General features: G+C 41.9%; 1 protein-coding gene across 2 annotated transcripts; it reads left to right on the top strand.

The window, feature by feature from the left end:
* Positions 1-29,580: 29,580 nt before the first annotated feature.
* AHCYL1 (adenosylhomocysteinase like 1) lies at positions 29,581-70,322 on the top strand. 2 transcript variants are annotated; one of them, XM_032249825.1, is made up of 17 exons: positions 29,581-30,062; positions 54,441-54,552; positions 56,920-57,063; positions 58,070-58,170; positions 58,612-58,714; positions 60,813-60,907; positions 61,474-61,580; positions 62,401-62,517; positions 62,735-62,798; positions 63,541-63,629; positions 63,994-64,064; positions 64,442-64,536; positions 64,621-64,719; positions 65,136-65,204; positions 65,846-65,924; positions 67,043-67,163; positions 68,270-70,322. In XM_032249825.1, the coding sequence occupies exons 1-17, from the start codon at positions 29,943-29,945 to the stop codon at positions 68,274-68,276; spliced, it is 1,593 nt and encodes a 530-aa protein (XP_032105716.1). In that variant the 5' UTR covers positions 29,581-29,942; the 3' UTR covers positions 68,277-70,322. The 2 variants fall into 2 exon arrangements, with proteins under 2 accessions (XP_032105716.1, XP_032105717.1); XM_032249826.1 differs by lacking the exon at positions 29,581-30,062 and adding an exon at positions 30,316-30,445 and having other exon boundaries at positions 68,270-70,315.
* Positions 70,323-72,089: the final 1,767 nt, after the last annotated feature.

Below are 72,089 nucleotides of genomic sequence, written 5' to 3'. Positions count from 1 at the left end.
CAAGAAGAGAAAAGAGTTTGAACAAAGCTAAAGAGGAGGGTAAACCAGGAGTATGAATGCGATACACTGAGTAGTGAAATTCAGGTGATTAAATCTGAAAGGTAGGAGGGAACTGATCAAGTAGAGCTTTGAATGCTTGGCAAGGAGTTTGGACTTATTGAAACAGGCAAGAGGGAGCCAAAGAAGACTTTGAGCAAGTGAGGAACATACTAAAAAATGCTTATTAGGCAAATTAATTTGCCAGCAGTTCCTAAATTGGATTGGGATGAAGAATAACTATATAAAGCAACCAGCAAGGATAGAGTAGATATTATGTATCCAGCACCATGCCAAACTCCTTGCATACATTGTCTCATTTAATGAAAGTCATAGTTAATGCATGTAAGACTCAGTGTCTGGCCCGTAGTGTATTTCAACCTCACAATCATCCTGTAAATTGAGTGTTATTATTATCACAGTTTTATAGATGATGTCTGCATTGGTCTGTTTGCTATTGCTTAGAATACCTGAAACTGGCTAACTTCTAAAGAAGTTTATTTCTTACAGTGAGGGAGGCTAAGAAGTCCCAGGCTGAAGGGCTGCATCTGGCAAGTCTTATTCCTGGTGGGGAGTCCCAAGGTAGTGAAGGGCACCCCATGGAGAGAGGCGGAACATGCTAATTAATTAATTAACCATTTAATCCATTAATCCATGAATGGATTAATCCACAAATGAGGGCACTGCTCACATCAAATGTTTGGTGGGTGTGTGGGGGGGTGTTTATGTGTGTGTGTAAAGGGTTTTTATTTTAGAGCCTGTAGTGCTGAGTTCCACCAAGGATTTGGAAGGTTACTCTCAGCAGCAGCCACTTCTGCCAGGACCAGTGGCAAGCACCTGCCAGAGGGAGCCCCGGTGTAAGGCAGAGGAATCCAGCTTTTCTGTAGGACTTTTGCAGCAGTTATTCAAAACCCTATGTGAGCCAGCAGTTCCAGTTCAAAGGTTAAGAGGGGACATAGCACCTAGGTGGCCGGGGTCCTGTGAGTCACCACTCAGGCCATAAGTACACCACGGAGGGGAGAGACAAAGCAACCATGGCTGTTCTGTTTTCAGTCACACCCCTCTGGCAAACAGATGGGGGAAAATGGAGAGGAAAAGTTTCGGTGAAATGACTGAGCATGGTGGCTCACACCTGTAATCCCAGGACTTTGGGAGGCCAAGGCAGGCAGATCACCTGAGGTCAGGAGTTCCAGACCAGCCTGGCTAACATGGCGAAATCCTGTCTCTACTAAAAATGCAAACATCAGCCAGGCATAGTGGCAGGCACCTGTAATCCCAGCTACTTGGGAGGCCGAGGCAGGAGAATCACTTGAACTCAAGAGGTGGAGGTTGCAGTGAGCCAAGATCACATGACTGCAACCTGGGCAACAGAGTGAGATTCTGTCTCAAAACAAAAAAACAGAAAAAACAAGGTAGGTGAAACAAAGGAGGCAGGGGAGCTGCAGGCAACTACGCGCAGGTTCCCACACACCTGAAGGCTCTGCCCTCTAGATCCAATCGCCTCTTAAAGGCCCTCCCTCTCAATACTGCCACATTGGGAGTTAAATTTCAACATGAGTTTTGGAGGGGACCAATATTCTAACTATAGGACTGTCCAAGTTTCAAAGAGATTAAGTATTTTATACCAAAAGTCAAAGAGCTATATGTGGTAGAGCTAGGATTTAATCTCAGGTTGATCTGACACCAAAGTTGACTCTTAAGGCAAGGAAATATTAGGAAGTAATTTCAAAAGTCCTGACGAGTGGTAATGGACTAGGGGAGGACACGGGGGAAAAGACAGGAAAACGGAAGTACAGATAAGTTAGGAATGCATAGCAAACATGACATGGCAATCGATAAACCTTTTGATAGAGAGAATGGTCAACGTTGATCCAAGGTTTCAAACATGAGTGACCAAGCATGAAAGGTGGCACCAGACTGGAAATCCAGAACATAAGAGGCAAAGTCAGTTAAAGGGATTCTGAACATGTTGAATTTGTTGTGTTGATGATAACCATGTGGAGATATCTTGCAAACATTTGGAAAAATTTTCTTATGGCTTATACTCTGTTCCTCATGTATAACTCCTCACTCTTTTATTTAAAAAAAATTGCCGGGCGCGGTGGCTCACGCCTGTAATCCCAGCACTTTGGGAGGCCGAGGCGGGTGGATCACGAGGTCAAGAGATCGAGACCATCCTGGTCAACATGGTGAAACCCCGTCTCTACTAAAACTACAAAAAATTAGCTGGGCATGGTGGCGCGTGCCTGTAATCCCAGCTACTCAGGAGGCTGAGGCAGGAGAATTGCCTGAACCCAGGAGGCGGAGGTTGCGGTGAGCCGAGATCGCGCCATTGCACTCCAGCCTGGGTAACAAGAGCGAAACTCCATCTCAAAAAAAAAAAAAAATTAAGAACAACTGAAAAATCAACAGCTCTTCTTAGTAGATCCTTCAGAGAAATGAGGTCACGGGACAAATCACTGCCTCTAACATTAGAGAGACAGATACAGAGAATTACAACTTACCAAGGCAGAAATCCATGAGCAGAAACTTCTGCAGGAACCAGTATTAGGGTAGAACAACTTAAACTGTAATTGATAGATTGCTGGAGGCTCCATGTGGACAAGACCGAGAAATAAAAACTCCAGGGGATCCCGGTCAGGGGGAGGCCCCACACATTTTTTGTGAGGTTTTGCTCCAGGAGCTCTACCAGGTTCTCACAGAGAGTACTAGAGAAAAATTTCTTTATTGCTTCTGGGGAAAAGTTGCTATTTTGAAATATGCTGGAGCATTCTGTTCTTCTGAACAAGGTCTGCCTTCAAGGGAAACTATTTTACTAGAGCCTAACTTAATGGGGTTTTATCAGAGCCTAAAACCAACTGGGGGGAAGGGAAATACCCCACTCCAGCCCACTGCAGCCATCGTGTCCCACGTTGGGGATTGAGGTGGGTACTGGGAAGCACTGTGAAGTTTATGGCCCATGGGCACAGGCTTACTATGGCTGTTCTCAGGAAACTGAGACCTCATTATATAAAATGCTTATCCTCCCCCTATGACTTAACTCCATACCACTAAAGACTATTTACCAGAGTTCCTTTTACCTAGTACATTGTATCAGGTGTTCAACAAAAAGAATTACAAGACATACTAAAAGGCAAAATAAATAAATAAATAAGTTTAAAAAGGCAGAGCAAGCATCATAACCAAACTCAGTTATAGCAGAGATGTTGGAATTACCAGACCAGGCTTTTAAAACAACTATGATTAATATATTAAGGCCTCTAATGGAAATAGTAGACAATATACAAGAGCAAATGGGTAAACAGAGGGATGGAGATTCTAAGAAAGAATTTTAATAATGCTAAAGATAAAAAACACTGTAACAAAAATGAAGAATGCCTTTGATGGGCTCATTAGCAGACTAGACATGGCCAAGGAATCTCTGAGACTGAGGATATGTCAATAGAAACTTCCAAAGCAAAAAGAGGCTGAAAAAAAATAAAAAGGAAGAGACTAAGAACTTTGGGACAGCTACAAAAGGTGTAACACAAGCATAATGGAAATATTAAAAGGGGGAGAAAAAGAGAAAGGAACAGAAGAAATACTTGAAGCAATAATGACTGGGAATTTTCCCAGATTAATATCAGTTAACCAAACCTCGGATCCAGGAAGCTCAGCGAACACCAAGCAGAATAAATGCCAAAACCAGAAACAAAGCCCTACACCTAGTCATATTTTATTCCAACCACAGAAAATCGAAGATAGAGAAGCCAGGGAGCGGGGGGAATTCCCATTGCCTCTAGAGGAGCAAAGGTAGAAATTACAATAGACTTCTTAGAAACCATGCAAGCAAGAGAGAGGAGAGTGAAATACCTAAAGTGTGAAGAGAGAAAAAAAGCACCAACCTAGAATTCTGTGAAATTATCCTCCAAAAGCGAGAAATAATTACTCAGACAAAAACAGGGAATTTGTTGCCTGCCTTGAAAGAAATGCTAAGACAGTTTTTTCAGAGGTAAGAAAAATGATATAGGTTGGAAAAACTCTGTTCTATATTAAGAAGAGTATCAGAGAAGAAATAAGTGAAAGTAAAATAAAACTTATTTTTATTATACTTAAGTGACCTAACATAATAGTTTGTTCAAAAATAATTGTAGCAACAAAGTATTAGATTATGGATACCTTTGTGTATCCATTGTATTATGGATACATCATGTCCCACATTGGGAGTTGAGGTGGGTACTGAGAAGCGCTGTGAAGTCTACAGCCCAGGGACACAGCCTGTGTATGTATATGCTTATGTATGTTTATGTATTAAGTAAAATGAATGAATGATTCAAAGGATGGGAGGGAGTCATTAATGTTTTGTTATTATAAGGTACTTTCACTATTCCTGAAGTGGTATCGTGTTATTTGAAAGTATACTTGGATTAATTGTAAACATGTATTGCAAATTCTAGGGCAACCACTAAAAAAATTTTTTAAGAAGTGTATGTTGGGAAGATCCAAGATGGCCGTTTAGGAACAGCTCGGAGTTGCAGCTCCCACGGAAAGCACAGAGGATGAGTGGACACCACATTTTTATTGCCCACGGACAAGGAGATTCCCAGGCAGAGGTGCCCCACGGGTCGCCAGCATGGCTGTTGTGGCCGGTGTGGCTGCTTTGCCCCGCACGGCTGCTTTGTCGGCTCCCCAGCCAGCAGTTCTCCATACAAAATACACTGGTCTGGGTGCCCTTTTGGTTGGCGATTGGAGACCCGGGAAGTTGCCCATTCATCTGGTTAAAGAGGGGACTGAACAGGGAGCCAGGCCAGGAGATTCCTGGGAAAAAAAAAAAGCGCCACAACTCTCAGCGCCGTTGTTTAAGCCGGCGCAGTGAGTTGCCACACAGAAAATCAAACAGATCCTGGCGCCCTTTCAACAGGCCACGGGGATAGAGTCAACTCTTCAACTAAAAAAGAAAAAAAAGGCTCTGAGGCAGGGAGCCAGGTGATCAGGCTCGGTCCCACCCCCACAAAAGAACAACAATCAGGAACTCTCTGAATTGAGAGTTTCACAGCAAGTGCAGCTGAACCCGGGATGGTCCAGCTCTGTGGGGGAGGGGCATCCACCATTACGAGGCACTCCAACACTACGGAGGTAGTCAGCCAATGCTGAGGCAGCCCGCCATTGCCAAGGCAACCCGCCATCGCTGAGGCTGCCTGTTGTTGCCAAGGCAACCTGCCATTACAGAGAGAGTCCCCCAATGCACAGGCAGGCCACCATTGCTGAGGCAGTTCTAACTACACCCATATAAACAAGACTGCAGGGAAGTTCACAGGGCAGCTGGGCGGAGCCCACAGCAGCTCAGCAAAGCCTCTGCAGGCAGACTGTGACCAGGCTGCCTCCTTGCTGGTCAGGCAGGGCAGCCCTGAAAAAAAAAGGCAGCAGCACAACGGAAACTCATAAATAAAGCCCTAACTCCCTGGGACAGAGCACCTGGGAACAAAAAGCGGTTTATGAGCTCTGCTGCAGCAGACCTAAACGTACCTGCCCAGCAGCTCTGAATGAACAACAGAGCTCACAGCTCACCATTTGAGCTCCTATAAAGAAGAGACCGTCTCCTCAAGCAGCTCCCTGACCCCTATATATCCAAAGAGACACCTCATAAAGGAGAGATCAGATTGACACTAGGCGGGTATCCTTCTGGGACAAAGATTGCAGAAGAAGAAACTGGTAGCAACCCTTACTGTTCTGCAGCTGCTGCAGGCGATCCCCAGGAAGCAGGGCCTAGAGTGGACCTCAGCAGTCCTACAGCAGAGGGGCCAGACTGTTAGAAGGAAAACTAAGAAAGAGAAATAACTTCATCATCAACAAACAGAATGTCCACTCAGAGACCCAATCTGAAAGTCAGCAATCTGAAAGTCAGCAACTACAAAGACGACAGGAAGATAAATCCATAAAGATGGGAAGAAACCAGCACAAAAAGGATGAAAACACCCGAAACCAGAACACCTCTCCTCCTACAAGGGATCACAACTCCTCACCAGCAAGGGAACAAGGTTGAATGGAGAACGAGTGTGACGAAATGAGAGAATCAGACTTCAGAAGGTGGGTAGTAAGAAACTTCTGTTAACTAAAAGCACATGTTCTAACTCAATGCAAAGAAACTAAGAACCTTGAAAAAAGATTTGATGAAATGCTAACGAGAATGGACAAATTAGAAAGGAATATAAGTGAATTGATGGAGTTGAAAAACACAACACGAGAACTTCGCAAAGCATGCACAACTTTCAACAGCCGAATTGACCAAGCAGAAGAAAGGATATCAGAGGTCTAAGATCAACTTAATGAAATAAAATGAGAAGGCATGATTAGAGAAAAAACGGTAAAAAGGAATGAACAAAGTCTCCAAGAAATGTGGGACTATGTGAAAAGACCTAATCTACGTTTGATAGGTGTACCTGAATGTGACGAAGAGAATGAATCCAAGCTGGAAAATACTCTTCAGAATATTATCCAGGAAAACTTCCCCAACCTAGCAAGTCAGGCCAATATTCAAGTCCAGGAAATACAGAGAACACCACAAAGTTATTCCTCACGAAAAGCAACCCCAAGGCACATAATCGTCAGATTCACCAGGGTTGAAATGAAGGAGAAAATACTAAGGGCAGCCAGAGAGAAAGGTCGGGTTACCCACAAAGGGAAGCCCATCAGACTCACAGCAGATCTCTCAGCAGAAACCCTACAAGCCAGAAGAGAGTGGGGGCCAATATTCAACATCCTTAAAGAAAAGAACTTTTAAGTTAGAACTCAGAATCTCCTATCCAGCCAAACTAAGCTTCATAAGTGAAGGAAAGATAAAATCCTTTGCGAACAAGAAAGTACTCAGAGATTTCATCACCACCAGGACAGCTTTACAAGAGTTCCTGAAAGAGGCTCTATACATATAAAGGAACAACCAGCACCAGCCACTCCAAAAACATGCCAAATGGTAAAGAGCATCAACACAATGAAGAATCTGCATCAACTAATGGGCAAAACAGCCAGCTAGCACCAAAATGGCAGTATCAAATTCACACATAACAATATTAACCCTAAATGTAAATGGACTAAATGCTGCAATCAAAAGACACAGACTGACAAATTGGATAAAAAGCCAAAACCCATCGGTGTGCTGTATCCAGAAAACCCATCTCACATGCAAGGATACACAAAGGCTCAAAATAAAGGGATGGAGGAAGATTTACCAAGCAAATGGAGAGCAAAAAAAAGCAGGAGTTGCAATTCTCATCTCTGATAAAATAGACTTTAAAGCAACAAAGATCAAAAGAGACAAAGAAGGACATTACATAATGGTAAAAGGATCAATGCAACAAGAAGAGCTAACGATCCTAAATATATACGCACCCAATACAGGAGCACCCAGATACATAAGGCAAGTTCTTAATGACTTACAAAGAGACTTAGACTCCCACACAATTATAGTGGGAGACTTTAACACCCCATTGTCAATATTAGACAGATCAACCAGACAGAAAATTAACAAGGATATCCAGGACTTGAACACAGGCCTGGACCAAGCAAACCTAATAGGCATTTACAGAACTCTCCACCCCAAATCCACAGAATATACATTCTTCTCAGCACCACATCACACCTACTCTAAAATTGACCACATAATTGGGAGTAAATCACTCCACAGCAAATGCAAAAGAACGGAAATCATAACAAACAGTCTCTCAGACCACAGTGCAATCAAGTTAGAACTCAGAATTCAAAAACTAACTCAGAGCCGCACAGCTTCATGGAAACTGAACAACTTGCTCTTGAATGTTGACTGGATAAACAATGAAATGAAGGCAGAAATAAAGATGTTCTTCGAAACCAACGAGAATGAAGACACAACATACCAGAATCTCTGGGACACATTTAAAGCAGTCTCTAGAGGAAAGTATATAGCAATAAGTGCCCACATGAGAAGAAAGGAGAGATCTAAAATTGACACCTTATCGTCAAAACTGAAAGAGCTAGAGGAGCAAGATTAAAAAAACTCAAAACCTAGCAGAAGACAAGAAATAGCTAAGATCAGAGCAGAACTGAAGGAGATAGAAACACAAAAAACCCTTCAAAAAATCAATAAATCCAGGGGCTGGTTTTTTGAAAAGATCAACAAAATAGACAGACCACTAGCCAGATTAATAAAAAAGAAAAGAGAGACTAACAAAATTGATGCAATAAAAAATGATAAAGGGGATATCACCACAGATTCCACAGAAATTCAAACCATCATCAGAGATTATTACAAACAACTCTATGCACACAAATCAGTAAACCTGGAAGAAATGGATACATTCCTGGACACTTGCCTCCTCCCAAGCCTAAACCAGGAAGAAGCCAAAACCCTGAACAGACCCATAACAAGGTCTGAAGTTGAGGCAGCAATTAAGAGCCTACCATCCAAAAAAAGCCCAGGTCCAGACGGGTTCACAGCCGAATTCTACCAGACATACAAAGAGGAGCTGGTACCATTCCTTCTGAAACTATTGCAAACAATCCAAAAAGAGGGAATCCTTCCCAAATCATTTTATGAGACCAACATCATCCTGATACCAAAGCCCGGCAGAGACTCAACAAGAAAAGAAAACTTCAGGCCAATATCCATGATGAACGTAGATGCAAAAATCTTCAATAAAATACTGGCAAGCCGATTGCAACAGCACATCAAAAAGCTTATCCACCATGGTCAAGTAGGCTTCATCCCAGGTATGCAAGGCTGGTTCAACATATGCAAGTCTATAAACGTAATTCACCACATAAACAGAACCAAAGACAAAAACCACATGATTATCTCAATTGATGCAGAGAAGGCCTTTGACAAAATTCAACAGCCCTTTATCCTAAAAACCCTCAATAAACTAGGTATTGATGGAATGTATCTAAAAATAATAAAAGCTATTTATGACAAACCAACAGCCAATATCATACTGAATGGGCAAAAACTGGAAGCATTCTCTTTGAAATCTGGCACTAGACAAGGATGCCCTCTCTCACCATTCCTATTCAATATAGTACTGGAATATCTAGCCAGAGCAATCAGGCAATAAAAAGAAATAAAGGGTATTCGAATAGGAAACGGGGAGGTCAAATTGTCTCTATTTGCAGATGACATGATTGTATATCTAGAAGACCCCATCGTCACAGCCCAAAATCTTCTGAAACTGATAAGCAACTTCAGCAAAGTCTCAGGATACAAAATCAATGTGCAAAAATCACATGCATTCCTATACACCAATAACAGACTTAAAGAGAACCAAATCAAGAACGAACTGCCATTCACAATTGCCACAAAGAGAATAAAATACCTAAGACCTCTTCAAGGAGAACTACAAGCCACTGCTCAACGAAATAAGAGAGGACACAAACAGATGGAGAAACATTCCATGTTCATGATTAGGAAGAATCAATATAGTGAAAATGGCCATACTGCCCAGAGTAATCTACAGATTCAAAGCTATCCCCATCAAGCTACAAATGACCTTCTTCACAGAACTGGAAAAAAACACCTTAAACTTCATATGGAACCAAAAGAGAGCCTGCATAGCCAAGTCAATTCTAAGCAAAAAGAACAAAGCGGGAGACATCACACTACTGGACTTCAAACTATACTACAAGGCTACAGTAGTCAAAACAGCATAGTACTGATACCAAAACAGAGATATAGACCAATGGAACAGAACAGAGGCCTCGGAGGCAACACAACATATCTACAACCAACCGATCTTTGACAAACCTGACAAAAACAAGCAATGGGGAAAGGATTCCCTGTTTAATAAATGGTGTTGGGAAAACTGGCTAGCCATGTGCAGAAAGCAGAAACTGGACCCCTTCCTGACACCTTACACTAAAATTAACTCCAGATGGATTAAAGACTTAAACATAAGAGCTAACACCATAAAAGCTCTAGAAGAAAATCTAGGCAAAACCATTCAGGACATAGGCGTAGGCAAGGACTTCATGACCAAAACACCAAAAGCATTGGCTACAAAAGCCAAAATAGACAAATGGGACCTAATCAAACTTCACAGCTTCTGCACAGCAAAAGAAACAGACATTAGAGTGAATCGGCAACCAACAGAATGGGAAAAAAATTTTGCAGTTTACCCATCTGACAAAGGACTGATATCCAAAATTTACAAAGAACTAAAACAGATTTACAAGAAAAAAACAAACAAGCCCATTCAAAAGTGGGCAAAGGATATGAACAGATATTTTTACAAAGGAAGACATACATGAGGCCAACAAACATATGAAAAAATGCTCATCATCACTGGTCATCAGAGAAATGCAAATCAAAACTACATTAAGATACCATCTCACGCCAGTTAGAATGGCAATCATTAAAAAATCTAGAGACAACAGATGCTGGAGAAGATGTGGAGAAATAGGAACGCTTTTATACTGTTGGTGGGAGTGTAAATTAGTTCAACCATTGTGGAATACAGTGTGGCGATTCCTCAAGGACCTAGAAATAGAAATTCCATTTGACCCAGCAATCCCATTACTGGGTATATATCCAAAGGATTATAAATCATTCTACTGTAAGGACACGTGCACACGAATGTTCATTGCAGCACTGTTTACAATAGCAAAGACCTGGAACCAACCCAAATGCCCATCGATGATAGATTGGACAGGGAAAATGTGGCACATATACACCATGGAATATTATGCAGCCATCAAAAACGATGAGTTTGTGTCCTTTGCAGGGACATGGATGAACCTGGAAACCATCATTCTCAGCAAGCTGACACAAGAGCAGAAGATCAAACACCGCATGTTCTCACTCATAGGCGAGAGTTGAACAATGAGAACACATGGACACAGGGAGGGGAGCACTACAAACTTGGGTCTGTTGGGGGGAAATAGGGGAGGGTTAGTCGGGGGTGAGGAGTTGGGGAGAGATAGCATGGGGAGAAATGCCAGATACAGGTGATGGGGAGGAAGGCAGCAAATCACACTGCCATGTGTGTACCTATGCAACAATCTTGCATGTTCTTCACATGTACCCCAAAACCTAAAATGCAATAAAATAAATTTAAAAAAAAGAAGTGTATGTTAATTAATATACTAAGAAAGGAGAGAAAATGGAATAATACAAAATGCTCAATTAAAGCCACAAAAGGCAGAAATAGAATAGAAGACAAAAATAGGAACAACGAATAAGGATAATGAATAGAAAATAGTAATCTATCTATGATAGATATTAATCCAAACATATCAATAATAATTTTAAACAATGGTCTAATACACCCATGAAAAGACCAACTGTCAGAGTAGATTTTAAAAACCCAGCTATGTGTTGTATACAAGAAACCCACATGTTTTTTCTCTTTTGAGATGGAGTTTTGCTCTTGTTGCCCAGGTTGGAGTGCAATGGCACTATCTTGGCTCACTGCAATCTCTGCCTCCTGGGCTCAAGTAATTCTCCTGCCTCAACCTCCCAAGTAGCTGGGATTACAGCAGCCTACCACCACATCTGGCTGATTTTTTAGTAGAGATGGGGTTTCACTATGTTGGCCAGGATGGTCTCGAACTCCTGACCTTGTGTTCTGCCCGCCCCATCCTCCCAAAGTGCTGGGATTACAGGCGTGAGCCACTGCACCTGGCCAAAACCCACTTTTAATATAATCATATAGATTAAAAATAAATTAACGGAGAAAGGCATACTATGCTAGTTCCAATCAGAAGAGAGTGTGAGGAGCTATATTAATTTTAGACAGCAGACTTCAGAGCAAGGAAAGTTATCAAGGGTAAAGAGAGGCATTAGATAATGATAAAGGGGTTTATTCTCTAAGAAGACAGGACAATTCTTAATGTGTGTGCACCTAAAAACAGAGCATCAAAATATGTGCCAGAAAAAGGGATAAACTCGCAAGGAAAATAGAAGAAACCACTATTATGGTTGGAGACTTCAACACTCCTCCATCAGAAATGGACAAATTCAGCAGGCAGACAGTCAGGATGTAATTGAACTGAAAAGCACCATTATTCAAGTGGATATAATTAACATCTATAAATGACTTCATCCAACAACAGCAGAATACGCATTCTTCTCAAGCTCACACGAACATCCACCAAGATAGAGCACATTCTGGGCCATAAAACACAACTTAACACATTTAAATGAATAGAAATCATGCAATGTCTGCCCTCAGATGACAATGGAACTAAACTAGAAATCTATCACAGAAAGATAGCTGAAAAGCCCCAAAATACTTGGAACATAACACACTTCTGCACAACACATGGATGGAAAAAAGAAATCTCAAGAGACATTTTAAAATATTTTGAAGTAAATGAAAGTAAAAATACAAATTATCAAAATTTGTGGGATGCAGTGAAAGCAGCACTTAGACGGAAAGTTATAGCATTGAATGCATACATTAGAAAAGAACAAAGATTTAAAATTCATAATTGTTATGTACTGAATGTTCGTGTCCCCCTAAATTCATATGTTAAAGCTCTAACCTTGAATATGATGGTATTAGGAAGTGGGACCTTTAGAAAATAATTAGATTTAGATGAGGTCATGAAGATGGAACCCCCATGATGAAGTCAGTGCTCTTATAGGAAGAGGAAGAAGCACCAGAGCTTCCTCTCTCTGCCATGTGAAGACACAGCAAGAAGGCAGCCCTCTGCAAGACAGGAAAAAGACCCTCACCAGAACCCAATTATGCTGACACCCTGATCTCAAACTTCCCACTCTCCAGAACTATGAGAAATAAATATCTGTTGTTTAAGCCACATAGTCTCTGATAGTCTTTGATAGCATCCCAAGCTGACTAAAAAAATAAATAATCTAAGCTTCTACCTGGGGAAACCAGAAAAAGAAGACCAAATTATATACAAAGTAAGCAAAAGAAAAGAAATAATAAAAATTAGAGACAAAAATCAATAAGATTCAAAACAAGAAATCAACAGATGAAGTCAATGAAACAAAAAACTTGTTTGAAGAGACCTATAAAATGGATGAGCCTCTAGCCAGGCTAACTTAGAAAAAAAGAGAGAAGACACAAATTGCTAGTATTAGAAATGAAAGAGGGGGCATCACTATAAATCTCATGGACATTAAAAGGATAATAAATATATGAGTGACTCTATGCCCACAAATTTGCTAACCTACATGAAATGAACCAATTACTTGAAAGACAATCTGCCAAAACTCACACACACAAAAATAGACCATCTAAATAGGCCTATATCTATGAAAAAAAATTGAATTGATAATTAATAACCTTCCAAAGCAGAATATTTTCTAATTCATTCTATGAAGCCAGAATTACTCTAATACCAAAATTGAACAAAAACATTATAGAAAAGAAAACTACAGGCCAATCTCTCATGAACATAGATGGGTCATATCCCAAGTATGCAAGGCTGATTCAACATTCAAAAGTCAATTAATGTGATGCATCACATCAACAGGCTAAAGGGAAAAAAAATCATATGATCACATCAATAGATACAGAAAAAACATTGGACAAAATCCAATACCTATGGATTCACTCAGATGGTTTCACTGGTGAATTCTACCAAACATTTAAGGGAGAAATTATGCCATTTCTTTATAAATGCTCCCAAAAGATAGAAGCAGCTATAACATTCTATAACTCATTCTATGAAGGCAAAATTACTCTAATACCAAAATCAGACAAAGACATTATAGAAAAGAAAACTACAGACCAGTATCTCTCATGAAAATAGATGCAAAAATCCTCAACAAAATACCAGCAAATCAAATCAAATAATGTACAAAAAGAATTATAGAGGCCAGGTGTCGTAGCTCATGCCTTCAATCCCAGTGCTTTGGGAGGCTGGTAGGAGGATTGCTTGAGCCTGGGAATTTGAGACCAGCCTGGGTAACATAGTGAGACATAGCCTCTACAAAAAATAAAAAATTAGCTGGGTGTGGTGGCACATGCCTATAATCCCAGCTACTTGGGAGGCTGAGGCAGAAGGATTGCTTGAGCCCAGGAGTTCAAGGCTATAGTGAGCTATGATCAAACCACCACACTTCAGCCTGGGTGACAGAGCAAGACTGTGTCTCTTAAAAAAAAAAAAAAAGGTATACACCATGGGGGGTCATATCCCAGATATGCAAGGCTGATTCAACATTCAGAAATCAATTAATGTGATGCATCACATCAACAGGCTAAAGAAAAAAAATCATACGATTATATCAATTGATACAGAAAAGGCATTTGACAAAATCCAATATGTATTCATGATTAAAACTGTCAGTAAACTAGCAATAGAGGGGTACTCCTCAACTTGATAAAGAACATTTGCTAAAACCCTACAGCTAATGCCATACTTAAGGGTAAGAAACCGAAAGCCTTCCAATAAGTTCAGAACGAGGCAAGAATGTCTTCTCTAACTATTCCTTTTCAACATTGTACTGGAAATCCTAGCTAATGACATAAGACCAGAAATGGAAATAAAAGATATTCAGATAGGGAAGGAAGCAATAAAAGTGTCTTTGTTTGCAGTGACATGATTGTCTATGTAGAAAATCTGAAAGGCTCAACAAAAATCTCCTGGAACAATAAGTAATTATAGCAAGGTTACAGGATACAATGTTAATATAAAAAAGCCAACCACTTTCCTATATACCAGCAATGAAAAAACAGAATTTGAAATTAAAAACACAATATTATTTACATTTGCACCTCAAAAAATGAAATACTTAGATAGAAATCTAACAAAATATGTACAGGAGCGATATGAGGAAAACCACAAAACTCCAATGAAAGAAATGAAAGAACTAAATAAATGGAGAGATGGAAAATTCCAAGTTCATAGATAGAGACAATATTTTCAAGATATGTTATTCCCAACTCCATCTGTAGATTGAACACAATCCCAGTCAAAATTCCAATGAATTATTTTGTGAATATCAATCAACTGATTCTAAAGTTGATATAGAAAGGCAAAAGACCCAGCATAGCCAATACAATGTTGAAGGAGAAGAACGAAGTTGGAGGATCAACATTACCTGATATCAAGACATATATAAAGCTGTGGCGGTCAGGACGATGCGCTACTGGTGAAAGAGTAAACAAATCAACTAATGGAACAGAGTAGTGTCCAGAAATAGGCCCTCACGAATATAGTCAATTGATTTTTGACAAAGGAGCAAAGGTACTTCAATAGAATAAAGACAGTCTTTTCAACAAATAGTGCTGGAACAACGGGATTTCCACATGCGGAAGTATGAATCTAGATACAGACTTAATACCTCTCACAAAAATTAACTCAAAATGGATTACAGCCCTAAATGTAAAACTACGCAAATACAAAACTACAAAACTCCTAGACGACAGCATAGGAGAAACTATAGATAACCTTGGGTAAGGCAATGACTTTACAGATACATCATTAAAAGCGTGACCTGTGAAAGAAACATTAATAAGCTACACTTCATTAAAATTTAAAACTTCTGTTCTGTGAAAGAAACTCAAGAAAATGTGAAGACAGAAATGTAAAATGTTACAGACACTGTAGAAGACAGTCTGGGAGTTCCTAAAAAAATTAAAAGTAGAATCACCATATGATCCAGCGATTACACTTCTGGATATATTCCCAAAAGAATTAAAAGTAGGGTCTTGAAAGTTACTTCTGCACAAAAACCTGGATGTGGATGTTTATGGCATCTTTATTCACAGTTGCCAAAACTTGGATGCCAAGATGTCCATCGGTAGGTGAATGGATAAATTATGGTACATCCAGAAAATGGAATACTATTCTGTACTAAAAAGAAATGCGACATCAAGCCATAAAAAGATATGAAGGATACTTAAATACATATTACTAAATAAAAGAAGCCAGTCTGAAAAAGCTACCTACTATCTGATTCCAACTATATGACATCCTGGAAAAGGCAAAACTATGGAGACAGTAAAAAGATCAGTGGTTGCCAGGAGTCACGGGGCTGGGATTAATGAACTGGCAAAGCATAGATTTTAAGGGCAGTGAAACTATGCTGTACAATACTGTCATGGTGGATTTATGTCATTATACATCTGTGAAAACCGGTAGACTGTTCACATCAAGAGTGAACCCTGATGCAAACTATGGACTTTGGGTGATAATGACGTGCTAATGTAGGTTCATAGATTGGAACAAATATACCACGCTGGTGAGAAATGTTCATGGAGGGGAGGCTGTGCATATGTGAGAGCAGCGGATATATGAGAAATCCCCATACCTCCTCTTCAATTTTGCTATGAACCTAAAGCTTCTCTAGAAAATCATCCAGTTTTTTAAATTTTAATATAAAATTAAATTGGCATGGATACATGTAGACTTAAACATTTTAATGTATGTATAGGTTTGTGTAACCATCACCATAATCAGGACACATCACCTCAAAAACTCCTTCATTCTGTCTTTTTGTAATTACACTTTTTCCCTACCTTTAACCACTGCCAATCACTGATTTGCTCTCCATTACTGAAGAATGTCACATAAATGGAACCATACAGTAAGTAATCCTTTAAAGACTGGTCTCTTTCACTTAGCATGACTTAAATTCATCAGCGTTGTTTCATGTATTGACAGTTTATTCCTTTTTAATCTATTGTGTGGATGAACTGCAGTTTGTTTATCCACTTACTTGTTTAAAAATATTTGGATTATTTCAATTTTGGGCAATCATATATAAAGCTGCCATAAATATTCTTGTACGAGTTTTTGTGTGGGCACAAATTTTTATTTTTGTCCTATATCTAGATAGTTGCCCTAGATAGTACAATTGCAGGGTCACATGGTAATTTATGTTTCATTTTATAAAATATTGTGAGGCTTTTCCAGAGTGGCTGTACCATTTTGCATTTCCACCAGCAGTGTATGAGAGTCCCAGTGCAGGAGAGCCTTCTCATCAGCACTTGGTATTGTCCGTATTTTTACTGTCATCATTCTAACATGTGTCATGCATCTTATTAAGAGTTTAATTTGCATGTTTCCAATAACTAATGATGTTGGACATCCTTATTTGCTTTGTACATAATCTTTGGTGAAGAGTCTTTTATGCATTTTTTATTGGGTTGTTTGATTTCTTATGTGAAGTTTTGAGAAATCTTTATATATTCTACATTCAAGTTCTTTAAACAATCTGATTTGTAAATATTTTCTCCCAGTCTGTAGCTTTTCATTCCTCCTGTGTATTTTACAACAGTTTTTTTTTTTTTTAACTTTGACGAAACCCAATATACCCATATTTTTATTTTATGGATCATGCTTTTCTTGTCATGTCTGAGGTCTTTATGCCTAATTCCAGGTCATTAACATTCTCTCCTGAAAGTTTTGTGGTTTTATGTTTTAAATCTGTGATTCTTTCTGAATTGATTTTTGTATAGTGTGAGGTTTAGGTTGACATTTGTTTTTCTGCATACAGATATCCATCTGTTCCAACACAATTTGTTGACAAGATTATCCTTTCTCCAGTGAATTGCCTTTGCACCTTTTTAAAACATCAATTGGCCATATTTGTGTGTGTCTATTTCTAGATTCTTTATTCTGTTTCATTAATCTCTGTATCTCTTCTCTTTCCGATACCACAATGTTTTCATTACTGTAGCTTTGTGGTAAGTCTTAAAATCAGATAGTGTGAGTCATCCACTTTTTAAATTCTTTTTCAAAATTTTTCTAGCTATTCTAGTTCCTTTTCCTTTCTGTATAAATTTTGGAGTAAGCTTTTCTATGCCCACCAAAAATCTTTGAGTTTAATTATTTATTTTTTTTTGAGTTAAATTTATTTATCACTTTGCAGAGAATTGAATGTATACTCAATTGAGTTTTCCAATTCCTGAACATGGTATGTCTCTCTGTTTATTTAGGTCTTCATTGAGTTCTTTTATCAGCGCTTTATAGTTTTCAGGACATAAGTCCTGAACATGCTTTAGGTTATTTACATCTAAATATTTTATTTTTTAATTCTTTGAAATGGCATTAGTTTTTTTGAGTTTGGTTTCCAGTTTTTGTTTTTAGTATATAGAAATATGATTGATTTTTATATGTTTACCTTACATCCTGCAACCTTGTTAAACTCACTTATTAGTTATAGAATGTGTATGCGTTTGTGTGTGTGTGTGTGTGTGTAAATTCTTCAGGCTTTTCTATATATACAATCATGTCATATGTGAATAGAGATGGTTTTATTTTTTCTTGTCCAAATTGTATGCCTTTTCTTTATTTTTATCATAAATATATTTCAATTTTTGTCAAATGCTTTTTATGCATCAATTGCAATAGCTTTTTTCTTTAAATGGTAAATATGGGGATTACATTGATTTTTTTTTTCATTTTCAAGTATGGAACAAGTCTTGCATTCCCCATATTTCAAATATGGAGCAAGGCTTGCATACCCACATGAGCATGGTGTAAAAATCCTTTGTGTCTATGTTCATGAAAGATATTGGTCTGTAGTTTTCTGATTTTTTTTTTCTGGCCTTGGTACAATGATATCTTATTCATGTACTAATGCTTTTTTTTTTAAAGGATAGAATTTCAGAAATGAGAAGGATTATGCGAACATCCCATAAAAGACACTTCCTGGTAGCATTCATTGGTCTGTGAGTTGAATATGACTATGTTTTGCTCCTGAATCTCAAATACAGATGACAGTCATGTTATTCTCAGTGATAACTGACTGTTATAATCTCACTGTCTTATCATAATTGTTAAAATGGGATTTTCCTGCTGACACATTTTCAGTGACTGATGCAACAAATGTTTATATTTTTCTACAGCTGCATGGCCAACCTGATGGCTTTTTCTTCTTCTATTTCATAGCCACAGCCAAATGAGCATGTGGATATTTATCAGAATTAAATGAGTTCGTACATGTAAAGCTCTTAGAGAGGAGGTTGCAGTGAGCTGAGATCATGCCACTGCACTCCAGCCTGGGCAACAGAGAAAGCCTCCGTCTTTCTCTGTAAATATTTGTAAATATTTACAAATCAGAGAACAAAATCTACCAACTGGGTAAACTAAGACAAGACCTCTGTATATTTCACAACTATGTAAATTCCAGGGGGCTTAGGGCATTTCTGCTTCCTTTTCCTCTAGAAAAGTACTTATAGTTTAAGCTGAGCTCAGTGGTTTACACTGGTAATCCCAGCACTTCGGGAGGCTGAGGCCTGTGGATCATGAGGTCAGGAGTTCAAGACCAGTCTGGCCAAGGTGGTGAAACCTTGTCTCTACTAAAAGTACAAAAATTAGCCAGTGTGTGTGTGGGGGGTGCCTAGAATCCCAGCTACTCAGGGGGCTGAGGCAGAGAATTGCTTGAACCTGGACGGCAGAGGTTGCAGTGAGCAAAGATCACGCCACTGCACTCCAGCTTGAGCAACAGAGCAAGACTCCGTCTCAAAAAAAAAAAAAAAAAAAGTGCATATAGTTCAGGTAACCCAGGCATCTAGCAAAGTATGGCATTTGGCTGAGTAGACTGCCCACCTGACTAAGCCCATGGTTGTTCAGATAAAGACCATCCCAGGTCATCGGCTAGGACATGTGAAAGCAAAGGGAGAAATTTCCACCAGTCAGCCCCTCTCCGAGTGGTGGGAAGAAGAGACAAGAAGTTAGTTATTCATTTATTTTGTTTCATTAAAAAACACTATTTTTAATTTTTTCCCAAATGTATGTAGTCCTAATGTGGAGGAATGTTTATGGAGTGGAAAATAAATGATTAATAAGTATATTAAAATAGTTAAAATTCATGTGGTATTTTTTATATGCCAGGTACTGCTCTAAGAGCTTTACATGTATTAATTCATTTAATTCTGATAAATATCCTAATAAGGTGGGTTTTATTATCTTGACTTTACTAGGAGACCATCACAGAAGGGCTTGCTGAATAATATGAGTAGTACCACACATCCAATTTTAAAATCCACATATGAAAATATGATATGGAGGTGAGGTTCTCCCCACTCTATACCTGGAGTGTGGGAGTCAGTAGGGAAATAGAGGATTTTTCACTTTTGTTGCATGTACATCTGTTTGTTTAGATTTTTTACAATGAGTATGCTTTACTTTTGTAGGTTAAAAAATTATTTTAGGCTGATGATCTGGGATGGCCTTTACCTCAACAACCATGGGCTTAGTCAGGTGGGCAGTCTACTCAGCCAAATGCCATGCTTTGCTAGAGGCCTGAATTACATGAACTACATGTATTTTTTTTTTCTTTTTTTTTTTTGAAACGGAGTCTTTCTCTGTTGCCCAGGCTGGAGTGCAGTGGCACGATCTCAGCTCACTGCAACCTCCTCTCTAAGAGCTTTACATGTACTAACTCATTTAATTCTGATAAATATCCTAATAAGGTGGCTCATGCCTATAATCCCAACACTTTGGGAGGCTGAGGCAGGAGGATTGCTTGAGCCCAAGAGTTCAGGACCAGCCTGGGCAACATGGTGAGATCATATCTCTACTAAAAATAGAAAATTAGCTGGGTGTGGTGGCACATGCCTGTAGTCCCAGCTCCTTGGGAGGGTGAGGTGGGAGTACCACTTGAGCCTACGAGTTTGAGGCTGCGGTGAGCCATAGCTGTGCCTCTGCACTCCAGTCTGGGTGACAGAGCAAGACTCTGTCTCAGAAAAAAAAAATTACATTAAAATTTTCTTTGAATTATTCAGCAACATAAGGTACTACGCACTTATTGCAGAATTTTTGAAAAAGGGAAACAGGCAAAAATGGGAAAATAAAAATGGTCTGCAATCTCACCACATAGAGGAAATACGCATTTTTCTGTTTACCTTTCAGTTATTTTTTTCTTTATATAAATATATAATTTCATGTTTGCCAAAAAATTGGGTCATCCTAACGCTGTTTTCAAAACTGCTTTCTTTCAGTTACCAATACTATCATGAACAACTTTTCGTGTCATCAAATATCCTTCTGCCAGGCCACACAATATGGACTTCTATGACTATACAGTATTTTTAGTCACTTACTGCTGAGCTTTTCTTTTGCCATTGTAAGTGTGACATGGTGATTAATTGAATATTTAATGTGGCAGAATAACGTGATTGAGAAATCAGCCATATCAGGTTTTCTTGGCTGTGGACTCTTCAGAAAAGAATGTGAACTATTTTCTCCACATCCTCCCAAGGGGGCAGCCAGGACTTCAAGTCCAGGATGTCTAAGAGGTTAGAAGGTGGTTTTTCCACTGAAAAGCAGAGTAGCCTTACCTGTGGGCAGCGACTTTCAGCAGTAGGAAAGAGGGTGAAAGCTCACAAGTGTCCACAAGTGGCAGCAGTTGACATCCAACTGAAACTCTTCCCTCCAACCTAGGGATGGCACAACCTGGAGTGGAGCTGGGGGTGAGGAGGTTGGAAGAAAGCCCACTAAGTAGCCAGCTGTTGGGAGAGACCACTGTGAGTGGGCAGCTTCCCAGCCTGCCCGAAGAAGCAGTACCCACAGACAGGGAGGACCTGCATACAGCCCGGGGGCAGCTGTTAGCAGCGGTGAGCTCCACTGAATCCCAGCCAGCTGCCCCAGCCCTGCAAGAACAAACTCTTTGTTTATTTGGGGTTTTTGTTTTAATTTTTTATTTTTATTTGTAAAATCCAATGAGCCAAGGGAGGAAGGCCTAATAATGATATTAGACTTCCCACCCATTGTGGATGGGATTTGGGACCAGATTTAAATAAATGTGGGAAAATAAAGAATACTGGCAAGTTTTTCCCATCAAGTGTCATGAAGCTATTCCTTCCTTGTTAATATGCAAATATGTAACACCATGAGGAGCATTCACATGTTCACCTATGATCACTGCTTGTTTATCTCATATACTGCCTTGGACCTCTAAGGGGTGGTAAGGTCTGTTGGGTCAGCCAACCCCATGGATGAAGCCCCCTGGATGAAGGGCTCAAAACTGAGCCAAAACAGATAGGGGCAGGAGAACCTGGGACTAGTCCTTGCTCTGTCACCAATGTGCTTTATAGGTCTGAGCAAGTTTCTCACCTTTCTGCTTCTACATGGAGGATTAACAAATAGGCTGCTCTGCAAAGCTCTGGGAATTTGTGGGTCATTGGCACTTGGGAGCCTCAGCCCATACGGAATCTAGACAGACCCACACAGAAACTGCAAGCAGCTCCACATTCTCCCACATGCTCCAGTCAAACCAGGTTGCTGGCCCGTGCTCCAGAGCATACCCTACATTTCACACCTCCATATTCTCGCTCTTGCTGTCCCCTTCATCTAGAGTATGTGTCCCTCATGTCCACCTCTTCAAATCCTATCATCCTTTAAGATTCAACAAAACAACTCTCCTTCACAAGGTTGCCCCATTCCCTCCACGGAAAGCATCTTTCTTTCTTCTTCCACGGGCATCTTCCACCCCTGGATGCAGTCATGTGGACACATTTTGCAAGCTCCCTGAAGGCAGGGGCTGGGCCTCATTCATCTCTGCATCCCCCACAGGACCCAGGTCAGGATCCTGCAAGCTATGGCGCAGCCAAATGTTTGTGGAACTAAAACTGGGACCTGGGCCTAGGCTTGGATGAAGTTTCGGGCTATTTCAGGCCCTGGAATGGGTGGGGCAATGAAGGGAATGTTGGGCTTGGGAGATAAAAGGCCTGAGAGGGAACTGGCCTGGGCTTCACCGACTGGAACCGCCTCTCCATCCCCACCCCTTCATGTCTCCTCATCCAGCCCCGACAGAAACAGGAAAACACTGTGTACTTGCGACTCTCTTCCATCAGTCCCTCGAGCCCTTCCAGGCCCTCACGTCACCCACTCCTTCCCCGGGCCCCTATAAAGAGGTCAAAGGCCCGAGCAGGTCTGCAGGCAATGGCTGAAGGGCCTTTGTGGAGAGGTCAAGGTCCAAGCTCCTGGCCTCTGGCATGAGCTCCATTCTTGCTGATAGTCTAAAACATGGTGTTGACCCACTGGCGAGACTCTGTGGAAGTGTGGAAGTGGCATGAGCTCATGCTGGAGGCTTAGGAGCTCTGTCCTCACCGCTGCAGAATGGGACAAATACTGAGGAGGGTGTGGAGGACGGAGCTTAACTGCTTAACTCTTTCCCCGGGGAAGAGGCCAGGCCTGCGTTGTACATGTGGAGCCTTCAACCCTTAAAAGGCTGGCCAGGCAGAGCTCCTGGAATCATAGAATAGAAGCGAGGTTTTCAAGACCAGGGTTGAGAGCCATGAGGGGCAGCCTTGGGAATCCAGGTTGGCTGCAAGGAGGGCTGAGAGGGTGAAATGGTTAATGGCTTTTTGAAAAACAGGGAGAGTCCCTCCTCCAGGGGCCCAGCTGGCTGCAAAGCCAGGAGCAGAGGCTCCAAGGGTGATGCAATGGGGCCCGCCCTGCACACCAGAGAGAGTGAGGAAGGCAGGCCCCCCCGCCCCCCTGGCCCCGCGGCAGCTCCGCACTGCCAGCAGCCAACCACTCTCTTCTGTCTCCAGCAAACCAGCCATAGGGCAGGCCCTTCAGGGCAAAGAAGCAAGACCCTGAGCACCTGAGCTTTGGGAGATGGCAACTTCTGTCTGTTCCACTCCATCAGCCCCAGTGCCTTTCCAGTCAAGACAAATCCTCTGCTAGTCCCCAGCAGGCATCCTGAGGAGTACCCACCAGGGTATCAAACCATCCTGGCCACCTGTGTCTCTGTGATTCCAGGACTGTTTGCAGTTGTGGAATAGAGGTTGTGGGTAGAGGAGTGGACCTGGGAGAAGCACAGACAGACAGTGCTCTCCCTTGTCCCAGAAGACGCTTGCATCCCACTAACCCATTCACCATTGTCCTGGGGGAGAACATCTACCAGAGAGGGAATCAGTATCCTAGAAACTTCTAAAAGACCCAGGGCTACTTCAAGGGTGGGTCAGCATCTCTGAACTTGGGAGAGAGACTGCTCTTCCTAGCATGGGGCTGGACACAGCGTCAGTGTCAGGGAGAGGAAGCATGCCATGCACTCTGGGGGACTGCTCAGGGTACGGCACACGGGGATAGCAAGGAGGGGGTGCACCTTCTCAGGCAATACTGGGAAACTCAATTTTCTGACAAAGCTCTGCTATGGACTCTAAGCTCCATGAGGACAGGAACTGTGTCTGTCCTGTTTACTGTGGGATCTCTGGCACTCAGCACAGCTCCTGAGACAAACTCGATGCTCAAGAAATAACTGACCCGGCAGAGGCTGAAATCCAAGGCTATTTCATAATTTCTGCTTTTTTGGTAAACTTCTCATCATCCCCACCCCCTTCTCCCCCCTCCCACACACACTTAAGAGCAGAAAAAACATACAAAGTAGCACACAGAGTCATCCGAACAGATTTCTTGAACATTGTTTACAGTTGCTGGATGCCTTCTCAGTCTGAACTTTAATGTGAAGCAGCTTTGGGAACTGAAAAAAGATACATCAGGATCTCTGGTCCAACCAGATAAAAGCATGTGAGGGAGTTCCAAGGGGCTGCTGGTCACATAGCCAGACCCGGGGCCAGGTTGGGCCAGGAAAGCAGTAATTGCTCGTGGCTGGGGCAGTGTCAGCCCTCCTCTGTGAGGAGACACACTCCACGTGTCAACAAGTACTCAAAACCAGCAGTGACAATCCTTTCCTGCAGCAGGTAGGGTTTCTGCTTATTCCTGTCACTCTGGGAATTGGAGCACAGAAAGAATTCCAAATTCTCAGCAATAGCTCTTTTCCCTCCACATCTTAGTATCTTACATTTGCACAGTATTTGCAACCTGTTCAAAGCTCTTGCATATATATGATGTTACTGGAGTAGGTCATCACAAGCCCCAGATGGAGAGTTATCAACCTGTCTTTCATGAGGAAGTAGAGGTCAGAAAAGGTCCAGGATGCCAGTGGCCTAGTTGGTAGCAGAGGGAGGATTTGAGCCCACATCTCTGCCCAGCTCTCCTGCTTCCTCACACCATAGCATGCAGCCTCGCCGTGAGTCAGCTCTCACGAGTTCCCGACACAGGACCTCAGATCCTCTAGGGCCGAAAGGTGCCTCCTGATCCTGGTGCTTGTTTACAGCCAGTACAACTGGCCCCACTACTTATATTTTTGCTCCCTTTCCTCTAGCAGGACCTGGTGCTGTGACCTATCTGCCTGTTTTGCCTGAAAGCCATCCCCACACCCACCCTGAAACCACCTCCCCCCATGCCATGATATTGCACTAGTTGGAAGCAACTCAAATACCCAACAGTAGGAAAACAGTTAAGCAAACTCATAAAGCAATATGACAGAATGCTTGGGAAACACGGACAATAACAGGTATGTCAATGTTCTCTGCATGGGTCATGTGTTTCTGACATGTTGTAATTTGATCAGAGCAGAACACAAAAGGACACGAAACTACCAATTACAGGTATGTCAAAATGAGTTTCTGCAAATTGATAAGAACCGGAAGTGAACTTAACAAGATGAAAAGGTATTTTTTAAATCTTCATGGGTTTTTCTTTCCTGTAATGTTCAAAATGATATTAAAGAGTAAATGATCATAATAAATATGATAATAATAAGCAGAGTGGGAGACAGAGAAGGAGGAATGTTTCCTGTTGGAACTGGAGAAGGGGAAGGAGGAGAGGCTGCGAGGAGGGAGGGAGGGAGCTCGGCGGGCAGTAGAAGCCAGGAAGCCTGAGGACCAGCACCCACAGCCGCAGAGTTGCAATGGGGAGCCCAGCCTCTGGGGGTCCCTCAGGGCCAGCAAGGTAGGCGACCAGCCTGAAGTGGTCCTCCAGGGCACCTTCCACAGCAATGACAATGTCATGGTGCCTCCTAGAGCTGTGCAAGGTAGCAATTCTGGGACAGAAAGAAGACTGGAGCTGGGGAGGGTTTGCTCACCACCCTCTTCACCTGTTGTGGACTTCCATTGCCACGCAAGATCTCTGCAGTTTTTCTGCACTTTCATTCGAGAGGCCTAATGAGCACCTTGGCTGACAGGAGTTGAAAGGTCTTCAGGAGGAGCACAGCCTCCCCCTAGTGGGGAGCCTGACTGACAGGGAGCCGGCAATTCCAGAACGTGCCAACCTGGGCTCCCCTGAGACTCAGGGACAGTGCCCTCCACAGACACATCAAACTCAACATGTCCCAAGCTGACTCATTCTCTCTCGACAGCGCCCCCACTCCACCCCACCCCTCCAGCCACACCTGCTTCTCCTCCTGTGCTCCCCAGCATGGCAGACATCGCCACCACCCACCTAGGGCTTACCAGGCCCTGTAGGATCTGGCTCTGGCGTGAGCGCTCACTCCACCCTGCTTTGCTCCCTGTGCCCCACCTACACTGCAATATTTACAGTTCCCATAATATGCCAAGCTGTTTCCATCACCCTGTCTATTCTCAGGCTATTTTTCAACCTGGAGAATCTTCCCTCCCTTGCCCAGCTGCTTATCTGTCAAGACTCAGCTCCAGCAGCACCTCCCTCTGTGCAGCCTTCCTGGGCATCCCTTCGCCATCTGCTGCACCCCACTCCATTACCTGTCCCCACGTACAGATCAGCACCTGAGCTTCTTTGTCTCTGTAGTCCCGATCGACACCTAGCCCTGCTCCTGGCACTTTTTCAGCACTCAGTATGTTTATTTTGTAAATAAAAGAACAAATGACTGAATGTGGAACATAAATTTGGGGGTGGACAAAGAATGAATCTGACTAACCAGACCAAAACCACGTGTGGTAGCCCAATGCCACTACATTTCTGGTGACAGCATCTCCCGATTCACCGCTGCCCTTAGGCCACTCCTTTTTAGCGAGGGTCCTCTCTGGTCTCCAGAGAGGAGACCTTGGAGACTTCCCACCACCACACACAGCAACTGCACCTGTCTTTGGGTCCCTGCTCTTCTCCAACTGGCCTGTAGAGGGGTCTCTCACCCATGTGTAGACTGCACTGTTCAGGGCAGTGAGCTTGCCAGGAGAGTTGCTGAGTCAGGTTGGGTGGGTGGGCTGAAGACAAGTCATCTCTTGGTATTCATGAGAAGCAATCGCCTTAGCTGCACCATGTGAGGCTATCTTAGGATTGGCTTTGGGGATGGGATGGGGGACGGAGAGCAATGGTTCTCATGAATATTATGTTGTCACACTCCCTGGCTAGGTGAGCTTTTTGATCTCCAACACACGCATGGTGGGAGGGATGGCAGCCACCCATGTCCCCTGCAGTGGCTGGTTTCCAAGAATATCCCGGGCCCCTGACCTCACTTGAACCACATCGGCCTGATGCGTTCTACCAGGGTAGGAGCACTGCCCTTCCCCTTTCCAGTCTGAGCCGCCTGGCTCTCCTACGTCAGCTTATCAACCTCCCCTGAGGCCAGCCGCTCAGGGGAGTGGAGCCTGACCTGCTGGTCTCCCTGGCCTTGACTGCTAAGGTTCTGCATGCTCTAGGCCTGGTCCTGTCTGTTGTCCTCAGCTGCAGCAACAACAGCAGACAACATTGTGAGCCTGGTGCTAGGGCAAACCTGGTCCAGGAGGAGTAGAGGAAAGACTGAACTTCAATCTCCTGGAAGCTTACAGTCTAGATGCTTAATGCACAGCAGAACTGGGGACTGAGGGACAAAATGTATAGACAAAGCGAGTTCTAAAAATCAAATCCAAAAGACAGACGTACCGATGCGTCTCTTAAAAAAAAAAAAAGATTATCTTAAGTCATATGTTTTTCTATTCTAAGGACTCAAGATTTCATCCCTGGTTCCAACTGGCTCTGCCTCGGGTTTCTGAGCAGGCATCCCTGATCCCTGGGCTCTGACAACAGTTTGGGCAAACCCACAAGGATGAAAGCCACTGTGAGCCTTATGTCCAGAGAGTCCTTAGTGCACCAGGTATGGCTCCTGATCCCCAGCTGAAAGATGCCAGTCTGGCACTCTCAAGGATGAGCCTGGTATTCTGTCTCCATCTCCCTTCCCCTTCTACTACAGCGATGCCCCTGACAGGGAAGTCTGAGTGCTCAAAAAAGTGAGCAGACGAAAGAATTCTAACAGTTCAAGACCAGGATCTGCAAAGGGTGCATTCTTCCAGGTGCTTCTACAGCCCTCTTCAAACAGTCTCATGAGGCTAGGTGGTTGGAACACGGGCTACCCTGACTAAGACTTTTAGGGCCCTAGAGGTGAGTATTTCACACTTTCCCCAGCCCTGAACACAAATCAGTGGAGAAAACGTCATTTCAAACCGCAACTTCCTTCTTGAAAGGGTAGACCCTGTTAAAAACCTGGGAGGTTTCTGGGTGTTAAAAGGTGGTCCTCAGGAGGAATTTAGGGAAAGGGCACTGGGAAGACCGGAGTTGCTCAGCACAGCAGAGGAGAATCAGGCTTCCCAGAGTCCATAAAGGAAGGAAGGATGAGGTGCAGGGGTGGGAAGGAAGGAACAGGAGGAAGCTAGATTAGATGGCAATGGGCTAGGGAGTGTGGTGGGGTCTTGCGGCCATTGAGAAATCCCCAGTGGTGAGACAGCCAAAATAACTTTTCAGAACATTTCAGAAATGTGATCTTAAATTGTTTGCTATGTGATGTAATCTCTCCCCTGTGACCCACAAACCTTTATTAAACGTTTTACTACATGTTACAACCTTATTTTTGTAGTTGCTTTAAAACGGGGTGGGGGTTGAAAGGAGAAGGGGCTGAATTGAACCCAGGAGCTAGAGAAACAGTCACAAGACCATAATAGCGAATAAAATGCCAGACGAGGCAAAAAACTAGAGCCAGAGGTGACCATGAAAATGTAAGTCCTCCCAGTAATTCACAGAAATCCGGGGAGGGCACTGGACTTTCCACAGGACATGGTAATTGGAGCCAATGCCATTTGAATCTCAGAGGACAAGCTACCTCAGCTGACATTAGGTTACAGACAGGCTTTGCCTCTCCAGCTGAACTAAGCCTTGCAAAACATGAAATGTGTCACATGCCCTTTTGCCATCAGGGCCTTAGCACAGGGACTGCACATAGTGGGCCCAGTAAAAGGGTGTGAACAGTCCATGAATGTCCTGGATGCCCACGGAGAGCTGGAAGAGTCTAATGCTTTAGTGGAGCAAGGACCGGAAAGCCATTCTGGCTGGGGACTTCTCCATCAGCCCTCCTGGTCTCCACCCTCATATCCATCAGCTCTATCCCAATGACGAATTAAAATCAGCTTTGCAGCCTGAGAGTTTTGTAAACAGGCAAGGCCCAGGAGGAGATGGTGATGGAAGTCACAAAGCGTTGTGCAGAAACCAGACTACTCTGAGTCAGTTCTGCCCCCTATGAAGTCCAAGAGGCAGGCCCCTTGGGAAGGAGTTTTAATCCAAAGGGCCTGGGGCTGGATCAGCGAGTGAGTGGGATGCCTCAAGCCCCAGACTTTTCCTAGGAATGGCTGTAGGATGTGTCGTGTGGGGCTCTGGTCTTTCCTCTCAAACACCCATTTTATGCCCCTCTGAGGCCTCGCCAGGAGCCCCGCAACCCAAAGACCCCTCCGTTCCGCAGCAACCTTGCATGAACCACGCACTGCTCCCAGGGCTGATGGCGCCACCTGGTGGCACAAAGGGTCCTGCTCACCCTGAGAACTGCTCTGGAGCGGGAGAGAAGGAGCGGCTTCTGTGGCCCAGCCCAGCGTGGTGACGTCACGACAGAGTGCCGTTTCTCCCCGCCTCTTCCCCCTCCCGGGAGCTGCCAGTACTTGACGTGGCGTCACCGCCCTCTACTCTCGCTTTGCGTGCGTGTTTGCGTGCAGCGGAGGTGGCGGCGCGGGCAGGTCGGAGCTCGGAGCTGCTGCTTCTGGTTCTCTGGTGGCCGCGGTCGCTGTCCGGCTGCCTTGGGCTGCCAAGCAGACGAGGCGCGGACCACAGCACCTCAGAAGCCGACGCAGCTCGACGCAGGGCCCGGCGGGAGGGTGGGCGATCGCGTGTTGGAGGGCGCCGCGCGGGCAGGCGGGCGGACGCCGGAGGGGGAAAGAGGCGGGGGCGGCGGGTCAGCCGCGGGCCGGGCCGGCCGGGGGATGTCGATGCCTGACGCGATGCCGCTGCCCGGGGTCGGGGAGGAGCTGAAGCAGGCCAAGGAGATCGAGGACGCCGAGAAGTACTCCTTCATGGCCACCGTCACCAAGGCGCCCAAGAAGGTGCGGGGGCTCTGGCTGGCGGCGGGGGCTCGGGCTCTGGCCTCGCGGAAGGGACGCGAGCAAGCCCAGGCTCTGGCTAGTTCGGGACCTCTGAGGCTGGGGCTGGGGTGACTGGAGGCGGCGGAGGTGATGTAGTGGGTGGCGGCCGTGCGGCCCCAGGCCTATCCCGGGCTGAAAAGGCCGCCCCTGACCTCGCTTTCCTTTGTCCCTCGGCCCAAGTCCTCTGGGATCGTTTTGAAACCCGGCAGGGCCAGGCCTTAAATATGCGGCTGACTTTTCCTGGATGAACGGCCTCGAAGACGAGAGTGGGAGGGGGTGAACCAACTTAGCTGACCCTTGTGACCAGTCCAGGGACATGGGGTGTTCAGAAAATCTCCCTTCAGGTGAGTGGGTAAATCTGGCTGAATTTCCGTCAAATCTTTGGGAGCAGTGGCCGGTTTATCCAACAACTGCGTGATAGCTGGGAGGCAAGAGAAAAGAATGCGTGAAGCTAGCTCTAATATACAGGTGAAAGCAATGAGGGTAAAAGGAAATTGAAAATCTATGATTTTCACTTTCTGCAGCCTTCTGTTACTTCGAAATATGTAGGAAATTGACATTTGGAGGTTGGTGACAGGAGACACTGTCATGGATACAGGTGGATCCTAGTCATGTGAATAGATCACTTAGGCATCCCTGGAGAAGGGAACTTGGGTGGGTTGGAGTGGTGGGTGGTAAGGAACGATTGCTCATTCTTGACTGTACTTTTGAGGCAGAACAAGTTTGATCTATTGTGCAGTGGGTTGAGCTCGAAAGACACCCTTCGAATTCTCTCATAAATGGCAACTTTTGGAGATTGTGGTCTAACTAGCCCTGAGTGGTGGAATTGGGATCCTTACTGCTTTCTGATCATTTACTGCCAACCATATCTTGATTTTCCATACACCTGGCACCCAGTTAGCAGTAGACCAGAAAACCTTTACAAAGAGGTGACCTTCCTGAAGCCAATGAGAACCCAGATAAATGTCTCCCTTCTGTGTAAAGACGGAGTCTTACAAAGCTGTCTCTGCCTGCAGTGTTTAATGGGATGCAGGGCTGAACAAAGCAAGGGTTGCAGGAATAGTTAAGTCCTTGAGGCTTCAACTAGTTAAGCTGTCTTAAGCAGGAGAGATGGCTTTTTTTTTTTTTTTTAAGGGAATTAACCTGCCACTCCAGAAATCAAATGCAAGATTTAAAAAGACAAGTCGCCACTGTGTGCTTTAGCACTTTTTTCTCACAAAATTAAGAATTTATTAATTCCTTTAAAAGATTGTGGAAGATCCCTCGACTCTGAGAAATCTGATTAACTTTAGTGCCGTCAGTTCAGTTGGTACAGTGAACCTTTGCAATGTACACTATTCTTTGGAGAAACAGTCACAGTCCTTATAAGCAAAATGATTGAGGGTAGGACCTCAGAGGAGTTAGAGGAAAGAATGGGAAGGCCCCAATTCCCAAATTTCCCAGACTCTGGCATCTTTGCTCTTACTTGCCTTTATGTTAGTAAATCTGTATTCTTGAAAGTGCCACTGTTGATAAGACAAAGTCTATGTTGTAGATTGTAAAACTCATTAAGGCAGAGATTCTTGTTCACCTTTGTATCCAGTGTGCCTAGCTCTGTATCCAGCATATAGTAGGTACTCAAATATTTATTGCCCACCTGGCTAACTAGTAACTGAGATGTCCATATGGCTACCTACCAGGAATAACTATCCCTTTTCCTCTCTTCTTCCCAGGAGGAATATTGCTAATGTGCGTTATTGTCAGGCCAAGTGCTAATGATTTTAGACTTATATTCCATTAACTAAAAGAAGCAGGCTCTGCCAGGAATGTGGGAAGACCCTGTTTTAAGATTCCATTTGCTGGTAAATGTGTCCCACCGTGTTTCTTATTAATCTTTCTCTTCTGAGTTTTATTGTTTAGAATTTACGTAGGACTTTGTAATAAAGTGCTTTATGATGACTAATTACCCTTCCCCTAGTGATGATAAAAGGCATTTATTTAGTTAATGGATCAGTTGAAGACTAGTCAAGGTCATATAGCAAGTCCTAGGCAATCTGTTTTTCAAAACTTCTTCTGAACTGAACATTATGACTTGTCACTTTTGTACCTCTGCCATGTGTTGATAACGTGAGAAAGCATGGGTAAAGTAAGAGGGGAGAAAGGTAACTTGGCATGGTATTAATGGTGTGAGAAAAAGACCTCTTCAAGTGGTGCAGTCCTTCACCTATGGGAATTCTACCCTGGCTCTAAACCAGTAATCCTTGGATCATTCTGAACCCCTGAGGCCCCTCAGGAATTGAGGATGTTCTTGATGCCAGAGGATATAGGTTACTTCGGGGTGACCTTGTTGGTCCTCAATTAGATCAGATCCCAGTGTCACTTTCTGGCCAGCTTTTATTAATGTTGTTTGTTTTGTTTGAGGTAGAGAGTGGATGCCCATCATATCTAGATCCTCCAGCAATACACATGACTTACTCAGTTTCGTATGCCATGGTGTCTATCACACTGCTCCTGAACAAAATGGGGCTTGTTGGTTTGATTGAAGATTTGAGTTGTGTGGGCGTCCAGAAGTCAACTAAAGGGTTGACTTTAGTTGAGCAAATTAATTAGCTTTTGTACATTCATCTCCTCATCTGCCAAGTAAGTGCCTACTTTTTTGGAACAGGTGGAGATGGAGGCATGCTGGGGAGTTAAGATAGCAAGCGTAATTTTTTAAAAGTCTATTCGCATATTTATATTCTTCGATGGGCATTTGAAGTGGCTTATAACACAAGACATTTTATATAAAAGGAAGTAAAAACTATAGAAAGAATGAAAAACAAATTGTTAACCTCAGGGCTAAGTTGGTTGTTGAGGTTGATTAACACATGCATCTTTAAACTTTTAGCAGCTAGAGGATAAGAGGAATCACAGTTAGAGTTTCCTTAACAGGCATGGGAAAGAATGCATGTCAGTTCCTCAAGAGGACAACTTTTCCTGATACAGAGTTCTAAAAGAAATTTTCACAGGACTATATTAATAGCTGTAGTATGATTCACATTGTAAGGCCAGTTTGCAATTGTCACTGGTGATTTCAGTTGGTATGGCTAGGAAAGAAGGTATGGCTTGAGGTAAGAGAAGGAATCCTTGAGTTGTAGAGTAATTATACATTGTACCGCAACTGTAGAAGATCCTTGTTTAATGTTGGCCGTTTTCAGTCAAACCAAGTAAGTCATCCAGTTCCCCATAACCACTGGTTATTTATCCTCTTTTTCTGCTGTTTTGTGTAACAGGAGTGATAACTGTCCTTGGACCTTTGAAAGTTGACATTGTGTCAAGTTGATTCTTTTTTCATAGTGCAAACTCAAATCTCCAACTTGTTGAGAGCTCTTACAATAAGCATGTTTCTCTGCAAGGCCTATCAGAGCATTTGCTGTTCTCTGGACTTCTGAACATTAAGGGTACTCTCCAGAGTGATCCATTAAACATTTGACCTAGGATCTGTGTAGTCAGACCTTTACCACCAGCAAAATGTGGGGAAGGAGAACAGCACAAAAGAAACTACTTTCGTTTACAGGATATTCTTTATTTGAATGAACCTCTGTAGTACTGATTCATCAAAAGGGCCAGCTGAGACTTAGGAAGCACAGTAAGTAGAGCCCCAGTGGGTACAGCTTGGGCGTTAACCTGATAGGTACAATCCAGGATTCTCCTTTTCTCATCAATTATCTTATGGTTAATTTTTGGTACAGTTTTATAGAATTTATACCAGGACTTGTCAGAATCACTGAAAGGAGATTTGATAAGTTGGTATTTCCTGTCTTCTTCACATCATTAGTATCTCTTGATTCTCTTAGAGTGGCTGCTGCTTTAGTAGGAGTCTTTGAAACAGAAGTCGGGGTGTAAGCAGGTCCTCTTTTTAAGATTTCTCCACAGATATTGATTACCTCTCTTTTTCTTACTTGGTTTAGTTAGTTACACTCTGGTTTCCAAATTACTTTGTTCCAAGTTCCTTTAAACATTTGGCTTGTAACATTAAGAAATCTGTTAGATTTCTAGATCAGTGGTTGTCTAGATCTTTTGCTGGCAAGGTTACAAATGTGTACTTTTTCTTTTATCAAGAGTGTGTCATTTGGATCCAGAGTGTTTTACCCAATATAAGATTGTTTTTTAAAATGTATTTTTATGTTTTATAGAGATGGGGAAATCCCTGTGTTGCCCAGGCTGGTCTTGAACTCCTGGGCTCAAGCGATCTTCCCACCTCAGCCTCCTGAAGTGCTGGGATTACAGGCATGCACTACTGTGCCCACCCTCGATATAGTATTCCTGGAAAGTTGTCTATAAAGGATATTTTGTTACATAGAATCATGCAGGTCTTCAGTTGCCTGTGACTTTTAGCAAGTTTACTCTGCCACTCCAAGTAGTTAATGATCTGTAAATAAGTACTTTAATGCCCTCTTGGGGTTTTTTTTTTAAAGGAACTGGCGAGTAAAGGAGAATCATTTATACCTACCTGTTTCTCAAGTTTGGGAATGTGAGTATTGCATTTTTATAAGGAATGTCCTCCCTGATTATACTGGACACATAATTTTTTATAATTCAGAACTGAATGGTAATTCAGAACACATGCTAATGAGGTACATCAGAAGCATTCCTGTCATGTGTGAAGGACAACATGTGAGCATACCCAGAGTTTTTTCCAGCCTGAAATCTGAGAATCCCAAGCTGAAGACAAATTCTTACCACAAATTTTCCTTTTGGTTATTGTCAATACTATCAGTGCCTCTTGTGTAGTAAGCAGTTAAAAATTCACACAGAATTGCAGTTGCCTGTCCTTTTCTGATTCCATATATTTTTTTCACTCAAGTAGTTCTTTTCTCACTGTTGCTTGGCTGTTACATAAGACCCCTTTAACTTCCCGTTTCTGTTCCTAAAACTGTGAGTAGTAGTGGAATATAAGTTAAGCACTTGATTTTTGGAGTCAGTTTTACCTTTAGTCTCTACCATCTAGTAGTTGTGTGACCTTGGACAAGTGACTTAGCCTGCCAGAGTGTCCATTTTCTCGTCTATAAAATGGAGAACAATGATAGTGCCACCTATATAGATGGTTGAGAGGAGTAGCATTTAGTAAATATCAATTAGTTTTTGTACCTAGAGTGACCATATATCCTATTTTGCCTGGTGCAGTTCTGGTTTATACCTGTTTTCCTAGCATGCTGTCCAATGAGTGCCTCCTTAACTCTGAAAAGTCCCCTGGTTTGTGTGGTCACCCTGTTTATTAACTTTCTGGATGGTGCAACACAATAGTGCAAATGGGAGCCTAATTTTGAAAGAGCCAAAACAAAGAAGTTTCTATTGGAATGTCTTTTCAACAGGAAAATTTTTTTTCTGACAAAAATGTTATTTTATATAGAGTTCATAGCTACTGAACTCTAAAACATTTGTTGATAACGGGGGCTGGGTGTATAGACAGAGATCTTAGAGCTTTTGATGGAGGTGAGATGTGCTCTACCTTACCCTTCCCCCATTCATTTCCCATAATATATAATACACTCATAGAATGTGGGTATTTGTCAGACACTGGGCCACTCTCATTCCAGTAGTTTATTTCCTTAAACTGCAGGTGTTTGGGGGTTTTCCCAAAGTAGAATCCTTGAATTACATGAAATAATTCCAAAGACTTCGGAACTGTGACTTTATCATTTTAGATATGTACTCCAGGTACTGTTTTCTCATTGCTCTTAACAGCCTGTTCCTAATTATAAGTAACTGATTTTCTCCTGTAGAAATGTGTGGCTTTTGCTGCATACCACTCATAGAACTCAAGTCGAGCATCCATTCCTTTGTTGAGAGACTAAGACTGATTTCATTTTTGTTTCTATCTCTGTTTAATTTTTTAAAGGATTCAGCCAGGTGCCTTAATCTCAGAACGTAGGTAATGATTGGTGCTGCTTAGTATTATACATTGGGGGCTTAATTATTTACTACCCAAATGGGACACAAAGTAAAAAGTTTAATGAACTACTGGTAAAAGATGGTATTTGGAATCCTGGGGTAGAGATTGGGAAAGTACTTTTGAGAACCACAGGTACAGTACTCTCCAAGCATGCTCCTGCTTTCTTACTGTGAAAGCGTCAACGCCTCCACTAATGTGCCTGTGTACTTAACCTGTGGGGCTTAATGAGCTTAACATGTTCTCCTCTACCAGCCCAAGCCAGTTCACTTGTTTTAAAGTGGACAGCCTGTACTCAGCTGTGCGATGGAAATGAGGCATAATAAGCAGGAGGGGTCTGGGACTGCTCACTGTTCCATGCTGTTCATCTTGGACCTGCCTCAGGCTTACTTCTTCACAATTTTAGAAACTGTCCAGTGAGAGCATACCCTATTGTTTACATGTTTTTCTCTTCTCTCCTGAACCTACAAGCATACGATGGCATTAGTGGAATCCCTCTGAGCCTGTGTGCCAAGGAAAATGCTAATATGCTGATCCACAATGATGCATGGCTCAGTGTGAACTATATGGTAAATTTGGGAGTGACAGGGTAAAGGGACAAGAGGCTTAGAGGAGGTGAGTATAACCATCTTTCATTCACTTAGACCTCCTGAATGAAGCCATTCATACTGAGTTTTGAGCAATGAGGATTTTGGAAGTTCTGTTTTTAATATATGGCTCCAGCTCTTCTAATGCTTACTGACTGTGTTAAGGTGAACCTTTGGGATATAGGTTTCCTTGTGCATAATGGGAAGTACTTTGTCCCTGTTCCCCCAGGACTGCCTTGACCTCATGTTAAAGCTTTTGGGCCATGACCTGTTTTTACTGTGGCTCCAGAAACGTGGGGGGAAAAGAGAGAGAGAGAGAGAGAGAGAGAGAGAGAGAGAGAGAGAGAGACCTATCATAAAAGTTAATGGGACAGGCTGGGCACTGTGGCTCACGCCTATAATCCCAGCACTTTGGGAGAGGAGACCAAGGCAGGCGGATCATGAGGTCAGGAAATCAAGACCATCCTGGCCAACATGCTGAAACTTGTCTCTACTAAAAATACAAAAAAAAATTAGTTGGGCACGGCAGTGCATACCTGTAGTCCCAGCTACTCAGTAGGCTGAGACAGGAGAATCACTTGAACCCGGGAGTTGGAGGTTGCAGTGAGCTGAGATCGCACCACTGCACTCCAGCCTGGTGACAGAGCGACACTCCGTCTAAAAAAAAAAAAAGTTAATAGGACAGAGATTCTGATCTGCCCTCTTTGACCAGACTTACCCTTTCTCCTTCCTCAAAGACTTTAAGGAAAGCTTGTTCAGGCTGTCATGACTGTTCGCTTTATTTTAGAGATGTAGAAAAGAGAGATTCACCTTGAATTTTCAAAATGCACACCTCTATCTTTGTTTCTAATTTTAGAAGAGAGGTCAATAAGTAGACAGATCAGTGTGGAAGACAGAAAATTGGAATATGCTTCTCTTTTGCCTATTTGAGGAAATACTCTTGAGAATCACTGGATTAGAGACTGTAGAACAATGATTCTTACTCTTTGAATCAGAGGTCCTTTTAAGAATTTTATGAAAATCATGGTTCTTTCCTCAGGAAAATTCAGGAGCACTAAAATCTGTGGGACTTCTGTCAGAGGATTTATGGGACTTCTGAAACTCATGGATCCTGGGTTTTAAAACCCTGATGTAGAAGGGCAGGCCTCCAAGCCACACTATCTCTTTTCGTTACAAGTCCACAGACTTCTAAGAGGTTAAATTTCCAGCTTGCAGTTTGTCCTTATGGCTTGGAACAAGGCTGAGGTTGTTGGTGTTGTCACCTGCCTCTTTGGGATGCTCCTCAGCTTCCCAAAAGACTCATTATAAATGCCTTGAGAGTTCAACTCAGGAACTTACACATTCAAACCAGCATTTTGGCCACTTGTAGGATTTTTTGGTATTGTCTCAGCTGTACTGTTCTTCATATGAAATGCAGATGCCCCTGAAGCTCCAGAGCTGATTCCATAGGAGTGTTTGAAATAGGGAGCTCACATAGTAGATTATCAAAACTAAACAAAATAATTTGCTTTTCTATGTCTCTCAAAAATAGGTTTGATTTCAATGTAGTACTTCTCAAACTATTATATTATAAGGACTGACCTGATGATATTTGAATCTTGCTCATTACTTGACTTTTCTAGGTGGAACATGTTAAGGGCAAGGACCATATCTCACACATATGTATAGTAGAGTACCTGGCACACAATACTGTCAAAAAATGTTTATTGAATAAAACAACGTGAGATAGGCTGGGTGCATTGGCTCACGCCTGTAATCCCACCACTTTGGGAGACTGAGGTGGGCAGATCATGAGGTCAGGAGTTCAAGACTAGCCTGATCAGCATGGTGTAACCCCATCTCTACTAAAAATACAAAAATTAGCCAGGTGTGGTGGTACACACCTGTAATCCTAGCTATTCAGGAGGCTGAGGCAGGAGAATTACTTGAGCCCAGGAGGCTGAGATTGCGCCACTGCACTCCAGCCTGGGTGACAGGGTGAGACTCCATCTCAAAAAAAATAAAAATAAAAAATAATGTGAGATAATCATTCTTAAGAGAAAGTAAGTTGGACTTACATGGTGGGTTTGACTCACTTTCCCTTTCAGTTGGCTGGGGTGATTTTTCTAACTTAGAGCCCTCTCACATAGGTACAAGGAAGTACGGAGAACCACAGGTGAGAAATTTATGAGAATTTCCAACACCTTAATAGATCCCTTTATAATGCCGGAAATAGGAGGTTAGGGAGAGGACATCTGAATATATGCCTCCAGCTTCTTAGCCCAGTAGCAGTGGGCACAGGGATATCCTTAGACCATAATGGGGTGGTAACTTGAATTTCTCACCATTGAAACAACTTTTAAACCCTTTGCATTAGGGACACTGCCCAAAATTGAAACTGGTATCCTGATTTATACATGCTTTTGATTTAAAGAACAGGGAGGCTTTCACTTAGGGTGTTTGAGGCTTGGGGATTAGTGATAAGTTGAATAGTTTGATTTTGGAAAGTACATTGGAACCCTGAAAGTCATAAACAACAGCTCTGCCCAGCAGCGATGAGCAAACTTCTGATTCTTACTCTGCAACCTTGGCTGCCCCTTCTGAACCAAAGGCTGAGTTTGATGCTCAAAAGCTATACATGCCCTTCTCTCTTTGAAACACCTTCTTGAGAATTACAATCTTCTGGGAACTGGGCCAATGCTTGTCCTAGCCAGAAGCTCAGGCTCTAGTTGGCACTAAATTTTGTGTGTGCTGTTTCACTTCAAGTGTGTAACTTAGGCAAGATTCAGGGGAAAGGGACACCTTCAGAATTTTGCTATTTTGTGGGTTGGTTTGTTTGAGATGGATTTTCGCTCATGTCACCTAGGCTGGAGTGCAATGGTGCAATCTCAGCTCACTGCAACCTCCTGGGTTCAAGGACTCTCCTGCCTCAGCTGCCCAAGTAGCTGGGATTATAGGCATGTGCCACCACGCCTGGCGAATTTTTTTTTTAAAGTAGAGATAAGTTTTCACCATGTTGATCAGAGTGGTCTCAAACTCCTGACCTCAGGTGATCCACCTTCCTCGGCCTCCCAAAGTGCTGGGATTACAGGTGTAAGCCACCATGCCCAACAAATTTTGCTATTTTGGAAGTTGAAATAGGTGCATCCTAGAGATAGCAGATGTGACCAGTTGCTTTGGTAACTAATTCAGTTTCCTGTGGGTGGCCAGGTGGTATCCCATTTCTAATTCAGTACTTGAGGGTTTGGCCCCCAGCTTCTGAGCACCAGATTTCTTAGCAAGCAAGGCATGAAGATTCCCAGTGTTCATTTATGAGAAATAGCCCAGCTGGTTTGTCATGCTGGACTAGATGAATTGTGAATGTTAATTATATTGATCAATACAGTGGCCTTGGTAACAGACTTGTAGCTGCTGTAGAATCTGTTTACTTCAGGTTTGTAACAGAAAAGAGACCAAGCTGGTTGGGAACATGGCGTTCTCAGTATAATACGCTGTATTGTAAGTCCAAGGAAAATGCATCTTGCAGGGCTGACCTTATTGCACCCATTCCCCCAAGCTTTTCCAGAGAGAAACATTATTCTGGGATAGTTTCTGGTCTTGTTTGCCAATCAAGAATGAATTGAGGTTGGCAGAGGCTGGGTTTTTAGTGGAGGTGAGGTAAAGCATGTTTACAAATCATAAAGTTTAGAAGGAGATCACCTGTGTTAAGCACTTTATTTCTCTACCTAGTTTATAATTAGGAGGGGATAGTTGATGAGGTTAGTTTCGGCCCCTGCATTCAGGAGGTGGAGCCCCTCCTATTTGGGGAGTAGGGGGTTCATAATTCTGTACCTTCTTTCCTTACTCCACAGTGTGGGGATTAGCTGAACGCTGGGCATGTTTGGAATGAGAGCACTTTGCCAATTTTTACTGAATTGGACCAAATTGTAATAAAAATACAGTCTCTATCTTCCTCAGTCTCTTTGTTGTGTTCTCCTAACCCCTATGGATCCATCTGATGGATTGTCTGTTCCTAACAGATGGACTTGGTATTAAAGGTAGATTCTCTACTTCCTTTGCCTTATCTATTTCTGAACAAGGCATATCTAACTCATTTGTTCCCTGTGTTGGAAGTAGCTTTATCAAGAGCCTGGTAAACTCAGTATACTTCTGTTTCCTTTTCAGATCCTGCTTAGATTATTTCTTAGATCAGCACTTCTCATACTGTAGGAGAAGAAGAAGGTATCAGTAACATAGGGAGCTTTTTGCAGGAATTCATTACCTGGCTCTAAACTAGAGCTGTGTAATCAGAATGGGGGAAGAGCTGAGATTAAGAAAGCAGATGGAGAATGGATTGGCATTTTGAAACAGCTTAACCAGATAAACTTGAAAGCTTTCAGATGTAGAACCATTCTTTTAGATTATCTAGCAAGACTGGCCAAAATTGTTAGTAAATCTAATATTGAGATGGTAATGGGCCAGGCGCGGTGGCTCACACCTGTAATCCCAGCACTTTGGGAGGCCGAGGCAGGCAGATCACCTGAGGTCAGGAGTTCGAGACCAGCCTGGCCAACGTGGCAAAACCCCATCTCTACTAAAAATGAAAAATTAGACGGGCGTAGTGGTGGGTGCCTGTAGTCCCAGCTACTTGGGAGGCTGAGGCAGAAGAGTCACTTGAACCCAGTAGGCAGAAGAGGTTGCAGTGAGCCAAGATGGCGTCACTGCACTCCAGCCTGGGCAACAGAGCAAGACTGTGTCTCAAAAAAGAATAAAAGATAGTAATGCAGCTACCACCTCTCCTGGATGATTTTGATCATGAGGAGAAATCTTGGTCCTCATGTGAAAGGTACTGAAAATAGCCTACTCTTGCTCTTCTCCGAGTATTCAGAGTAAACCATGACCAGAAATCATATTGCCCTGTCTGCTCAGGATGCAGTGTCCCAGGACCTGTGCTAGGCACTTAGGGTACATTAGTGAACAAAACAAAGATTCATACTCTATTGAGCTGACATTCTTGTGAGGTTATTATTTGGATCATTTAAGTCCAGTGTAGTTTGGGATTTCAAACCCTCTGAGAGATGTGTACATATTCCAGCAAAGTGCACATACAGTCATGTGTCACTTAACAAGGGGGATACATTCTGTAAACTGGGTCCTTAGACGATTATGTTGTTGTGCAAACATCATAGACATTTTAAACGACTGGCAGCGCAGTAGGTTTGTTGCACCAGCATCACCATAAATGTGAATAATGCGCTGCTCTGCGAAGCCACCAGGTGATAGGAATTTTTCAGCTCCATCATATTCTTACGGAACCACCACTGTATATGTGATCCATTGTTGACCAACCTTCATTATGTAGCACAGGACCATATAAGGGGGAATTGCCAGCCTGAAGCCCATCCGTAGACCCAGGGCTAAGAACCTAGAAGATTTGTCTAGAGTTGAGGATGTGGTGATTGGGATAAAGCCAGGCCCTGAATTGGGTGTTTGGAACCATTATCTCCTAGCCAGACTTGGTTGTAATTTCTTCATCTGTATAAGCAAAGCAATGTGTAAACAACTCAAGAATATCACGAGAAAAAGAGAGAATGGCCAGAAGTTCTCTAAGCTAAAGGTCTGTGTTTTATTGAAATGCTAGGAATGATTCTGACTCTGTTCTCACTCTTACCCCTAGTTTCTGGTTGGCTTGGCTCCTGGTGCTCAATGGATTAAAAGTCAGGTCAGAATAAGAATTTCCCTAATGTACTAGTTTATACTATGAATTCCTAGACTGAGAGTGATAGTAAAGTTATAAAGACCATGAGAAGAGGACATTTTAGTGAAATTCTGGCTTCAAAAACAAAGTGACAGGAGTTGATTGAGGGGCTGATAAAGTAGCCAAAGAGTAAAGATCAGAGAAAGATGACAGGAAGAAAAGGAAGGCAGAACTCAGACAGTCGATTAAGCTGGCGAGCCAGTCACCAGGAGAGCAGCTTTCTCCTTAAACCAAAGTGAGCAGACCTGAGATTCACATGCACAAAATACTCCTTTTTGGTGTTGAAGGGGGCTGTCACTGTTGCTTTATTACGAAAGAGGACCCGGAATAAAAAGGGGGAGGGCAGATAAGGATTTGCTTGATATATTAACCAATGTTAATATATCTCTGTTGTTGGAGAAGTTGGTGTTTGACTTGAAAGAACGGCCAAACTCTGCCTGAGGGTTGGTACAGTGTGTAACGCATACTGCAGAAACATGAATGAAATGGGACACTGGGACAGAGAATTAAAGACACAGCCAGATTTAGAGGTTGGCACACACAGAGTCCTGTGCCAGTTCCGCCTTTACCTCCCTGAAATCAGGCGAAGACCTTTTTACTTTAGGTTGATCTTTACAGGGATATCTAAGGGAGACTTTCCATACACACACGGAAAGATAGCTGAATAAGGGCTGTGTTCAGGCTAAACTCATTAGAGAACAGAGCCCACAGTCCTCCCAGAGGAGTGAGGAGGCTCTAGGTGGTTCCAGTCATAACCGCTCTCCTGCATATGGAAAACCTGTTCTGCTGTGAAACCCTCCAAGCAGTTATTCACATAAAGACATCTCTGTTTGCTCAGTGATGCATTAAAGGTGAGGCTGCCTAAGCTAGAGAATATAATCACATACCAATTATCTTTATATTCTATTTTTAAAGAAGCCCTTTAAAATAACCAAAAGAATTTCACACTTCACTTACTGGGACTGGGACTGCTTTGCAGTTGTATCCAGCTTGTGAAGTTACATAGTTAAAACTTGCTTTTCAGTTTTTGGAAAAATTATTCTTAAAAATTGTAATTAAAAATTCTTATTCTTGGGCCAGGTGTGGTGGCTCCTGCCTGTAATGCTAGCACTTCAGGAGGCCGAGGCAGGAGGATCCCCTCAGTCCAGGAGTTTGAGACCAGCGTGGGCAATACAGGGAGACCCTGTCTCTGAAAAATAAAAATAAAATAAATAAAAATTCTTTTTTTTGTTGTTTTTGTTTTTGTTTTTGAGACAAAGTTTCGCTCTTTTGCGCAGGCCAGAGTGTAGTGGCACGATCTCAGCTCACTGCAACCCCTGACCTTCCAGCTTCAAGGGATCCTCTTGCGTCAGCCTCCTGAGTAGCTGGGACTGCAAGTGTGTACCACCATTCCTCGCTAATTGTTTTATTTTTTGTCGAGACAAGGTCTCACAATGTTGCCAGGGCTGGTCTCAAATTCCTGGATTCGAGGGATCCTAACTCCTCAGCCTCCCAAAGTGCTGGGTTTATAAGTGTGAGCCACTGCACCTGGCCAAATATAACTTTTCCTGTTGGTAGAATTCAACTTTGCTAGATCTTTTAGACATAAGATGTGAGGTGACTTGGAGGTGCTTTTTGAGTGGCATACCACAGATAAGAAAGGAACCCTGTGGAATGTTTTTAATTTAAAAGAAATTCTCTGATTGTGCCAAGTGTTCGTGTGTGAAAGAAATATTCCCCCAGCACCATTCAGCACAGGATAAACCCCTTCAGAAAGAACATTTAAGATAATCAGTGGTCAATTTAACTATACCAAACTAAAAATATCCTGTATAAACACAGGTGGAAATGATACAGATAGGGAATTCTGAATTAATTTCTTTTGTCCTAGTAGTCAAGATTCAGTTGCTCGTATATTCTCCTTACTCCATCCCTAAAGGCAATGGAAGTATATTCTAGAATGGAACATTTTGTTACCACAGTGTTTGGGCTCTGCTATTACTGGGCTCCTCTCATCCTTTCCAGGTGTGTGGAGCAGTACCTCTCAATGGCAATTCGTTGGCAGCTTAAAACATTACATTTCTTTGCATCATTTTACTTTTCTGAAAATTAACAAAGATTTTTGGAGCTGAAAGAATTATTTTCCTTTACCAGTGCTTCCAAATGTTTATCTGGTATTATAAGCTTAGAAAGCTTATAGTGTACCAGGAGACCGTTCAGTAAACTGACCCCTGGGAAATAAAGGGGAAAGCTGTTTCCCCAGCCTGTTCCAAAAGAAGGAAAATAGAATGGGACTTGTGGGTGGTGGTGGTGGTGTTTTTTCTTTTTTGGTTTTTGCTTTTTAAATCTCAATGCCCTAAGCAAGTCACTTAGCCTTAACCCCTGTTCTGTTTTCTCATTTGTGAAGCATAGATGCAACATTCAAAGGATTCTAGAATGTTTTGAAAATACAAATCCTCTGTAAGCCACAGATGTTGAGGCAAAGCACTTAAAGTCATATAAATGTAGGCATTCAGGATCTTGGTGTCCATCCTACTGGGAAGTGTGGATTTCAGACATCCTGTTCAATCAGCTTTAAGTAAAAATCTTCATCTAGTGCTGACAGGTGGTGTTACCAGTGAGGCTTGTTCTTTGTATGCCAAGAGTTCACAAAAATGGTTTGTAAAATATATAGATCAGTGATATTCTAGCAGTGATATATATTGACAAAATTTGCCAAATATTTTCCTGTACAAAATTAAATTTTGTTTTTTTTTTTAGATGGAGTCTTACTCTTTTGCCCAGGCTGGAGTACAATGGTGCGGTCTCTCTATAACCTCCGCCTCCCGGGTTCAAGTGATTCTCCTGCCTCAGCCTCCCAAGTAGCTGGGACTACCCAGCTAATTTTTGTATTATTACTAGAAATGGGGTTTCACTATGTTGGCCAGGCTGGTCTCAAACTGCTGACCTCTTGATCTGCCCTTCTCGGCCTCCCAGAGCGCTGGGATTACAGGCGTGAGCCACCATGCCCAAAAATTTAATTTTGACTTTTGGTTTGCCATACAATATGAAGCAAGAGAGTCTTAACCTTGTGCTTCTGTCTGCTTTACCTGGTAGAAAATGGCTGTTCAGAAAGTCACAGGTCAGGAGAATTCAAACTTCTGTATTCTGGTCTGGGAGGTAGAGAGGATGGGGGTTGGGGTACCATGTTATTCATTCTGGAGTAATAGGTAAAAAAAAAATTTTTTTTTTTTTTTTTGCATCATGAAAGCCTGCAAAAGCAATAGGTAAATCTGATTTTTAGATAGGCCCAGAGAAGTCATAGCCAACAATTGTCTTTAACCAGCTTGTTTCTTACAGACCATCTGTGGTCATTTTACATAAGACTGGTAGTCTTATCTAAGATTGAACATAGACATTTCAAGTTAGAAAGTCATGAACAATGGCAACTATTGGCTATCTAGGGTAACAACACAGTTATGTTTTTAAAATGGTTTGACATGACCAACTGATAGAGTCTTACCTGCTTATTATGTCTCCAGTCTCTTCTTCTAAAGTGAGTTTGTTCAGCCTGGCCCTATGCGGCCCAGGATGGCTTTGAATGTAGCCAACACAAATTTGTAAACTTTCTTAACACATTATGAGATTTTTTTTTTGCTTTTTAAATTTTTTTTTAGCTCATTAGCTATTGTTAGTGGTAGTGTATTTTAGGTGTGGCCCAAGGCGTGTCTTCTTCCAGTGTGGCCCACAGAAGCCAAAAGATTGGATACCCTTGGTCTAGAGGCTTAATACTCTTTGTTTTGTTTTTAAGAACTGTGGGAACTAAAGTCAGCTGATCTTAAAGGAGTTTCACTTTGTTCTTTGAACTTGAAAATATGCCAAACGGATTCTGAAAGGTCCCATTAACTGAGTCATGTTTGGAAACAATACCTGTTACTGTATAGTCAGTATTTAATATTAGGTCCTTAAAGTCAGATTTATTTAATGTTGAGTTTTGACAGCTTTTTCTTTCCCCGAGCCTATACTACTTGGTTCTTATGCCCTATGAATCAATACAAAATGATTCCCAAATGAAAAAAACAAAGTGCAGACTATATTATCATGCTACCTTTTGAGTAAGGGAGGGAAAATAATATATATTTGCTTCCCACACCCCTAAAAAGAAACATAAGAAGGATAAACCAGAAACCAGTGAAAATGGGGAGGGAGACGCAGAGTATCAGGGCTAGGAATAGCTGTGAGACTTCTCTGAGTGTGTCTTTTAAAGTTTTGAGACATGTAAATGTTTTATATGTCAAAATCAGAGAAAAAAGGAAACTTTTAATTGCTTACCAACACAAAGGAATGAACCTAACTAAAATATAAAGTCTAACTTAACCTAATATATCAAATTGATTACACAGTCACCCAGAAAATAGTACTTTGACCGTTCATCTTTATGAAACATGGTCTGAGGACAAAAAGAACTTCAATGAAACCTTGACACTTCACTCAGTAAATTTTGGTGAGGGATAACAGTCTTGTCATTTTAAAACTATTTTATATGCATTATAGAATAAATCAAATAAGTAAACATTAGAGACAAGACAAGACATACAAATAGGAAAATTAAACTTTTTTTAAAAAGGTAATGTTAAATTTGAAGTAGAAATATCAATATGAATTCATGATAAAAGGATTGAGATTTCTCTCTCTACCAAAAGAACCTAGGAGGAGTGGCATCTCTAATAGCAATTATCACACCTCTTATTCCAGACATTGATTTCTAAATACTACTCCTTACTAAAAGAAAGGCTCTGGAGAGAAATGGTTGATTCCAGGTTTGGAAAAGAGGAAGAACAGGGTGAGCTTGATATATCTTCTTTTGTCAAAAAGAGTGGAAAGACTGTAATGGAATCATGTCAAAAGGACAAGAGCCAGCTTGAAGGAGGTTCCCACTGGCCCAGTTTAAGGCAATATGAGCATTCAGTGCAATTAATGTAAAATTGAGTATAACCTATTGAAGAAATAAAAATCTGATTGACAAAAAAGGGAGAAGGATTTTCTTTACAAAAGAATGCCAGCTAATGTAGAAGGATTGATAGGAAAACACAGTTGTGATTCTATAACCTTCCCAATAAAATTGGTTCAGACAAGGATTATTAACAGATGGTAAAGTCAGTAGGGAATAGGATATTAACATGATAAAAAGTATCACCCACAAATTAACTTTCACTTGCAAAAGAGAAAATGTGCCTTTCAAAGGAGAGATCTGATGGTCTCACTTTAACCAGGACTCAATCTGAGCATTGCTAATAGTGGAACCACCTGACGTGCTTCTTGATGTGATACAAGGTGAAATACACTACATAATCCAGGAAATATTCTTGTCAGAATTTTAATCTCTTTCTAATAAAACCTCAGAACTGAACTTCCAGTTTATAGGAAGGAAACCTTCTGAAAAATTCAAAACATGAGCAATTCTATGAGACAACTAGTCTGGATTCCTCAAAGAAAAGTTAGTATCACAAGGGGGTGAGGGACATTGGAGAGATTGTTCTAGATTAGTAGAGGCTAAAGGAACCTAACAAGCAGCTGCATTTAATGAACCTTGAATCCATGCTGGGTTGGCAGGGTTGAGGAGACTGTTGGGATATAAAAATATTGAGAAAATTGGGGAAATTTGAATATAATCTGGCCAGTTTGGATATATGAAGATATAAAATAATTGTAACTATTAAGTGTGATATGTCAGCATAGTTATGTAGGAGAATATTCTTAGGAGACACATTCTGAAGAATTTATTGGTAAATGTTCATGTTTGCAACCTTTTTTGTTTTTGTAGGACCATGTGAAAGTATGTATGTGTATGTGTGTATATATACAGAGGAAAAAACCTATTATGGAAAGATTCAATCTAGGTGGAGAGTACAGACGTTCATTATACTATGCTTTTAAATTTTTTATATGCTGAAAATTATAGTAAAATTGGAAAAATAAACAGTACAACAGGGAGAGGGAGAGGGAGAGGAGACTTTAGTGTTATCACTAAAGTAGTGGGTATGTTCCAGGAATCAGGATTTCTTCAGTCACCCATACTGATTTTTTTTTAACACCTAGAATTGATGATAATTCAATGTCAGGAGAAACAGAGGACTGGCCTGCGTTTATATAGTGTCGGTAGTGAGACTGAGGGAAAGGAAAGTATGTACAGGTCAGGCAACTGGGCAGGTCAGTAGCTAAATAGGCATTGAAACAGTCTGGATGTGTGTTACATTCTGTTGCAGATTGTGATGTTCAAAAGATTAGGAAGCCCTTTTCTGTTCTACTTACTGCCTTTTTTTAACCTCTTAATTTTACTTGAAGTTGGCAGTTGCAGGCCTCGATCACTCACATTGACTGAAGCACTTCAGGAGATAATAGTGAAGTGAAGTCAATGAAGTATTTTGTTTTATAGGAAGAGAGGAGAGTAGCTCCTAAGAGTCAAACTACTCTTTGGCAGAATTTTTCAAGCTGTATGTTCCTTACCTTTTAAGTGACTCAGCAGTGTAGGGCCTGGTATTGCCTCACCTCTTCTTGCCGCCGGCATTGACAAAAGATCCAGTTGAGTCCTACTTTGAAAGGAGTATTGCTTCTGACTGTGGAATTGGATTCTAGCTCTGTGTGTTATATCCTGTTACTGTTGAGACACAGAGGCGGGAGTTGGGGGGAAGATATGTGCTGAGATTAGTCAGCCTGTCCCCTCCTCCCCGAAGAAACTCAGTCCCCATCTGGGGAGACTGAGAACTTAAGAAACCTGAGACAGGGAAGGAGAGTAGGGAGCAGCCAAAACCTGCTGAGTCTCACTCAGAAGACTGGTTTCTGCACGAGGGAATGGAAGAAGTGACTGAAGGTGGCTGTGGATTCAACTCTGGCCTGAGATTGATTCCCTTGAGATAAGTTGTTTTCTGGTAGGTGTGTCTGGGGGCATTGTGTTGGGAAGGGAATTCCTTGCTTTTGGGAAACTTTTTTACTTAATTGAAGTGAAAGGTATTCAGACTTGTGTGTTTCTTGTACCAAGGAGTGAGTTTCTACTGATAACTCTTTCTTTGAGTTCATCTGAAATGGGAATCAGACTGGGAAATATCAAGAAAAACTGGGCATGGTCGTGTGGGCCCATAGTCCCAGCTACTCAGGACAGGGAAGATTGCTTGAGCCCAGCAGTTTGCAGCCAGCCTGACAAACATAGTGAGACCCTGTCTCTTTAAAAAGAGAGAGAGAATGAGAGAGAAAGGAAGGAAGTAAAGGTGTTGCACCTGTTTTGGCTGACTGCTGTATCCTTTTCCTTTCCTCTGGAAAAGGAATCAGTGAGGGTAGAATCTGTAGAAGAAAGAATAAGCCAGAAAATATGTGTGAAAGAGGGATTAGAAAAAGATGTAGGAATCTTGAAAAGTGTTCTAACATGCTATGCTTAGTTAGTAATGATGACCTTGTTAAAATTTCTAGTTTTTTATCATTGCTTTTTTTTTTTTTTGCTCAGTTGCTACGATGCTGACCATAATATCTAAACAGAAAAATCTCTATACACAATATGCTAGAGGATACAATGGGACAGAATATATAAATTTAGCAATGTCCCAGAAAATCAGTAGTGTACCAAAAGAGGGATACTAGCCCTTCAAATAATTCTCTGCAGTGAGAAAGACTGCCCTGCTCACTTCTACGTTATTCTTTCTTAATGATTTGTTTTCCTAGTAATTGCTGTTTATCTTTAATCTAGTTCTTCACCCTTAGGAAGAAACCTTTCTGAGGAATTTAAATGCTATTAGATTGGCATTTGACATAATGAATTTGACAGTATGTCTAAGTTAAACGATACCTCGATATGGCTATGAAGACGGTAATACCTGGCATGTTCCTCATGGAGCAGTGAAATTCCATGCCACTGCCATGGGTCAAAACATGTCCACAGATTTTTTTTTTTTTTTTGAGACAGAGTTTTGCTCTTGTTGCCTAGGCTGGAGTGCAATGACGTGATCTTGGCCCACTGCAACCTCCACCTCCTGCATTCAAGCAATTCTTCTGCCTCAGCCTCCCGAGTAGCTGAGATTACAGGCATGTGCCACCACACCTGGCTAATTTTTTACTTTTAGTAGAGACGGAGTTTCTCCATGTTGGTCAGACTGGTCTGGAACTCCCAACCTCAGATGATCTGCCTGCCTCAGCCTCCCAGAGTGCTGGGATTACAGGCGTGAGCCACCACACCCAGCCTTTTATGTCTCCAGTTTTTAAGGGACCATGTAGACATAAGTTCTCTTCCTTGCAGAGAACTTTCCTGGAGTAGCACTGGATACTTAGTTGGTGCCCAGCAAATATGTTGACTAAAGAATATAATGCACCACAGATATTATCTTGATCACAATTTCTTGGCTAAAATGTTGTAGTGGAATTCTGGTGGCTTTTAATTCTTTCTCATTCAGAAGCTAGAAGGCAAAATTGGGTGGGACCTGGGAAGGAGTGCAGCTGGGCTATTTAACGTCTGAGAATATGTGTGTTTGTGAAAGTAAACTCAGCTTCTAATGCGAAAATATCAATTAGGATCAATGGAATTAATAGCATACAATTTTTCTTCTCTTGAGACATGTAACTTTTTTGGATTGCCCCTGATCGTCTCTTCTTGGTAAGGTCTGCACAACAATTCTTTCAGCTCACTTTGTCACCAGACTTACCACTAGGTAGTGGATATACCCCAAATTATTCATTTGATAGAGCTTTTCTTTACCATTCTCAGTATCACGTGGAAGAAAGTCAACCGTTGTACCTGCTAGGCTATTTGAAGAGGTGCTTTAAATAGCATGTTAAACTAGCCTGATATTTAATTGGGTTTTTAAGACACAGCAAGTAGACTTCTGTATTTGGGTGTGCTATTTGAAGAATGGGTCAATCTGACCTTCTAGCCTTTCATAAATATGCTCTTGGTGTAAGGATGGAACACTGCTGTGCTTGTTCAGTTGTGGGTAAGGCTGTTTATGGGGTGGTGAGTACTTAAGCAGAACATCGTTCTTTAAGACTTTTTACTGAAAGATACTTTCTGCATTTCAGCCACTTTATTTCCTTTCCATTCCTTCTCTTCCCAATCCTACTTGTTATTTAGGTGTAGTATTCCTTGTTAGATGTAGATTTGAAGAAAGATGAAAGCACAGCAATTAAGACTTAATGTTTGGAAGAAATGATAATAGAAATTAATAGAAACAGAACAACTTTGTAGTCTTCGTTTTCTTCTTATCCAAGTTATATTTGCCTCGAATGCAGTGAGTCCAACCCAATCAGAAGGCTGTTGTTGAGATGTAGAGAGAAAAATTGTGATATCCAAAAGTTGCTTTTGGCAGCAGTGTCTATATTTACAATGTGAGGGTGAACAACACTCCCGGAGGTACTTCACCAAGGGAAAACAGAGCTGCTAGCTATGAAGACAACCAGTGAAGGTAGCAGGTCTGGAGGAAACTGGCAGAGCAGATGTATTCCACAGCACCAATTGTTAACACAGATTCTCATCAGCATGTAATTTGGAGTGGAAGAGAAGACCACGTTTTCAGGCATCTTTGTATTGTTGGGACACCTTATAAGTGGTGAGAATGTCAGAGAGCTGCAAAAATACACAGCTGTTCATCCTTCCCATGGCTTGAGTTAACATTCTACCCACTTCAAATATGAACCATATTCATTATTTGAGAGATGGGGAGGTAGGGGCACTGAACTGATTAGTAAGCTGCTTGCAACATAGTCCAGTATTTTTAGATGGGAAAGATTTTGCTCAGCTTTAGGCTACCAATGAGCTTTATTAATAAAAGGGAAAATTGTGACTATTCAGTTTTTAGGTTGCTGAAGAAACACATTTCTATCTCGCCATAGCCACCTCTCTATCTGAAAAACTGCAAGTGTTATTGCAGTTTCCTCCCCCGCCCTCACCCTCCATGTAGGTGGTGTCTGGGAACATGCCCAGAACCCTTTGAAAAAAGACAAACAGGGAAAGGAATCATAGCAGAGGGGAGAGTCGCTTCCAAATAGAAGAGACTGCATATGCTGGTAGCAGGGAGGCTGGTAGAGGAAGGGCTGCCTCTGGAGACTGTTAAGCGGGGTTGATGGTCTCTTGATTGTGTATTCTTTTTCCGTCACCAGAATAACAGTATATTGAGTTGGAAGTCATTACCTTGGTCCTGGATTAATTTCTTCAGTGAAACTAGCTTTGCTGACTGCAGAAATCATGTGAACATGCAGTGATAAATCCTATCTAGAAGGGCAAAATGCTGACCTGTGACCACCTCAATATTTTTTTTAAAGACAATTGTCCTTTTGACGTTTAAGCTATTTATCATTAAAATTTTAACACCTAAACTAAAAAAAGCTGATTTGGATGTTTAAAGATGTTTGTTAATCAAGCTCCTGTGCAGTATATGTGGTTTGGCTTGAGTCTTTATTTACTTTCTTGTTTATCTTTGAAACTTGATTGATTTATCTTACACAAGAAAGTCTTTTTCTTTCCCTTTTAAAACCGTATCCTAATTGTGTGGAAACACAAGAAGGATTTTGAAATGATTACTCATGCTACAGGTATTCATTGAATGCCTTCCTACATGTTTTAAGACCCTGGGCTGGGTGCCAGCATAGGTAGCTCATTCCCTTCCATGCCTTTAGGATGTGTTCCTAGATTTAATTAAACAGGATCTGTCCTCTGTCCCCTCCTTATTTCACAGAGTAGGCTAATGAAAACTCGCCCCGTTAGATGCTGAACTAGGATACATTTTAAATAGAAGTACCCGCAGGGTTTTCTCTTAGGCCTGGTACTCAGAGTATGCATGGCTATTACTACATGGCTGGTCTCTGCTTTCATTCGTGGTGTGAACTGTGCTAGATCTGTGCTCCCTTGATTACTGCCTTATTACCTGTGGAGTCCTGCTAATTCAGTTTTTAATTTGTTTATATTAGCTGCTTATGCCTAGGCTGCCCCCTTAAACCTGATTCTTACACTGCATTCTGGCGCTCTCCTAGCTGAAGAGTACATGTGAAAGAGGAGGGGAAGCTTTTGCAGCTGTAACTAATGGGTAGTTTACTGTTCCTGGCTTTAAAATGGCTATAAGCATGTTGCCAGTATTACGCAGAGAAGATTTTAATCTGTCGTCGTTTACATTTCTGAAGTATTTGCTAAAGGCTTAGCTTAATGGATTCTCCATGGGAACCTTTTCAGATTTAGTCAGCTTGTGAACAGAATCTCAGTTCATCCCAAGCCGTCCTGCTTATTTCAGGATGGTGAAGTTTATTTTATTTTGAAGGGGGTTTGTCAGAGTTAAAACAGGAGTTCAGCAGATTTAAACCATGTAATAAAAATTTACATACTGTATAAATCTATAATTAATATTAATTGCAAGCTATTTGCTGTTGATTAGAGCCAGTTTTCTAAGCATCCCTCAAAGAATTATCTAGTTCTGGTTTATTTCATTTAAGGTATTTTTTTAATACGAAGTTTACCAAGTCATTATTTTCTCCTTCATTCAGATTAGTCCTAATGAGTTAGAATTGACTATAGTGTATGTGAGTTTTTCAATTTTTCTTTATCATTTTGGTATTTTAAATTTTTTACTAGGATAGAAGGTTTGGGGGATAGTACATTGGCTTTGTGAAGTATAGACATATGGTTGAGCTCTGAGTATTGGCACCCTAATGCCCATTACCATTTCTAGGCATCTCTTCATAATTCTTTGAGAAAGCACGACCATTACCAACTTTAGGAATATGCTACAAGAGAATATTCTGAAAACAAAAACCAAAAAAACCCAGTAACACTATGAGATTCTGTTTTCTGAAAGATTTGGGAAGGGGGTAAAGAGTTTAACATGTCAGGGTTATAAGAGGGAGGAAAACTTTATGGAATGTGAGAAAGATTTATAAAATTGGACAAATACTAAAAGAAGTTGGGCTTAACCTTAGCCCCTCCTTCCAAATCCTACAGAAATAATTGGGAGGAGAAAGTGATTGATGTTTTGGGAGAAGTCAGAGAGTAGCCTTGCCTTCCCCTGTTTCTGGTGGGAAAGTTGCTGGCTTAGTAGGAGCCATGTGATAACATTGGCTTTTAGGAAAGACAATTTAAAAAAATGGAACATTTCATGGAATTTCCTTACAAGTTTTCAACTTTTTGTCTTTCTTTTGTATAGCAAATCCAGTTTGCTGATGACATGCAGGAGTTCACCAAATTCCCCACCAAAACTGGCCGAAGATCTTTGTCTCGCTCCATCTCACAGTCCTCTACTGATAGCTACAGTTCAGGTAGATGTGAATGAACTCCATGACCTCTCGAATCTCTCTTCTCTGTTTGCCACCAGTGCTCTTCACTTACCAGTCTGAAAATACTTCCTGTTATGACTGCCCACCTTTGTGCTGAAAACAGTTAGTGGTTGGGCGGTGGGGATGTTCTGCAGCCAGGCTAGTAGCTGGGGAAGTTTTTGTCAACTCGAGACCTTCTTCCCCCTGGCTGTCAATGTGTGTGGTCTGTGGCCAGTGCCCAGTTGGTAGGACTGGGCTAGTTCCCATTCCCACATTGATCTCCCAACATTTCAAAGGGAAGAAATCAATGCTATTTTGGCTGACAGAATTGGCCTTGAAAACAAAGTGCATTTTTAAGCACGATTTCTTTGTATAAAATATACCCTGCCATCTATCTTTTTGCTTCTTGTCCCCAAGACTACTTAGATTGTAACAATAACTGCTTAGATTGTAGTTAGTATTTTGGCTTCTTTTATTTATTAGGTTATTCCTTCTGTTTAAATATCCTCCTGTTAGCCTCTGAAGTAGGAAGGATTCAGACTCTACTATAACGTGACTCCAGCTCTGTTTCTTTTTAGTTCTCTCCTCCTGTCTTAACTCTTGTAAAATCTTTTTCTGATTCATATTATGTCCTTCCCAACTATAGAGCATGTATTAGAAAATTAGCATAGAAAAGAATATAGAATCTTGGCAACTGAATATAGGAGAAAACATTAGGTATATCTAATGGGGCATCCAGTAAAACTTTGTCATTGTTTAACTGAAAACTCACTGTTAAAAGATTACAGGTTACAGATTGCTATTAATGATCAGCAGAGATATTTGTATCAAAAGCCATTCATTGTCCTTTGCCAGAATACCTTTTGCATTGTATTATTAACATTAAGGATTGACATAAATGAAAAGCCATTATATGTGATCTTGGAGTGACAGATAAAAAGAGGTGGGTGACAAGCAGGCTAATTGTAGCTAAGAAAGAAGAAAAATTGTGAAAAGTTGAGTTATGAGAGGAAGAATGATAAAATGACTGAAGAAGGCTTTTAAAAAATCTTCAAAGATCTTGATGGCTGTGTTACACAATGTATTAGAGCCTTTTAAAAAGCTTAGTGATATGGTTAAATTGTCATAGTGGGGAAGATAATCTTTTTTTTTTTTTAAAGACAGAGTCTCCCTCTGTTGCCCGGGTGGAGTGCAGTGGTGTAATGGCAGCTCACTGCAACCTCTGCCTCCTTTGTTCAAGAGATTCTCCTGCCTCAGCCTTCCAAGTAGCTGGGACTACAGGCACATGCCACCACACCTAGCTAATTTTTGTATTTTTAGTAGAGACGGGGTTTCACCCTGTTGGCCAGGATGGTCTCAATCACTTGACCTCTTGATCCGCCTGCCTCAGTCTCCCAAAGTGCTGGGAATACAGGCGTGAGCCACTGCACCTGGCCGGAAGGTAATCTTTAGTGGTATTTGTTAGCTGGCAGGAGGAGGACCTGTATATAGAAGTCAGTCAGTGAGAGAGACTAGGTATACTAGCAGAAACAGTGATGAGAAAAGTGCTTAATTCAGAGAGGAAGGAAGTGATTTGAGAGGTAAGGAATGGTTGCTGTATGTCTTCTTGCATGTCTGTTGGCTTTTTAAGCTTTTATGTGAAACTGCTTTTTAAAGTTGATCATTTTGACAGGCTTTCCCAGTGCTAACAATAGAACCAGAGCTGCTTGCCTTTTGTGCCATTTCTTTCTTTCTCTATTCCTTGAGCACAAGCTAGTATAAAATCCCTTGTAAGACTATCTTATCACTTTGTCTTTGCCCTTGGTTCTTAAAGTGAGGTCCTCTGACTAACAGCATCAGCAACACCTGGTAACATGCTGGAAATACTGATTCTTAGGCACCACTCCATACCTACCAAATGGGAAACTGGCCATGGGGTTCTAGTAATACATATTTTAACAAACCTTCCATGTGATTGTGATAGATGCTTGAATTTGAGAACCAGTGATCTATAGAAATAGCTTTCCTTATCTGCCCTAAATTATTCTTCCGTTTTCGCCAGGTCTGTTTCCAGTCCAGATGGGACCAGGTACCTCTATTATCCAGAATTACTATAGTTGGTACAAGTTTAAAATCAGTGGTCTCTTATCACAGACACTAATAGCACAGTATTGTTAGGGTGGGTGGAAGAGCTGCAACACAGAAGCATCCACAACTGTTTCATTTATACCACCTATTAGAACCTAGAGGAGCAGAACTGAGAGGGTTGTCAAAGGTAGCTCCAATTAAGAGTGTTCCCTTAACTTAAATGAAAGTCCCTTTGGGACTGCACTGCAGAGTTGGGGCCACTGAGGTTTTTCTATCCTTGTTTTTTTTCTTTCCTGGCTCTAGCTGCATCCTACACAGATAGCTCTGATGATGAGGTTTCTCCCCGAGAGAAGCAGCAAACCAACTCCAAGGGTAGCAGCAATTTCTGTGTGAAGAACATCAAGCAAGCAGAATTTGGACGCCGGGAGATTGAGATTGCAGAGCAAGGTAAAGAAAGGGAGTGGTTAGGGGGCCAGGAGCAACCCTCTTGTTGGCCGCCAGATCCACAAACAACTTAAGACTTGAAAGCTGACTTGAAAATATACTAGGAAGAAAGACTGTATTATGGACTTTAGGATAAACACTTCTCTCTCTATGGAACTTGAGTCTCAGGACTCTTGTTCTCTCTTTCTCCTGTTCTTAGCATGTGGTGATTACACACAGATAGTTTCTGTTTTCCTCCCCCCTCCCCCTAGCCCACCACTATATTCAAAGATCTACATGCCAGAGTTGGCAAGTCCTAGATCACTACGTGGTAGTTGGTTATATGGGATCTTACTATAGCTGCCAATGGCAGAGACACAGATTGCCCAGAAGCAGCTGATGAGGAAGGGTTTTAAGCTAAGGATGTGGTGACCTAGACTCTTGTTTGGTCCTGAGCACCCTCTGCTGACACAGAGTAAAAATGACTGACAGTTAAATCTTGGTTTCTCTATTCCAGCCACCCCCAGTAAGGTCTTCTTTACTCTTGTGTTGTTTACACATTGAAGGCATGTTCTATACTGACAGGGAGTAGAGAAACCAAACAGACTGACAGGATACGGTAAGACAACATAGAAAAACAGAAGTTAGTGGGTTCTGCTGAGGGTACAGTCTTCCTGCTCTGTTGATTCTACATAGGAATCTATTAGCCAATGCCTTAACTACTTCCCTCTCTTCCCAAATGAATGATGAGACTCACCCTTCATTTTGATCAGTTTTGAGGATTTACTTCATTCTCTGTTCAGCCCTCTGCATATAAAGCTGAAGCAGTAGAGGAAGACAGAAGCTCCAAGTGGCTGCATGACAGCTCTCCACTGTTACTCTGCTGTTGAAGCTGCCAGTTGTCATGGAAATAGGCTTAAAGTTTTTCTGCCTCATTTCACCATATCTCAACAGATCCAGACCAGCTCTGGGGCAGAAACTGATGATACTGCTAGTGCAGACCTAGCTCAAATCCTCTGTTCTTTCACAGACATGTCTGCTCTGATTTCACTCAGGAAACGTGCTCAGGGGGAGAAGCCCTTGGCTGGTGCTAAGATAGTGGGCTGTACACATATCACGGCCCAGACAGCGGTGAGTTTGTTGGAAGAAAAGAGGGACTTCTGACAAGGGGAAGAAAGAAATGGATTTTTTGTTTGTTTCACTTTTCCTAGCTCACCAACCTCCAAATGCGAGTTTGGAGAATCCTATTAGTAGGATCTCCCTATTAACACAATAACGGAGTTTTCTGTTTTTGTTTGTATAAGCAAACCCACTTTTAGCAAACTTGACCTAGGAAGGTCTAGATTTGCAAACATATGATTGTTTTAAGATGTTATTAAGACTTTTAGAAATCTATGTTTTATATAAAGTTAAATACCAGTACACCACCTTGCTGGATTACACCCTTTTGTAACTTCCCAGCATAGTGCCTGTTGGTGCAGAGTTGATAGGTATTGTTACCTTGCTGAGATTTGCTCTCTATTTCTGGGTGGCCCTTCTCTTCCTCACCCTGTTTTCCTATACCTCACACAGGTATTGATTGAGACACTCTGTGCCCTGGGGGCTCAGTGCCGCTGGTCTGCTTGTAACATCTACTCAACTCAGAATGAAGTGGCTGCAGCACTGGCTGAGGCTGGTAAGTTCAGATTTTTTCACTAACTTTGCCCCAAAATAATTATCCAAACATATAAGTTTTATGTATCAGAATTGTCATTACAATATCATATATGTCTAGAGGGTGCAAAATTGGGGATAAAAACCTCAACAGGAAAAAAGTGGATAATAAAATTAAGATGTATATCCATGATGGAATATTATATAGTCATTAAAAATGACCTTTGATGCCAGGCATGATGGCTCACGCCTGTAATCCTAGCACTTTGGGAGGCTGAGGTGGGTGGATCATGAGGTCAGGAGATCAAGAACACCCTGGCTAACACGGTGAAACCCTGTCTCTACTAAAAATATATTTAGAAAAAAATTAGCTGGGCATGATGCCAGGTGCCTATAGGTCACAGCTACTTGGGAGGCTGAGGCAGGAGAATAGCTTGAACCCAAGAGGCAGAGATTGTAATGAGCCAAGATTGCGCCACTACACTCCACCCTGGTGACAGAGCGAAACTTCATCTCAAAAAAAAAAAAAAAAATGACCTTTGAAAAGAATCTAATGGCATGGGGAAATACACAGTTCTAATGTTAGTTGAACAAGGAAGAATGTTAAACTATATAAGTGCTATCAATTTTGTGAGAGAGCACAAGTAAGAAGTACCTTTTATGTTGGTAGTGCGTTAAATAATTTGGTATTCAGTATGGCACTGAATATATATGGGCTTTTTGTGAGTTTAATTAAACATAAAATAATTTTTATTATTCATCCAGGCATGGTGGCCCATGCCTATAATCCCAGCACTTTGGGAGGCCAAAGCGGGCAGATCATTTGAGGCCAGGAGTTCAAGACCAGCCTGGCCAACATGGCGAAACCCAGACTCTACTAAAAATACAAAAATTAGCTGAGCATGGTGGTGTGCGCCTGTAATCCCACCTACTTAGGAGGCTGAGGCAGGAGAATCGCTTGAACCTGGGAGGCAGAGGTTGCAGTGAGCTGCAGTGATCTGAGATCGTGCCACTGCAATGCAGCCTGGGCAACAGAGTAAAACTCCATCTCAAAAATAATAATAATAATAATAATAATAATTTTTATTATTCAAATATTCAGAAGAAAATCACTGTGAAGTTTCTTTGAGGACCTCCCATCTTTCTTTTTCTGTTTTTTCTTGAGACAGAGTCTCACTCTGTTGCCTAGGCTGGAGTGTAGTAGCACAGTCTGGACTCACTACAACCTCTGCCTCCCGGGTTCAAGTGATTTTTGTGCCTCAGCCTCATGAGAAGCTGGGATTGCAGGTTCACACCACCACACCCAGATAATTTTTGTATTTTTAGTAAAGATGGGGTTTCACCATGTTGGCCGGACTCGAACTCCTGACCTCCAGTGATCTGCCTGCCTTGGCTTCCCAAAGTGTGGCATTATAGGCATGAGTCACCACATCTGGCTGGACCTCTTATCTTTCTAAGATGCTCAGAAAACAACTTTATAATACTTTTGGGGTTTTTTTATTTATTCTTTTCTGATAAGTGATAAAGGCTTTAGGACTGTGTTTCAAAAAATTTAGGAATTCCCAAAAACCTAAAATCCTACTACATATAGTATTTGATGAATTTTTTTCCTTTTCCTTTTTTCTACTTTTACATGGATGAAATAAATCGTAACATGTATACAGTTTTATAACCTAAATATAATATTTTCAGACGTAGTTTTCCATGTCACTGAAAACTTTGACAGAATCATTTGTAATACTCATGGCTATGTGATTTTACTTGACTATTTTCCTAATGTTGAACATTTAGGTTGTTTCAAGATGTTTACTAATATCAGTAATGCTCCAGTTAACAACTTTGTATTAACTCCCACTTCATTTTGTCTCCTTCTGTGTATAAAATTAGCCCAAAGAAAGGAACAATTTAAGGTTCCAAAATACTTTTAAAACAAAAATTCTTTCGTTTCTTAACCTAAAGAATTTCTGAGCCAAAAATGATTCTTTGACTTTTTGCTCTAAGTTTTTTCCTTTCTGAAATAGTTTATTTTGCCTTTTTCTCTTCATGTGGATCTCAGAAAGTGATTTGGTCCAGGAAACTCCTGAGAGGAGGAATCAGCTGATTCATTTCTGTCTCTACAGGAGTTGCAGTGTTCGCTTGGAAGGGCGAGTCAGAAGATGACTTCTGGTGGTGTATTGACCGCTGTGTGAACATGGATGGGTGGCAGGCCAACATGGTAATAATGCATATCTGTCCTACAGTTTGACAATAGATTTATTTCCTTTTTTTCCCTCAAAGCATGGTTCCCTAAATATGTTTTGGATGTTTGGTCTTATGTACTGACTTTGTTGCTAAAGTGTTTAGCTTGCTACCTATTCAGAATGGGTCTGAGTACTGAATGGAAAGGTGGGGGAAGGGTAAACTAGCTGAACACATGGCTCAAACACACCAGAATGAAATAGTGGTGCTGCTTTGGAGTAGGATCCTGCCTTCTTTCCTTCCTGCCCCAATTCTCCTTTTGCATTCAAAGGGGCTATATATTTCAAGACTCTAGACTAAAAATGAGTCTGTGATTAGCTTAATACTCATCACTGTAGCCTAAAACAAACGTAGGAATCCTTTTAACCCTTTTACACCAACAAATTTGACTGTATTTCCACTGTCTAAGCCTGCTCTAAGGAGCTCTGAGGAGTACTCTTCCAAAACATACAGGGCTCTCTTACTAGTACAGAAAGTGGGTTCAAAGTTCCCCCCAGCCCTAGCAGCCTGAATGCCCATAGAAGTCTTCTGGCTGTTCTGTAGATCCTGGATGATGGGGGAGACTTAACCCACTGGGTTTATAAGAAGTATCCAAACGTGTTTAAGAAGATCCGAGGCATTGTGGAAGAGAGCGTGACTGGTGTTCACAGGTAACAGATTCTGGAGTAGCTGCCCCTTGTGTCCTTGCCTCAGCAAACTCTTCTGGTCTCTGTTAGGCTTTAGGACTGTGTTTTAGACTTATAACTATACGGGAATATCTTCATTAGATAAAACTTTTGAGTTTTTACTTTTGAAAAATCAAGTTGACCCTAGAAGAAAGTTATTTCAGGTTCTAGTTCATACATTTTTCTCTCCCATTTACTGCACTGAGTGATTCTCAACTAGTGTTGAGGGGCGGGTAGGGAATAAGTGTATCTTGAAAAACTGTATTAAATATTGTATTATTTTATATTTGAAATATGAAAACAATCCTATTGTAAAACTACATGTTATACATACTATGAAAAGTAAAACTGGGCAAAATATTCTTGGCTTGTCGGAATACTGAAAAGATATCTGAGTGTTTCTTGGGGCACATTGTGCATGCTTGCACACACACACACACACACACACACACACACACAACCATATCAGAATCATCGATAGCCTTTGTTTATCAGAAGTAGGCCTGGGGTTCTATTGAAAAATGCTAATCAAAGGTAATAACTCTCCCTATAGGGGAAGAGAAGTACATTTCTTCAATTGAAAGGTTTTTCTTTTCTTCCAAAAACGGGGTAAAGGGAGAAGAAAATGAAAAGAAGTGTGGAGGGATGACAAGGAAATAATCATGTTTTCTGATATCCTTGGGCAATAAATGAAACTGGGAAGGGCAGCATGGAACTTGAAGAGAATTAGGTAGATTTTGCCACGTTTTATGTTCTGCCAGCTAACTTGGTTTTTGTTTGTTTTTGTGACCTCTTCTCCCTTTAGGTTATATCAGCTCTCCAAAGCTGGGAAGCTCTGTGTTCCAGCCATGAACGTCAATGATTCTGTTACCAAACAGAAGTTTGATAACTTGTACTGCTGCCGAGAATCCATTTTGGATGGGTAGGTTGAATGTATATATATTCAAACTTTTATGGCCTTCAGTCTTGTCCCCTGGTCTTCCTTTGGCTTTAAAAGTTTATTGGAGGGACCGTTTTATACTGAGCTCAGCCAGCTTCCAGTTGACATTCTCATGGGCATTGGCCCACACTTTTGACTATGAAGAGGTACTGAGTTTGAGCTGTTAATGTTTGAGTTGAGCCCTTGTCTGTTTCCACAGCCTGAAGAGGACCACAGATGTGATGTTTGGTGGGAAACAAGTGGTGGTGTGTGGCTATGGTGAGGTAAATAGCTGGGTCTCAGTGTCTGTTTCTTTTTGTGTACTTGGGTGAAGGAGGCTTGTGCTGTCAATATAGAATCACTGATGCAAGGTTTAAATTTTTCTAAATAATGTATCTCAAACAATAGCAAAAGTCTTTTGTTCAGATTTATGAATAGAAACATACAAAATGAAGAGTTTTCAGATTTTACCATTTTGTCTTGTGGAATAGATAACAGTATCATTTTCCCCAATTATATAACAATAATCTTTAGTGAGACTTAAGTGAATATGTAGCATTTTAGCCCTACAAGTGACTTGCAGTAGAATTAAGGGTGGAATCTGAAATGGCATATAATTGTGTATCTCCAAACTGGAATAGGTCACATATTTTGTTGTCCTCAGCAGTGACCCACAGAAGTTCCTGAGCTACTAGGCTATCCTTAAGTAGACTCATCTCAAGTAAGAGAACAAGAAGTTAGAGGTTACTTAGAGTAAGTTGTTTTTGCTTAGTCTTGTTTCCCCAGTGAAAACTGCTATGCAAAGCCCCAGTCCTTCCTAGGAGATGTCTGCTAAATTACCTCTCTAACAGATTCACAACGTAATCTGGGTCTGTTTCTGTTCTGCTGGGGATTGAAGAGTCTGTGCAGGTGCTCACCAGATGATGGGTTATTTCATGAAGGTTAATTCCTGTCTCACAAAAAACCTACCTACCCTAAATATCCATGACTTAATGAACCCAACGACTTGACTTTCTTTTTCTGCAGGTAGGTAAGGGCTGCTGTGCTGCTCTCAAAGCTCTTGGAGCAATTGTCTACATTACCGAAATCGACCCCATCTGTGCTCTGCAGGCCTGGTAAGAGAACAGTGATAATACTGTTAGATTCACTTCAGGTACTTTATGTTTCTGAGAATTCATAATTGACTATATTAATCATTTTTGCAGAAATCACTTAGGAGAAGAGAAGGCTAGGATTGCTGTGTTCTTCTCACTCTAACCCTGGGGCTTTCTTAGAGCCTCTTGGCATTTTTCCTTCCTGGATGGAGTCTCAGGGACTCTGAAGAGGCCAGTGTATATAGTTTAGCACAGCGTATCACTCACTATTCCTGTGAGGTGGCACTGGATCCAACTTTAGAAGAGGATCTTGCTGTCTCATTTCATGACCATCTTCGCTCCCACTGCCTTCTTGCCTTACTCATAGTGTTTTCTTTTCCTCCAGCATGGATGGGTTCAGGGTGGTAAAGCTAAATGAAGTCATCCGGCAAGTCGATGTCGTAATAACTTGCACAGGTAAATAACCTGCATAGAGGAGTGTTTATTCAGAGGCTAAATCTTGAAAGTCGTCTGACTGACTTGTATACAGAGGAGCTCAGACCTCTGTTCAGTATAAAGATCGCAGAACTAGAATAAGCTATCAGAACCTTAACATATTTTCCAGAGTAAAAATCCATTTTCCAGAGTGAAAAACCTTTTTCCGTGGTGACTTTGTATACTGCTTCATCTTAAGACCAGGTAGCCTAAGGAGCTGTTTATACACCTCTTCTCTCAGAACGTGTACATGTTCTTTAATGCCAGCAAACCTCCTGTCTCCTGAGTTCTGCCTGAAAGCCAGCCGGTACCTTTGTTGCCCGGCATCTCTTTCCTTAGCCACCCATCTTTACTTTTAGGAAATAAGAATGTAGTGACACGGGAGCACTTGGATCGCATGAAAAACAGTTGTATTGTATGCAATATGGGCCACTCCAACACGGAAATCGATGTGGTAAGGCTTCTCTCATGTGCTGCTAGGCATTTCTCCCCTACTTTTCATTAATAACCATAGTCAACTATGCTTTCTTTCTTTCAGACCAGCCTCCGCACTCCGGAGCTGACGTGGGAGCGAGTACGTTCTCAGGTGGACCATGTCATCTGGCCAGATGGCAAACGAGTTGTCCTCCTGGCAGAGGTACACGCAGAGAAGGACTCTGGCAGAGCAGCACCAGCAGAGTAGTTAGATCCATGAGGGGAGAGAGGAGGGAAAGAAATATTGGGCCTATGTTTCCCTGAATTTTATCTTTGGAGAGAGATATATTTCACAAATTGCCTGGTCCCCAAAATAAAACCACTTAAAAAAAAAAAAAAAAAAAACCTATTCTTTACTAAGTAACACTATTTCCTAACCACAGCTGATTCTTTAACCTTTCAGACTCAGATGGATTTGCAGAAAATAGGAAAAAGCCTAGACTCCTGATCTGGAACTGTAATGCTTCCTCTTCCAACTGAGTCTAGAGGGGTATAAAGTCCTCTCTCGCTTTGGCTTGACTTGTATCATTGGAATCTGAGACAGAGCTCATCCCAGGGGGCTCTCTCTTACCTTTCCAGGGTCGTCTACTCAATTTGAGCTGCTCCACAGTTCCCACCTTTGTTCTGTCCATCACAGCCACAACACAGGTATGTGGCAAAATGCCTGCTTACACTGCACTGCGATTTATGGAACCGGGCATAGATCAGGGTTCCAGTGGGGGTGTGCTGTACAATGTTCTCATCAACCTATTCTTTTTTAATTAATTGTTGAGACTTAGGCATTCTGAAGTATAGAAGAGTCACCTGTCCTGAATAACATGGTGAAACCTCATCTCTACCAAAAATAGAAAAAATTAGCTGGGCACGGTGGCACGCGCCTGTAGTCCCAGCTACTTGGGAGGGTGAGGCAGGAGAATCGCTTGAACCCGGGAGGCGGAGGTTATAGTGAGCCGAGATCATACCACTGCACTCCAGCATGGGCGACAGAGCGAGACTGTCTCCAAAAAAAGGAAAAAGAAAAGAGTCACTAGTCAATGTTCGTTGAATTAGCTGTTTTAGTTGAGAATACAATGTTCCAGCTTAGTTTTATTTGATTCGTTCTTTTGTCAGGAACCAAACAAAAACAAATCCTCTTATGATGTGTGCTGACCTTTAGTATAGACAAAGTCCTAGATGCTGTCACTATGGTAGATCACTGTAGTACTTACCCAAATGCTGTTAAACCTGATTTTATTTGTATGTGCTTAAGAAATGTTTTTGTGTTTTCTGGCCTTCTTTTCCCATCTTAGGCTTTGGCACTGATAGAACTCTATAATGCACCTGAAGGACGATACAAGCAGGATGTGTACTTGCTTCCTAAGAAAATGGGTGAGTGAAAAACAGTGGAAACCTGTGCAGACAGCTGCATAGTCTGGTAAAATGACTGCTATGAAAGGCATTAGATTTAGAGCCAGAGTTCCAGTTCCTGTTCTTGTGCTTAATGGTTATTTGACCTCAGGAAAAGTTCTAGTCTCCATGAGCCTCAGTTTCTTGATTGGTAAAATGAGAATAATACTACATACATTGTAGAATTGTGCGAGAATCACAGCTAATGAGTAACAGTGCTTAACACAATGGTTTAGGATAGATGTTCTTATTCTAAGTAGCCTTATGATGTTCAGTAAACTTCCCAGTGCAGCTGAGTATATACAGCCTTGGACCAAAATGAGAAAAACAAACACAAGTTTTGTTTTCCATTTTCTTTGAGGATATGCAGACTATCCAATCTCTTGTAAGCAGCTTGTGCTGTGTTCATGTAAAATAATACATAGTTTCTAGTCCTTTACCTTTCTGCATGGTGGTTCCCATCTGCCATATCTCCTTGGCCAGCCCAAATCCCTGACATCTTAATGCTAAGATACTTCTTGCTCTCCTCTCCTCCAATAGCTTACTTCAGAGTTCTTTTTAAATGTATAATTATAAAAGAGAAGCTTATCTGTGGAAAAGTAATAATTTTGTGCCAACTACCTTAGAAATCCATGATCCTAAGATTTGACCCTAAGATCCGTGGATCTTATCCTAAATGAGTGTTAATGACACAGGCTCTTTCTAGCTTCCTGGTGTCCACTTTGATTCATAATTTGACTATAATTTAATCTAGTTAAGGAAGTTGCTGCAAGAAGGTAGGAGTAGCACGTGACATGTTGGCCACTTCAGGGAAGACCCCAGCTTTGCCAGAGAAGGGTAGAGAGGTAAAAGCCACCCCCTTTTATTACTGGTAAGTGGTTTTCTGAATGCACTTGAGATGTGCAGAGAGAAGCGCCCTGCCAGGAAAGGCAGCTTTGAGGTTTTTTTAGTTAAGCAAATATTTCAAGTTGGGAATTCTTTCAGTTATTCCACCCCTTGTCTGCTTTCTTAAAAAAGCTTCAAATGAACATAGAGGGAAGTTATAACCTGAGAGGCATATTGAAAAGGAGTCTGCTCTCCTGCCACTTTGCTCTTCCTAGATGAATATGTTGCCAGCCTGCACCTGCCATCATTTGATGCCCACCTTACAGAGCTGACAGATGACCAAGCAAAATATCTGGGACTCAACAAAAACGGGCCATTCAAACCTAATTATTACAGGTAACCTGAGGAGAAGCAAGTGAAAAAGCTCTTTTTGTCAGTATTAAACCAAGAAGGCTAGCCTGTTTCTGACATAAAGATCAAATGTTGTACCTGATTTTGAAGAGTACAAGAAATGTGTTCTAGGCCAAGTATGATGGCTCACGTAATCCCAGCACTTTGAGAGGCCTAGGCGCATGGATCACTTGAGGTCAGGAGTTCAAGACCAGCCTGGCCAACATGGCAAAACCCTATCTCTTAGCTGAGTGTGGGGGCATGCGCCTGTAATCATAGCTACTCAGGAGGCTGTGGCACGAGAATTGCTTGAACCCGGGAGGCAGAGTGAGCCAGGATCACATCACTGCACTTCAGCCTGGGTGATAGAGTGAGACTCTGTCTCAAAAAAAACCCAACTGGGCCGGGCGCGGTGGCTCAAGCCTGTAATCCCAGCACTGTGGGAGGCCGAGGCGGGTGGATCACGAGGTCAAGAGATCGAGACCATCCTGGTCAACATGGTGAAACCCCGTCTCTACTAAAAAACGACAAAAAATTAGCTGGGCATGGTGGCGCGTGCCTGTAATCCCAGCTACTCAGGAGGCTGAGGCAGGAGAATTGCCTGAACCCAGGAGGCGGAGGTTGCGGTGAGCCGAGATCGCGCCATTGCACTCCAGCCTGGGTAACAAGAGTGAAACTCCGTCTCAAAAAAAAAAAAAAAAAAAAAAACCCAACTGTTCTAGTTAACAAGGTAGACAGAGAGATTGTGATAAATGTAAGGGAGTTAGGGGATTTTTTGAAATTTTGGAGCCTGGGCTTCACCCCAAGAGATTCTGATATATTTGGTCTGTGATGGGACCAAATTTATAAAACATTATTTTGTAACATCTCCCCAGATTGTTGTAATGTTTAGTCAGAGTTGAAAAACACTGACTCTTGGGAGCAGGCCACCAGAAGTGGCATTGTCAGAGATGCTGTGGAAGAACAAGGAATAATGGTGCCCTGGGGAATGACTGCAGGGATCCCATCCAGGCTGGGAGGGGCCTTGGAGAAGGTGCTCCATTTCCAATTGTTCTCTTGGAACTCTCATGTGGAAGATGTAAGTGTTAACCAGTCACTCTCTCTCTTTACAGATATTAATGGACCATATTACCAAGGACCAGTCCACATGAACCACACACTCTAAAAGAAATATTTTTTAAGATAACTTTTATTTTCTTCTTATTCCTTTCCTCTTGATTGTTTTTCCTATAATTCATTCTTGTTTTTTCATCTCATTATCTAAATTCTGCAGACCACAAAGGAACTTGCTTCATGGCTCTTTAGATGAAATGGAAGTTCAGGGTTCCTCACCCTAGTCACTAAAGAAGGATTTTACTCTCCCAGCCCAGAAAGGTGATTCTTTCTTTACCATTTCTAGGGACTTTAGTCTTAATTAGGTACCTTATTAACAGGAAATGCTAAGGTACCTTCTCTGTGGAACAATCTGCATATGTCTAAATCGCCTTAAAAGAGCCCATTTCTTAGCTGCTGAAATCAGTGCTGTTTCACTTCTTCAGAGAAGTAGGGATGGTATTTACCAGGCAGGTAGGTTAGATGTAGGTGGTGCATGTTAATTTCCCGTAGAAGTTCCAAGCCCTGTTTCCTGTGTAAAGGTAGTATGTCTGGTTCAGAGGTGTGTATAATGAGCATTGCTTGTTAAGACCAGGAGGCCCACTTGGATGTATAGTACAGCCTTTCCTCTACTCCCACCAGACTTTCTTATTTTTCTAGTTTTTAACTAGACGCTACTCTATTGAGTTGAATTTTGTCCCCTAGGATTTATTTCTATTGTCCAAAAAGAAAAATTAAGGAGAATTTTTAGTGTTAATGCTGAGGAACTGCTTGAATGGTTAGTCGTTACCGATTTCTCTTTTGAACCCTTGGAGCTAAGGATGCTGAGTCTAGAGAAATGCTAGTCTCAAACCCCGTTATAGCCCTGTGTTTCTAACCCATAGTGTATTGCATCAGTGAACTGGAGCCATAACAGCAAATTCTGTCAGCTCTGTCCCATACAGCTGTGCTGAAGGCGAATTTCTTGAGCCATTACTCAGTATAAAGCACTGAGTTCTGTCTTTAGGATTTATCTTTAAGATCAAATTTCTGGTCAGCTGTCCTTCTGCAACCTGAAATATTTAAAGGGGGGTAGGTGTGGGCAGGAGGAGGAATGATAAATTGGGCCAGGGTGAGAAAAATCTAGCTTCACATAATTTGTCTGGGACTATACACCCTATAATGGTAGTTTTACAGAAGTAATAATGACTTTTGATTGCTACATACCACAAAAAGTTTATGAACTGAGATCTTAAAGGGCAATTGATGTGTGGAGAAAGTAATCAGTACATCCTGGCTTATGCTCTGAAAGAATCTCCAGAGAGGCTCTCTCAAAGATCAGGGAGATGTATTTCCATGCCATGCACCCTGCTTCCCAGCATTTCTGCATGGTCAAATGAGCTTCATGCTCATGAGCTTTAAGTATATAATTATCCAGGATTTTAAATCCTCAACCTGTTCTAGCTTGTGACCCTTCAAAGTTGGGTCACACATTAGTGCTAGATACTAGAAATTTTCACTTTTCCATTGATCAGAGAGACAGACATTAAAAACAAAAATAAAGGAAAGCTTTCACTCTGCACCTTCTTAGCAGGGGACAATTGTCTTGCCAAAACTTTTTTCCCTTTTCTCTCCCATTTTTCCCCACCCAGTCCCTTCTCATTCCTTGCCAGTGTGACCATGCTTTCTTCTCTGTAGATGTTAACAGTTAAGGCCCTTTTTCCTCGGGCACTTAACCAGCCAATCAGAACACCACATCTGTTAGGGGAGGTAACCTGGCCAACAACGTATCCATCACGTCGGCCCTGCTGGAGGGAAGGGACCCACATTCACCTGCCCTCTGGCCTGCCCCCCTGATCCCATATCTATTACTGTGTCCATAGGAATTTAATAGGTAAGGGCTCTGTCTCTGTCAAGCCATGTAACAAAGGACACTGCAAAAAAAAAAAAAAAAGTGTGGCATCAGAGGGAGCATGTGGAGAGCAACTTGGGAGGAAGGAGTTCATTTTGTATTGAATGATTTTTAATGAATGCAATATTAATCCTTGCAGATTAGCAATAATCATTAAAATCAATTAAAATGATAAAACCTTATTGGCAGTCTGTGTGTGTCATTCTTTGTTGAACAGCAGAACTTTACTAGAACCTGTTTTCTAAGGTATGACAAGTTATAGGTCAGCAGCATTTAATAGAGATTTGTTGAGGACCTAATTTGTAGAGGCTGGATACAGTATTCTTCAGTAATACCTGGAGTTTTGTATTCCTGCTCTGTGCCAAGCACCCGGCCTGGGTACTTTCGCTCCTAACCTCCTTCAGAAAGCAGATTTGCTGCTTAAGCCTCAGAGCTCCTCATTGCATAGTTCCTTCTGAGACCTAATTTCTAAAGAATGCCCCAAAGTTATGTAAGCTTCAGCCTCCCCCCCACACCTATATCCATTTCTAAAGTGATCTCAGTGTCATCTTTTTTTTTTTTTTGAGACAGGGTCTCACTCTCACCCAGGTTGGAGTGCAGTGGCTTGATCTCAGCTCACTGCAACTTCTGCCTCCCAGGCTCAAGCAATCCTCCCACCTCAACCTCTTGAGTAGCTGAGACCATAGTCTCAGCTAATTTTTTTGTATTTTTGGTAGAGATGGGGTTTCACCATGTAGTCCAGGCGGATCTCAAAACTCTTGGGCTCAAGCGAGCCTCCTGCCTCTGCCTCCCAAAGTGCTAGGATTACAGGCATGAGCCACAGTGCCTGGCCAGTGTCTTCTGATGTAACAAAGTAAAAGTATCTGTCTTGGTCAGTTTCTGTTGCTCCAACAAAATCCTGAGACTGAGTAATTTATGAAGAACAGAAATTGATATTCTCACAGTTCTGGAGGCCAGGAAGTCCAAAGTCAAGTCGTTGGCAGATTTGGCGTATAAAGAGGGCTGCTCCCCACTTCCAAAATGGTGCCTCTTGTGCATCCTCATATAGCAAAAGGTAGAAGAGCAAAACGGGCCTACCTATTTCCCTCTAGTCCTTGTTTAATAAGGACATTCAACCCATTCATGAGGACAGAGCTCCTAAAAAGGCCCTACCTCTTGATACTATCACATTGGCAATTAAGCTTCAACACATGAATTTTGAGAGATACTCAGATCACAGCATTCCATCTTTGGCCCCCCAAATTTATGTCCTCCCTATATGCAAAATACGTCCAAAACGCCTTAAAGTCTTAACTCATTCCAGCACCAACTTAGAAGTCTAGAGTCTCATCTAAATCAAATACAGATGGGACTTAAGATACAGTTCATTCAAGGCCGGGCACAGTGGCTCATACCTGTAATCCCAGCACTTTGGGAGGCTGAGGCAGGAGGATCACCTGAGGTCAGGAGTTCGAGACCAGCCTGGCCAACATGGCCAAACCCTGTCTCTACTAAAAATACAAAAATTAGCTGGACCTGGTGGCGGGCGCCTGTGATTCCAGCTACTGCGGGGGGTGGGGTAGGGGAAAGGGGGGACTGAGGCAGGATAATTGCTTGAAACGGAGGCAGAGTTTGCATTGAGTAAGCGAAGATGGCGCCATTGCACTCCAGCCTGGGCAACAGAGCAAGACTTCATCTCACACACACGAAAAAGATACAGTTCATCCTGAGACAAATTGCTCTCCAGCTGTGAACTTGTGAAATCAAATGAGTTATGTACTTACAAAATACAATGGTGGGATAGACATAGGGAACATTGTTATTCTGAAAGGGAGAAATAGGAAAGAAAAAAGGAGTAACAGATCCAATCAAATCTAAAACGCAACAGGACACATGTTAAATCTCACACTTCAGAATAATCAGACTCCCATGCCCTGCCATCTGGATGCACTGGGGTGGGGTTTGTGCCC

Source organism: Sapajus apella, unplaced genomic scaffold, assembly GCF_009761245.1.
Source record: "Sapajus apella isolate SASKATOON/1434 unplaced genomic scaffold, GSC_monkey_1.0 scaffold69, whole genome shotgun sequence".
NCBI lineage: Eukaryota > Metazoa > Chordata > Mammalia > Primates > Cebidae > Sapajus > Sapajus apella.
The sequence above is the reverse complement of the archived record's forward strand: the minus strand, read 5'-3'. Positions and strand labels throughout refer to the sequence as shown.

What these genes read in the sequence shown, in the direction of transcription:
- AHCYL1 (XM_032249825.1), top strand. Translation starts at nt 29,943, where the DNA reads ATGTCGATGCCTGACGCGATGCCGCTGCCCGGGGTCGGGGAGGAGCTG. An exon ending in GAGTTGTCCTCCTGGCAGAG is followed by an intron (nt 64,720 to 65,135) that starts GTACACGCAGAG and finishes TTACCTTTCCAG; the next exon opens with GGTCGTCTACTCAATTTGAG. An exon ending in CTTGCTTCCTAAGAAAATGG is followed by an intron (nt 65,925 to 67,042) that starts GTGAGTGAAAAA and finishes TGCTCTTCCTAG; the next exon opens with ATGAATATGTTGCCAGCCTG.